The sequence below is a fragment of the Natrix helvetica genome (genome assembly GCF_964273705.1).
Source record: "Natrix helvetica genome assembly, chromosome: Z".
Taxonomy (NCBI): Eukaryota; Metazoa; Chordata; class Lepidosauria; order Squamata; family Natricidae; genus Natrix; species Natrix helvetica.
Window position 1 is genome coordinate 142,889,662 of NC_138554.1, and position 63,480 is coordinate 142,953,141.

General features: G+C 49.1%; 2 protein-coding genes across 6 annotated transcripts; one reads left to right on the top strand and one right to left on the bottom strand.

Moving 5' to 3' along the window:
• Positions 1–20,683: 20,683 nt before the first annotated feature.
• LOC309401017 (GTPase IMAP family member 7-like) lies at positions 20,684–50,623 on the bottom strand. 3 transcript variants are annotated; one of them, XM_081969912.1, is made up of 4 exons: positions 50,423–50,623; positions 45,617–45,719; positions 35,720–35,857; positions 20,684–22,598 (listed from the first exon to the last, which is right to left on the bottom strand). In XM_081969912.1, exons 3-4 carry the CDS (start codon positions 35,736–35,738, stop codon positions 21,940–21,942), a joined length of 678 nt encoding a protein of 225 aa, XP_081826038.1. In that variant the 5' UTR covers positions 35,739–35,857; positions 45,617–45,719; positions 50,423–50,623; the 3' UTR covers positions 20,684–21,939. The 3 variants fall into 3 exon arrangements, with proteins under 3 accessions (XP_081826038.1, XP_081826036.1, XP_081826037.1); XM_081969910.1 differs by lacking the exon at positions 45,617–45,719; XM_081969911.1 differs by lacking the exons at positions 45,617–45,719; positions 50,423–50,623 and adding an exon at positions 42,692–42,800.
• Positions 50,624–51,578: 955 nt separating this feature from the next.
• On the top strand, positions 51,579–59,660 carry LOC309400898 (verrucotoxin subunit beta-like). 3 transcript variants are annotated; one of them, XM_081969622.1, is made up of 6 exons: positions 51,579–51,859; positions 53,426–53,571; positions 53,810–54,001; positions 54,588–56,305; positions 56,783–56,831; positions 58,500–59,660. In XM_081969622.1, exons 3-6 carry the CDS (start codon positions 53,914–53,916, stop codon positions 59,123–59,125), a joined length of 2,481 nt encoding a protein of 826 aa, XP_081825748.1. In that variant the 5' UTR covers positions 51,579–51,859; positions 53,426–53,571; positions 53,810–53,913; the 3' UTR covers positions 59,126–59,660. The 3 variants fall into 3 exon arrangements, with proteins under 3 accessions (XP_081825748.1, XP_081825747.1, XP_081825749.1); XM_081969621.1 differs by lacking the exon at positions 51,579–51,859 and adding an exon at positions 51,940–52,133; XM_081969623.1 differs by lacking the exon at positions 51,579–51,859 and adding an exon at positions 51,940–52,133 and having other exon boundaries at positions 53,832–54,001.
• The last annotated feature ends 3,820 nt before the right edge of the window (positions 59,661–63,480 follow it).

The following is a 63,480-nucleotide window of genomic DNA, read 5'->3' on the forward strand; positions in this document are numbered from 1 at the left end:
CTTTAGGAAGTAAATCCGGTATTAACAAAAAAAAAATCAATCCTTGAGAAGGATTTATGTCTAACTGAGTAGAAAGAAAAATCCATCTCGTTTGGATGTTGTATCCTCCAAACATCTTTTAGTTCCAAGTCATCTTGTAATTTTAAAAAAACCTGTGGTAATTTGGTAGTAAATTTAGTCGTTGTTCTCTTATCTATCCTTGGAGAAATCACTCCATTCCAATCTCCCATAATTAAAATACTCTTAAAATTCCAATCCAAAATTTTTAAATGAAGCATCTTATAAAAGCTTTCTTGTTGTTGATTAGGTGCATATATTCCTACCACCAAAATAGGACCAAAATCTGTATCAAGTTCAATTGCTATATATCTACCACTATCATCCGCCTCTATAACTTTAGTTGAAAATCTTTTATTTATATATATCACCACTCCATTTTTCTTTACCAAATTAGAGGCAGCATAAGATGTTCCCAATTTTGAATTCACTAAATACTTCTGGTCTTGCAGCCTGATATGAGTCTCTTGAAGGCAAAGAACATCATTATTAAAATATTTTTCTCCTTTTTTGTGGAGAATTCAATCCATTCACATTCCAAGATAATAATTTAAACATCTTTTGACCTGATCTGAAGCGTTGAGAGCATTTGCTGAAGATCTCTCTCCACAAGACTAATCTTCGGCCCAGCTCCTCCCATGGCTCCAATTTGCTTCTTACCTTTGTCCCTCTTGGCACATTGTGCTTGGGGCTTCCCCTGCTTCTGAGATTCTTGCATTTGTCTAGTCGTAGATCTAGTAACACGTTGTTCCACTGGCTTAAGTAATGGCATTACTTGGACGTCTTGGACGGTTCCTCCAAGAAAGAACTTAAAAGAAATCCAGAAGGATCCACTTGTGATCCACCTACAGTACCCTGAGCTTCCTTCTCTTTTTGTGTCTGCTTTATTTGTTCTTCTGTCTCTTTCTCAAACAGCCTCTGCTCTAAGATGTCCAAATCTGCTGGTGTTGGTGTAGATCAGCGGTTCTCAAATAGTGGGGCGCGCCCCCCTGGGGGGGTGCGAGGCTCCGTAAAGGGGGGCGCGAAGGCTCCCTTTCCATCTGGGTGCAACGGCGGCGGCGTGGGCGAGGCATAATATATCCCGGCTTGAAGTGGCAGCGCTGGGGACTGCTCAGAGACTCATCAGAGCCACGGGCTGGATCTGTGCAAGAAGCCTGCTCGGGCGGGGGTGGGAGGGAGGGAAGCATGGCTGTCCCAGGCTTCCCTCCCTCCCCCCCCCCAGCCCAAGCAGACTTTTTGCACAGCTCCAGCCCGCGGCTCTGATGAGTCTCTGAGCAGTCCCCAGCGCTGCCACTTCAAGCCGGGATATATTCTGCCATGCCCTCGGCGGCGTCTTTATGCAGGTAGCTTGCCTCCCCGCCAGCAGCTCCACCGCCAACATTCCGTCTGGAAGCGGAAGCGCAACAGCAGCTGTTGGGGAAGGGACAAAGGGGCGGCGGTCGCCCGATCTTGCCACCCCCACCCCTTCGCCCCTGGTAACGGCGACTGTTGTGCTGCTGCTTCCAGCTGGGATGCTGGAGGAGCTGCTGGCAGGGAGGGAGGGAAGAAAGGGAGGAGGGAGTAAGGATAGACAAGCAAGAGGGAAAGAGGAAAGAAGGCAAGCAGGCAGGAAGGAGGCAGAAGGAAGGAGGGAAGAATGGAACTGGAAGGGAGGCAGGGAAGGAGGGAGGGAGAAAGGAAGGATAGGAGGATAGGGAAAGAGGAAAGAAGGCAGGCAGGCAGGGGGAAAGAGGAAGGAGGGAACTGGAAGGGAGGCAGGAAGGAAGGGAAGGAGGAAGGGAGGGTGGAAGGAAGGATAGACAAGCAAGAGGGAAAGAGGAAAGAAGGCAAGCAGGCAGGAAGGAGGCAGAAGGAAGGAGGGAAGAATGGAACTGGAAGGGAGGCAGGGAAGGAGGGAGGGAGAAAGGAAGGATAGGAGGATAGGGAAAGAGGAAAGAAGGCAGGCAGGCAGGGGGAAAGAGGAAGGAGGGAACTGGAAGGGAGGCAGGAAGGAAGGGAAGGAGGAAGGGAGGGTGGAAGGAAGGATAGACAAGCAAGAGGGAAAGAGGAAAGAAGGCAAGCAGGCAGGAAGGAGGCAGAAGGAAGGAGGGAAGAATGGAACTGGAAGGGAGGCAGGGAAGGAGGGAGGGAGAAAGGAAGGATAGGAGGATAGGGAAAGAGGAAAGAAGGCAGGCAGGCAGGGGGAAAGAGGAAGGAGGGAACTGGAAGGGAGGCAGGAAGGAAGGGAAGGAGGAAGGGAGGGTGGAAGGAAGGATAGACAAGTAAGAGGGAAAGAGGAAAGAAAGCATGTGACTACGGTGGGAGTCGAGGAAAGACCGGTGTGCTATGTTATGCAGAGGTGTACTTATAACAATTTTATAGACAAATTAGACTATTTACAGTCGCGCGGGGGGGGGGGCGCGAAATGTTTTCTTCTTCCTAGGGGGGGCATGACAGAAAATAATTGAGAAGCACTGGTGTAGATGTACGTGGGGGCGTTGCACTTGCCTTCAGTATTTCATAATAAAAGTCTCTTGCTTTGTCTATAGTATTCAAATGATACCTCACCCCTTCATATCTGAATATAACACACATTGGAGCATCCCACCTATACTGTATCTCTCTTTTCTTCAGCTCCGCTACCAAAAATCCAAAATCCCTTCTAAACTTTAACATCGCTGGTGGTAGCTCCTTGAAAACACCAATCATGTTCCTGTCTATTTGTAGAGAAGAGTAAAAGGACTTCTGCAAGATATCATTTCTAAAATTTCTCTCAGTAAAATATATCACAACATCTCTTGGCAATTGCCTTTGTAGTGCTATACGTGAATTTACTCTGTAAATTTTGTCAATCTTAGCAGAAATCTCAAGAGGATCATCCACTTTTAATAACGTGGCCAAAGCATCGGCACAAACTTTTCTTAAGTCCTCCCTAGGGTTTTCTCTTAAACCTCTCAGTCTGATAGCGTACTCCATAGATCTAAATTGTATCATAATAATCTCATTATTCATCCTTTGCATTTTCCCCTCCACTTCCACAAATTTCAGTTCCGTTTCTTTCGTTTTAGTTTCCAAATCCAAAACCAGTTGCTCCACCTTACTATCCACCTTAAGAACAACTTCTGACAGACCCGTAGCTATTGCTTGCATGTTTTTATCAAGTTGATCATACTTTTTTATGGTGTCCTGGACCAATTCTTTAACCTCATTAATTTCTTTACGTATAAAGTCCTTCAAATCCTGGAGGTTTATCGTAGCACCTGGGGGAGCCACCCCTTGTTCCGTTGCCATGCCTAACAAAAAAAAGGAAAACACTTCTTCCCAACTTTCTCACAAAATGCTCTTCCAAGTGGATCAGGTTATATAAATTAACTTTAGAGTTGTTAATAGTTATTTCAGCCGTTCCACCTTTACTCCCTTTCCTCCTCCAGCTGTCACCAATCAGTTAACTTTCGTTTTCTTTAAGTTTTCAGCTATAAATTAACACCATTTTGAAGCCTTGTTCTGAATCCTTTGTTCTAAGCCCACGCCTTTCAAGTTCAGCAATACCGTTCTTTAACAAAAATTTTCAAACTTTGAACTTAAGATACTTGCAAATATTTCCTTCTTGGGTTGCTTGGAGTTAAATGTTGTTCACGGTGTCTTGCTCCGCTAAATCCTTAGCGGAGGATCCCAGAAGACCAGAGCTTAAAGCAGCTGCAAAGGGGGGGCTCTCCTTGCCCACACCCCAGAGGCTATAAATCCTTCTGGAGGGCTACACAAGTGGCTCTACCTGACACCGCTAGCTCTCCCCAAAATTCCTGAGGAGTTCGGAGTGTCCAAGGCGTTTACGATCTTTGAAAAAATGCCTCTACAGGCTACTGAGTCGACAAGCTCAAAAAAAGCCTGCCCACGACGTCCGTAGCACAACCCAGAAGTCCAGGTTGAATTTCTTCTTGATCAGTTTCCATCCATTATTCCTTGCCTGGCTTTGGAAAAATAGCTTGACCCCTCCTCACTGTGGCAGCCGCTCAAATATTGGAAGGCTGCTATCCTGTCTCCCCTGCCGAGTTCCTGCAACCGTTCTTCGTAGGTTTCAACCTCCAGGCTCCTAATCATCTTGGTTGCTCTTCTCTGCACTCTTTCCATCGAGAGTCTCAACCTCTTTTTTTAGAGTGGTGACCAAAACTGGATGCAGGAATCAAGATTTTTCCAGCTGCACCCCAGGGTCGGTTCTTCAACTTCCCATCCGTATGCATTTGTTGTTGTTGCGAATGAATAAGACCGATCGCCGTTGTATTCGTTAACAAACTTAAGTACTTTAAGAGAGGGATCCTTTGTTGGGGGAGAGAGAGAGAAGGGTAATGGGGAGACCAGGAGGGACATGATAGCAGCCTTCCAGGACTTCAGGGGACCAAAGAAGTGGGGACCAACTTACAGTATTTTTCAGACTACAAGATGCACCTTTTTGTCTCCCAAAAGGGGGTGAAAATGTCTGTGTGTCTTATAGACTGAATAATGCCGAAGCCCCACCCTCCCGCCAGCCATTTTTTGGCCTCTCCACACTCCGTTTCAAGTCTTTTTTTTTTCCCATTTGTGGGGGTTTTTCCGGCCCATTTTTAGGCTTTTTTGGCCCTATTATTGAGGCTTTTTTGGCCCTGTTTTTGAAGTTTCTATCAACCCAATTTTGAGGGGGTTTGCCTCTTTTTTGGCTTTTTTGAGCTCGTTTTTGAAGAAAAAATGGCCTGGAAAAAGCCTCACATTGGGCCAAAAAACCTCGAACACAGGCTGAAAAAGCCTCTGAAATGGCCTGGAAAAAGCCTCAAAAATGGGCCATTAAGAGCCTTGAAAACAGCCAAAGAAAAGCCTTGAAAATGGTTGAAGAAAGCCTTGAAAACAGTTGAAAAAAGCCTTGAAAACGGGTGAAAAACCCTCAAAGATGGCCTGGAAAAAACCTCAAAAATGCCCCCCAAAAGAGCCAAAAATGCTGCGCACGGAGGCCAAAAACCTTTTTTTGTTGTTTTCCTCTGTCTAAATTTAGGTCCGTCTCATAATCGAAAAAATACGGTATTCTCCAAAGCACCAGGAGGCAAGACAAGAAGTAACGGATGGAAACTCATCCATAAAAGAGGGGGTTAGACTAGAAGACCTCCAGGATCCCTTCCACCTCTATTCTGATTCAATCTAGGGTGATTCCCAATCCTCCTGGTCTGTCAGCCTCTGTTTTTCTTGCTACGCTTGCTTGCTATCGGCTGCCATAGGAACGTGGGGGGGGGGTGTTGCATAGTATTGGGGAAGGGAATAATATTGTGCTGGAGGAGTTTTGTTCTCACTGTCTTCTGTGCATGCTGGAGGCTGATGTTTGGACTTGGTCAAGGCCAACCGTCTCGCATACCAACTTGAAGAGGCTGTTTGAAGATGCTCCCCACATGACACCTTAGGGAGTTGCAGATTGGCCAATGGGCTGGGGAATTGGGGGGAGGGTGCTGGGTAAACATTTGATATGTATATGTTCCCGCCTTTCTGGCTCAGATCTTGCTTTCCTTTTGCTTCATAACTAGTTTTCACTTCATAACTAGTAAAAGTACTTTATTAAAATGGAGCTGAGGTTTTCCTTTCTTGGATATTGAAGGAGGCATGCTCGACAGGGTCATTGCTGTCTCAAAGATGCCTTTTCAAAAAAGGCTACTGGCCCTTTCTTGGGTTTTTCCCTGAAGAGGTTTGACTTCTCATCCCCAAAGCTTCTTCAGAATCTCAGGAAGCTTCTGGGATGAGAACCAAAACCTCCTCAATAAAAAAATTAAGTCCACTGGCTTATTGGAGAAGAAAAAATAACTTTGGGGATGAAGCAGCCAAGGAAAGCAGTGGCTGACTACTCCAACCCAGTTTTTTTTTTTAACATTAAAAAAAATTCTCATCCATTACGTACAGCATGTTGTTTGGTTACAAGCTTTGTGCATCCATATTTTCAGTTACCTATACAATCACAATTTTTTCATGTAATATGAATAGGTACCTTACTTTCATTTTGCATCATATGTTCAATTACAATTTAAAATTTCTTTCCTTTCACTAAACCTAGTTCCCTTGCATTCTTAATTATCTATTTAATAACAATACACCTTTATGTAATCACTTATCTCATTCTAATTATTTTTACAGTGTGAAAAATTTTCCCCCCAACTATTTATGTTTATACATCACTACTTTCAATTATGCATAGTCCCATTAATCATCCATCAAGTATGTTTAGGTTCATTGTTGTCCTTTTTACATCATACATTCTAACAAAAATATTGTTCCTTCATTTTCAAATAAAGCATTCTAAATGCTCGCTTCATAAATATACCAATCTTTCATTACTTCCTTACTAAACTATTCATCAACAACAAAATATCTTTGTATTATACATCACTGCCTAGGGTTATGCATAATATTACCAATCGTCTATCAAAAGTACACAGATTCATTATTATCCTTATCCTTCATTTTAAAATATTCTATAAATTATTCAATTCAAATGTAAGTCAATTTTTCATTGTATCATTATTAATCTATTTAACAACATAATTGTATTATTACTTATCTTCTTCAATTAAAACATACATAAAACATTTTTCATTTCCAGGTTTTTTTGTCCAATCACTCAAGTTCCATATCTAATAAAATTGCTCATCTTCTTGTTCTCTGATTTCAAATGTCAATTTGCTCATTTCAGCACACCCCTTTATCTTTCGAATAACTTCCTCTTATTTTGGTATTGTTTCATTTTTCCAGTTTTTTGCAAATACGATTCTAGCTGCTGTTAAAACATTTATAATCAAATATTTCAAGTCTTTATTGTAAGTTTCTGGTATGATTCCCCCCCAAAAAATCTCTGGTTTAAGGTCTATGTGTTTGTGTATCATTTTCTCCAACCACATGTGGATTTTAGTCCAGTATCTTTTAGCTTCAATGCAAGTCCACCACATGTGGTAGTAAGAACCCAGTGTCTGATGACATTTCCAACAGTTTTCAGATTTATCCTTAAACATTCTTGAAATTCTCATTGGGTGTGGGAATGAGGTCGCCATGGTATATGTGCAGATCAGTTTTCCTGATTGGAACACATATACGGAATTTGGGACTGGAATAGATTGAGTAGGGAACACGGGTTGAGCTGGATGCCCACTGGGAGGGCCCCATTTAGAAAGCTGTGTCTGCAAAGTAACAGCTTGCAAAGCAATGCATAGATATTGAAACCATCTTAATAACAGGGACTTTCCAGGCTGAGGCAGTTATCAGCAGCCTAGGGAACACATGGTTCAAGCTGTTAAGATACTCATACCGAAAGCACCGATTAAGCAAGTAGAAGCTAAGATAACCATATTAGGCAATATGCTGTATGTAACCAATGATAAATTAGAATGCTTTTGTTTCCGTATACGCTGTTAATAAAAGTGGAGTCCAGAACACGCTCTGGGCTCACTCGCCTCGCGGAAAACAGTGTGTTTGTCTTCATTTCCCCCTGAGTGGCCCGCCTTGATGCGGTCAACCCCGGTAGAAGACCCGGTAAAACCGCATTCTGGTGACCCCGACGTGATACCAGCAGCGTGATCGTCGCGTACGTGACCCTCTGGTATACGTTTTCGGACTGTCCTTACCCACCCGCTCGAGGGGAGCCATGCATCGTCCCGTCTGAAACACGGCTGGATAACGTGAGTAATGGGCAGAAAGCTATCTCAACAACAGGTCGCGCACCTGAAGGAATTGAGAGAACTAACCGATTCTTCTTCGAAAATCTGTTCAAAAGGATGGAAAACTCTCCTTCGTTTGAAAAATAAAGAACTAATTGGACTTTTAACCTATGTTTGGCAACAATGTCCATCAAAAATCTCTACATGGACAAAATTGGGGGAATATTTCCATGCGGCTCCTAGAGCCCCAGTTCAAATCTTGACTGCGTGGTGCGTAGTCATGGAATGTCTAATGATTCATTATAAATTTGATAATCAGGTGCCTGCAGAACCAATACCTCCCCCCATACGATTCTGCAATGGCTTGCACTCCTAGTAACTGCTTTACAGGAAACCTCAAGAAAAGCGTTATTGTAAAAGAGAGTGTAAAAATCCAAGGGGGGTAACATCTCGCCCTCTCTTTCATCAGGGATCAAAACCCTAGTACAAAATGATTTATGTGTCTATGGATTGTAAATTGCCTCGGAAAAAATACAACTCTCGCTTCCCCTTTCCTGACTTCTGCTTCTGCATCCTCCCCTGCTGTGCATCCAATTTCCTTTGACTTACCGTATGTGCTGTGTACTGTTTTTGTTACACCTTCTTTGCATCTATAATGATAGTGTGTAAAATTAATGTGATTTAATTAATTAATTGCTGGCCAGCAAAATGAATGTGCTTTCGCCTTGAAGCTGTGCAACACAGGCAGTTGTTAAGGGCACTATATCACTTTTGTGATTAGAACTACTGCCTGGGTTTTCGCTGCTTTGGGGGTAAGCTAGTTCATTGAAATAAATTTAATGACTGATTTATTGCAAAAGAAATGTAACTACAGGTGTGAATAGGTGCGTATGTAGTCAGTATTGGATGCTTGAAATATAGTGTTGTGTAAGGTTCTGTTGGCTGAAAAAGCAGAGTGTGTTGTTTTGCTAAAAGAGGTGTTTTGGATGAATGATGAGAAGCTATTTTTTCTCCCTGTCTTCCCAGAAAAGGGAGCCTGTCGTTTTAGCAACAATTTTTTTCCTTTCCTCTCACCCCCCCCCCCTCTTTTTCCCTGGTGAGAAGGCAGGAGGAGGGGGGCTGTGTTCTTTTCACCATCTTTTTTCCTTTTCTCTCCCTGACGTATCAGCCTGCGAAAGGCGGAGTAAAGGGTGATATTAGATGCCTGCATTTGCAGTTTTACTGCAACTTTGCCTTCTAGAAATTTTTGATATTCTCATACCCAATTATATTTCAGAGTATTGACTCAAATTACCTTATTTAGATTGTTTGTTTTATTTTTGAAGCTGTTTTTTTTCTCTTTTATGGTTTTATGTTTGGGTGCACTTTGCATACTTAACAGATGGCACGTTTGTTTGTTTATTTGTTTGTCTGTTGTTTGTTTGTTTGTTTGTCTGTCTGTCGGCAGCGCTGGTTGCTGCCCTCTTAGGAATTCTTACAGAGATGACTTAGAAATTACAATATGCAGTCAGAGAGAGTGAGTAACATTTTTGTTCGAATCCAGCTCAGTTTACAAGGACATGTAGAAGGACGATCAGATATTGGTGCTGAAAAGGGTTACTTTGTTTATCGATGGGAAGAAAATGTGGTGGCAGGTATTTGGCCTGATTTGGAAGTCAGGATGGAAGTGGGAAAAGGAATGATATGTGCTTTGTTTATCGGAAGGTAATGGATGTTGCAGAGACAGAGGAAGAAAAAAGCAGGTTGCTAAGGACAGTAGAAGACAGAGATGTTAGCTTTGGCAGTTGATGAGGTCGTTTTGGGACCAAATCAATGTGCATTTTGTACAGTAACTGGTCATTGGAAGAGAGGATTTCAGATAGTGAGAGGAAGTCAGAGATATGTTTTTGAGGACGGAGCATGAGGATAAATATGTGAGGACTTGTGAAATCTGGCAAATGGATGATTCTATACCTTTCCTTTGCCCCATGGAAATATTTGCACATTTCCATGGATATTTATTCAGGATTTATTATGGCACCCCGCGAAGGGGTGAGGCCACCAAACATGTGATCAACCACTGCATTCATACCTTTGCAACGTTGGGACGCCCAATTGAACTGAAAACAGACAATGGCCCTGCTTACGTTAGTATTGCCTTTGCAGACTTTTGTGACAAGTGGTCCAACACACACAAAATTGGCTTGCCCTGCGGTTCTCATTTCATTTCATTTCATTTTATTGGATTTGTCAACCGCTCCCTCTCCCCAAGGGGACTCAGGGCGGTGTACAGACAGAATAAAATACATTATATACAACAATTACAAAACCCCATAAAAACAAATTAAACACAAGTCTGTACAATAGTGCAAAAATTAATCAGTGATTAAAACCAAATTAAAATACCCCAAAATTTAAAATAACCGGCCAGGAGAGTCGAGGGATTAGATCATAATTGTGATTGGGCCAGGCCAGCTAATTGGAACAGGTGGGTCTTGAGTTTCTTACGGAAGGAGCGGAGATCAGTAATGGTTCTAATGTCAGGGGGGAGGTCGTTCCAGAGGGTCGGGCCCATCACAGAGTAGGCCCTACTCCTGGGCGTCGCCCGCCGGCATTCCTTGGCGGACGGCACCCGGAGGAGTCCCTCTCTGTGAGAGCGAATTGGTCGCAGGGATGTATGGGGTAGGATGCGATCCCGCAAATAACTAGGTCCTGAGCCATGGAGCGCTTTAAAGGTGAGAATCAACACCTTGAAACGCACCCGAAAAGCCACAGGTAGCCAGTGCAGCTCGCGCAGGAGAGGTGTTACATGGGAGTACCTACTACTCCCCATAATTGCCCGCGCGGCCGCATTCTGGACCAGCTGCAGCCTTCGGGTGCATCTCAAGGGGAGCCCCATGTAGAGAGCATTGCAGTAATCCAGACGGGACGTCACCAGGGCATGAGTGACTGTGCGAAGGGCATCCCGGTCAAGTAGGGGGCGCAATTGGCGCACCAGTTGAACCTGGTGGAACGCCCCCCTAGCCACGGCCGTCACATGGTCGTCCAGCGACAGCCGCGCGTCTACGAGGACGCCCAAATTGTGCGCCCGGTCCACGGGGGGGAGTTGCTCACCCCCAATGGCCAGAGATGGAACCCACTGGCTGAACCGGGGTGCCGGTAACCACAGCCACTCCATCTTGGAAGGGTTGAGCTTGAGTCTGTTGTCGCCCATCCAGACCCATACAGCCTCCAGGCACCGGGACATCACCTCGATGGCTTCGTTGGGGTGGTTCGGGGTGGAGATGTATAACTGAGTATCATTGGCATACAGATGATACTCAACCCCGAAACCTCGAATGAGCTCACCCAGCGGCTTCATGTATGTGTTGAACAGGTGAGGTGAGAGGACTGAGCCCTGTGGCACCCCACAAGTGAGTGGCCTCAGGGTCGACCTCTGCTCCCCTGCCAACACACATTGCGTCCGTCCAGAGAGATAGGAGGAGAACCACCGCAGCACGGTGCCCCTCACCCCCAATCCCTCCAGCCGGTGCAACAGGATACCATGGTCGATGGTATCGAAAGCCGCTGAGAGATATAATAGGACTAGGATGGAGGAACAACCCCCATCCTTAGCCCTCCAGAGATCATCCACCAACATGACCAAAGCCGTCTCCGTGCTGTGACCGGGCCGGAAACCGGACTGGCGAGGGTCTAGATAGTCAATTTCCTCCAGGTGACGAGGGAACTGTTGCGCCACCACTCTCTCTACAACCTTCGCTAGGAAGGGAAGGTTGGAGACAGGACAATAATTGGCAAGCTCCGATGGGTCCAGGGAAAGCTTCTTAAGTAGGGGCCTCACCAACTCCTCCCAGAATGGTCCCTCAAGACTCGCCTCCGACGTCACCCCTGGATCGCTGAGGGAGACCCATTCGCTCCGGATTTGAGCAATTTTATCCTGCAGATATTCCCCAAATTCCCCTGCTCTACCCTGTAGAGGGGCTTCCTGCAGCCTCTGCGAAAGGAGGGAGCGGGTCACCCGAAACAGGGCGGCAGGGCGGTTTTCTGCGGACGCAATAAGAGTGGCACAATATTGACGTTTGGCCACCCTTAATGCCACAAGGTAAGTCCGTAAGTAGACTCTTACCTGTGTTCGGTCAGATTCAGAGCGTGAGGATCTCCATCTGCACTCTAGGCGTCTCTTGTGGCGCTTCATCACCCTCAGTTCCTCGGTAAACCAAGGAGCCAGGGTGGTTCGCTGCCACCAGAGAGGCCGCAAAGGCGCTACCCGGTCCAAGGCCCCGGCAGCCGCACTATCCCATGCGGCCACCAGGTCCTCCATCCGGGAGTGGGTCAGGGCTACAGGTAATGGCCCAAGCTCCATCTGGAACCTATCTGGTTCCATCAGTCACCTGGGGAGGAACCATCTAGGACCTTCTGGTTCCACCTCCCCGTGATGGGGGGTAGCGCCTGGGAAGTTGAGCCGGAGAAGCGAGTGATCTGACCATGATAGGGGTGTAATAACTAAATTCCCTATTCCCAGATCACTCATCCACTGGCCAGAGACAAAAATAAGGTCCAGCATGTGTCCTCCCTCGTGTGTGGGGCCCTGAATTATTTGGGTCAGGTCCATGGCTGTCATGGAAGCCATGAACTCCCGAGCTGCCTCGGATGACTCGCCCGTCGACGGCAGGTTGAAATCCCCCATAACTAACAGCTTGGGGGTTTCAACCGCCATCTCTGCGATCATCTTGAGGAGCTCTGGCAGGGCCGCTGATGCATAGCGAGGAGCCAAGTATACAATCAGCAAGCCCAACTGACTCCCTGGGCCCCATCTCACACCAAGAAACTCACACCCGGATATCTGTGGTACAGTGAACTCTCTCGGTTCTAGACTCTCCCGTAAAATTACCGCTACCCCGCCACCCATACCCCGGGCCCGAGGCTGATGGAATGCACGGTATCCTGGTGGGCACATTTCCACGAGGGGTAAGCCCCCCTCGTGGCCCAACCAGGTCTCTGTCATCCCTGCAAGGTCCGGCTCCCCCTCCAAAATCAGATCGTAGATGAGGGGGGCCTTATTGACAACGGACCTTGCGTTGTACAGCATCAGCCCCAGGCCCTGGCTCTGTGAGTCCTGACCACCTAGAATGTGGTGGTTGGTACAAATGACCGGGCGTGTCCAACAGCCACGGTCTCCCAACCGACTCCAGAATCTTCGTCTGTCCTCGCACCCACCCCTCCCTACGACCGTTGGAATTTTAAAAGGACCCTCTAAAGGAACGTCGTTCTCCTTCCCCTCCCCCATTCCGCTCACTTCCCTCTCGATCCCACCTGTTTGCCTGGCCCTATCCCTATTCCTGGCCTGGTTAACCCTCCCCCCCCCCCTAGAACTCCCTAAAAGCGTTAAAAAACATTTAAATAAAAAACCCCTGAACCTCAGTTTCCTCCACCTCTCTGGATTAATAAATCCGTCATCAAGGTGGGCCCTCGAAAGGGCGGAGGGCCATGCCTGCGAGAGGGGGGACTCCCGCAGCAGGATCAGGTCTGACCTCAGATACGTGGAAGCTTATAGTCTCAACAGGGCCTGAGGTCGTTCTGGATGCTGCTGATGTTAGGTTTATATGTCTTTGGAACCAAATAGGTTAACAGCCAGGGCTGCAGAACGAGCAGAAATGGATAAGTGCCCATAGTTCACAGTCCTAGATGGGAGATATTCAGCTGATGAAATAGTCGTTAAATGGGGCTGGCAGGTGGTCCATGGAGGGGGTGGGGGGGATCGGCAACTCCCAGCCGTCGTTCCAACCTCAGCACCGCTCCAGCCGGTTTAAGATCTCTCCTTCGGCTGTTCAAGCCTAGCCCGGCTTTCGCATGGCCTTCGCTAGGCCTCCAGTAAGTTCGGGGCTCACGGTGAGGCGGGGATCCGATGTTTGGTGTCCCCAGCCGCCATTGCCACCCAGGCTGCCGCCGCCGCCTCCCTCTGCTGTCCCTCGCTCGGGTCACCATCGCTTCCCTCGTTCGGGACGTCGCTACCCACAAACCTCGGGTCGTCGCTGCTCAGAGATCATCAACTCCAGCTCCGCTGATGCCTGCGATTTCCCGGAACACGCCAATGCGCCAGCGCGCCCGCCGCCATTTCCCGGCCACTTCCCGGCTCTCCGAAGATTTTCGTATGGAGGCCTCCTCCATCGGCTGAGCGACCGGCACCTTCTGCTCGCTTTCCCTGGCTGTCCGACCACCCTGGGGGACCTCTTGGGTCCTAGAATGTGCTAGGGTGGTCGTCCGGTAGGTTCCTGGTCCTCAAGATCGAGAAGAGGACCGGCAGCATCCCAGCCCCGTCAAAAGGAGCCCCGTAAAAATACGGAGCTCAGAGGCCGACCGCCATTCCTCCAGGAGGCTCCTCATGGCCAGGGAATTGTGGAGCGAGCTAATTAGACTCACAAACATGCCCTGAATAAATCAAAAGAGGAAAAATGCCTCGGCCTCCCAGCCATGCAAAACAAACTCAATTCTTGTTTATTTACTTTGAATCAATGGAATTTTTCAATTTCTAATTCGACCGCTTATCAGAGGCATTTTCAACAAAAAACAAGTTTGCCTCTTCCTCTGGTATATTTACAGCATTACCAGACAAAACATGGTTAGGACCGATTGCTTTAATTACCGAATGGTAGACAATATACCTTTTGTATTGCTAATCTTTAACACCACCACGCTGCCCACTGCAGCAGTAGCTCAAGTCACCCCTTCTTTATTAATTCTTGAATGGATCCACCTATCCCACATGCCTCGTACGACACTCACTACCAAACCTGCCTTATTTGCTTCTCTCATCACCAAAGGTAGGCTGCGGTCCAAAGCCCTTGCTGGTATTGAACCTTCTGTTATTTACCTTCCTTGTTCTCTTTCCATGTGGGAAACATTGCTGGCTGTCAGCGACCACCTTCAGTTTGCCCTCGCTGACTGGCCTGGCACTGTCTCCTGTCATCCACCACCAGACCCTCGAATACAACTTCTCAAAACCACTCCTTTCACTTGGCAAACTCCTATGTCCCCTTTCCCCATTCACAATGCAGTCATTGTCTTTGCTGACGGAAGCAAAAAATTTGGCGCTTGTGCCTGGCAAATCAATGGCCAATGGCACACCAAAATTACTCCTCCGCGATCCTCTGCCCAGCGGGCAGAACTTTATACTTCTATTCTTGCTTTCGAGGCTTTCCCTCATCAACCTCTCAATCTCATTCTTGACAGCCTTTATGTTTCTCAAATCATTTCTTCCATTTATCAGGCATATCTATCTCCCTCCATTGAACCAACCCTTTTATCTTTGTTTCTGTCCTTACAACACCTCATTTCTCAAAGGATTCATCCTTTCCATGTTGCACACATTCGTAGTCATCAGCCATTCACTGGCTTCCTCCAAGAAGTGAATGATGTGGCCGATGCTGCGGCTGCGGCTGCATCCTCCTCCCTACTGTCTCTTGCCCTTTCCTCTCCCACCCCATGGGAAAGTCATTCATATTTTCATCAGAATAAAAAGGCGCTCATCAAGCAGTTCAAAATTTCTGCTACAGAGGCCGCCGCAATTTTGCAGCAATGCCCCACCTGTAGCAAACAAGCGCACTCTGTGCCTATGGGAGTCAACCCCAGAGGGACAGAGTGCAACCAAATCTGGCAAATGGATGTTACCCAATATGCTTCCTTTTCCCCATGGAAGTTCATTCACGTATCCATTGATACTTATTCTGGGTTCATCATGGCTACCCCTCAAAGGGGAGAAGCCACTAAACACGTTATCAATCATTGTATTCGCACCTTTGCATCGCTGGGACGCCCAAAACAGTTAAAAACTGACAATGGGCCTGCTTACACTAGCAGCGCCTTTGCCGATTTTTGCGTAAAATGGGGAATAGAACATAAGTTTGGCATTCTGTACAACAGTCAAGGCCAAGCAGTAGTGGAAAGAGCAAATCAGACCCTGAAAAATGCTCTCGACAGACACATTGAACAAAAGGGGAAAGGACCCCCTAGCCTCCCAGCTGTGCAAGACACTCTCAATCTTTGTCTCTATACTCTTAACTTCTTGAACCTGACAGGTCAACCACCCAGCTGTGCTGCTGCTCGCCATTTTGCCACCTCACCTGTTCCTGTGGACCAACGCCCTCTTGTCTACTATCACTGTCTGCCAGATCCCACCTGGAGAGGACCCGCTCATCTCATCACCTGGGGGCGTGGCTACGCTGCTCTAGCACTCCCCGATTCCACCCTGTGGGTTCCTGGTCGACACGTTCGTCCTTACCTGGCAAAGCAACCCTCCTGTAAGGACCATGAAAAGCCTGCTCCTACTTCTCCTCTTCCCGACACTTCTTAACTGTTCGTCCATTTTGCAACGGACCCAGCTTACGGGACCAGGCCTTTATTGTGCACCTCCCTTCTCCTTCGCAAAGCTTGGACAACAAGTTACTATCACTTGTTATGACAAAGGTAAAACCTTTTGCCCATTTTATTTCACACACAAAGGGAAGCCCGTACGACACTATGAACATTACATCATTGACTATCAGCACCACCCATGTCGGATGTCATTAACTGTTACCGTGACCAACCTTACCACTGGGCATTACTCTTGCACCGGTTTTTCTTCCAATGGACATTACTCAAATAACTTTGAGGTAGCTAGTATTGCCTCCATCACCAAACCCCCCATCTCTGATCACTTTGTAGCCCTTTGGCGCCATCACCCACCACGGGTCCGCCGTTCATCAGTCATGCATCCCCAGAACTCTCAAAGCGCCCTATGGACCCACCAGCCATTCCTGCAAACTTGGCAGATCAAAGATGCCTATGGGTCAGTACTTAATTCGACATCTAACTGGACACAGCTGTACACATGGTTTCCCACCCTTTACTTCAACCTTGGGGAAATGATGGTAGGACGTTCTGCCTACCACAGCAACACCGAGTCCAGGATTTTTACATCGCTACAGTTTTTATATATGCCCAGGACATAAAAAAGAACCCGATCATATTCGTAAATGTGGCAGTAGGGCCGACTACTTCTGCGCCTCATGGGACTGTGTGTCCACAGGTTCCATTTCATGGACACCCCCTATTTCTGATGATTATATTTCAGCCTTCCAGGGTTCCTCTTGGTGTCGTGCATCTTGCCCATCAGGCGCCTCCCAGTGGAATCCCTGCAACCCGGTTGGGTTAAAATTTACAACAAAAGGAAAAACTTTGACAGAATGGGAGTCCGGCTTGACATGGGGTGTCTGAACCTATGCTGATGGTTTTGATTATGGAAATATTTTCACCATCACTCTCCTTGTGGAGCGACGAGCTCTGGTGGTGGGACCCAACCAGAACATTTCCCAAACAGACTACTTTCGGCCTACAACAACAGGGCCAAACCCCATTTTGCAACTTATTAACTCTAGCTTTGCCTTACTTAATCTCTCCCGCCCAAATTACACAGCAGATTGTTGGCTTTGTTTGTGGGCCTCTCCCCCCTATTATGATGCTGTTGGCAGCCTTCAGAACTTTACTGCTCACCACAATGACTCTCAATGCCAATGGAGGGATGGTACACAGACCATCGGCTCCATCGTTGGTATCAGATATTGCATAGGGAATGTTCCCACAAATTATTCTTCTTTGTATTGTAATTATACCTCTATGTGGCTGAATAATGCATATCGCACCATGTGGAATGTAGGGGGCAATTTTTCCACCCAATTCAAGGGATATTATTTCGTCCCAGGTAACTACTCTTGGTGGGCATGCTCCACTGGCCTCACGGCCTGCGTTCACGGTCCCACTTTGGCAGCTACAAGAGGGTTTTGTGTTCAGGTCAGAATATTCCCGAAAATTACCTACCACCCATCCACCCAGTTTGTCAACTCTCTGGACTCCTGGTCGCCGCAAAGAAAAAGGGAATTGGTCACAACACTGACCCTATCAGTGTTGCTAGGGTTAGGGGCTACAGGAGCTGCCACTGGGGTCGCCGCTTTGGCAGTAGGCCATAAACAATACCATTCCATACGGGCTGACATAGATAGAGACCTTGAGCTGCTAGAGAATTCCATCTCTCACTTACAGAAGTCACTAACATCTCTTTCTGAAGTTGCACTTCAGAATCGCAGAGCCCTTGACCTTCTGTTTTTAAAGGAAGGGGGATTATGTGTAGCATTAAAGGAGGAATGCTGTTTCTATGCCGACCATTCGGGTGTAGTGGCAGATTCCATGACTAAATTGAGGGAAGGTTTAGAAAAACGTCGTAGGGAACGAGAAGAAAGACAATCATGGTACCAAAACATGTTTAAGTTCTCCCCATGGCTCACAACCCTCATTAGTGCCCTTGCTGGGCCTGTAGTTATTTTGCTGCTTATATGTATTATTGGTCCATGTGTATTTACTCGCTTGTTGACATTTTTGAAAACCCGTTTATCTACCATCGAAACAATGATCCTTACTCAATCTACTGAAAAGGAACCCCTACTGGCTAACCACCAAGAAAGTGACTCTGATGAAGAGCAACCTCTGTATGTAAGCTGGGATAGCCAGAAAATGGCGGATCCCCGGGAGACTGAAGCAGAAAATATACCACTGCACGAGGGTATCAAGTGCCCTTACAGGATAGGCAATGACACTGAGCCAGACTGGGAAGAATAATCCTTAAAAAACAAAAACAGAGGAGATGTGGGAATGAGGTCGCCATGGTATATGTGCAGATCAGTTTTCCTGATTGGAACACATATACGGAATTTGGGACTGGAATAGATTGAGTAGGGAACACGGGTTGAGCTGGATGCCCACTGGGAGGGCCCCATTTAGAAAGCTGTGTCTGCAAAGTAACAGCTTGCAAAGCAATGCATAGATATTGAAACCATCTTAATAACAGGGACTTTCCAGGCTGAGGCAGTTATCAGCAGCCTAGAGAACACATGGTTCAAGCTGTTAAGATACTCATACCGAAAGCACCGATTAAGCAAGTAGAAGCTAAGATAACCATATTAGGCAATATGCTGTATGTAACCAATGATAAATTAGAATGCTTTTGTTTCCGTATACGCTGTTAATAAAAGAGGAGTTCAGAACACGCTCTGGGCTCATTCGCCTCGAGGAAAACCGTGTGTTTGTCTTCATTTCCCCCTGAGTGGCCCGCCTTGATGCGGTCAACCCCGGTAGAAGACCCGGTAAAACCGCAATTGGGGATAGATGCCACCTGTAAAACATCTTATACAAATTTTCTCTGTATGCAGTTGACATCGTCATTTTATAATTTTGTGACCACAATTTCTGCCATTTCTCTAAATCAATCCCATGTCCAAAATTTCCCCCCCACGCTATCATAGTTTCTTTAACTTGTTCCTCTTGTAGTTTAACCTCTAATAAATATCCATATAATTTTTAATTACATTTTCATCAGTACCTGTTAGGATTTTGTCTAGTTCAGTCATTTTGTTATAAAGACCTTTTGATTTTCTATCTTCATTATATCTAGAATGTATCTGCACATATGAATACCAATTCATTTCTATTCCTTCTTGTTTCAACTCTTGGATAGATTTGAGTTCACCCTCTGCATTAAATATTTCAACATATCTGTTGAAATATCTGTTTGTTCCTTTTTATATATTATTGGATATGAAAAAGCTTCAATAGTTGATATCCAGACTTGCGTTTTTAAGTAATGTAATCTTTTAACTTTTTCCCAATTTAATAACAAAGCCTCCCTTATATAATGTCTTCTAAAATAACCCTGTGCTTTAGTTCCCTTATACCATAAAAAAGCATGCCATCCCGGCATACTTCCTCCTTCTTCATGCGCTTTGAAATCAGACCCCTCCTTTGAAAAATCTTGCTGGCTTTGTACTTACGCCTCCGTGACTCCCAGAAGCATCTCTTGCCACACAGTATCTTGGACTTGGACTAACTGATTTAATTGATTGGATTTGAACCATATAAAAGGCTTCTATTCCTGTCTGGACTGTCTGCCTCGTGGTCTCTCTTGGTTGTGCTTTTCCACAGTCGCCATTTCTTTGTATGGACATAGATGTCTCTGAGCTTTTTTTTAAATGATGGCTCCGAAGAAACCACCACCTGGGAAGCCAGGATCTGCTCCAGCATCTTCAACATCCAGCCCAATTGGACAACAGTCACTAACAACGTTTCTACAACCAAAAGCCCCTGAAGAGGACTCAGTAACTTACCAGCTGCTTCAAAAGATTTTAAAAGGGCAGGATGAATGGAAAAAACAATTGATAGAAATGAATGAACAACTCAGAGAAAATCAAAATCAAACTGCACAAAACAAACAAAGAATAGACGTTCTGGAGGAGGGGGCAACTGAGATGAGGGGGGAGGTGAAGGTAGTTCAGAGAGGGAATCTAGAACTTGAGAACCACATGATAAAAATGGAATTCGAAAGGATGTCTTTTTTCCTTAGATTTCAAAATGTAATTGAGACTGATAATGAAGATTTGAAGGAGATTATGACAACAATGTTAGCTGAATATATTAAAAAAGACAAACAGCAGTTAGAATGGGATATTGATTTGGTTTATAGAGTTAATTCAGCTCATGCTAGAACACACAATGTTCCAAGAGAGGTTCATATTAAATTTCTTAGAAAGGCTACAAGAGATGAGATTCTGGGGACACAAAGGGGGCAAACATTAAAATATAAGGACAAAGAGATAGCCATCCTGAAACAGATCCCAAAGAAAGTAAGAGATAAGAGGAAAAAATATTCTTCTTTAGCAAAAAAAAATATTTGATAAGGGTTTCTGGTTTAGGTGGCTATTGCCAGAAGGTATGTTGGTTTTTTGGGAGGGCAGTAGAGTTAGAATTAATACAGTTATGGAGGCGGAGGCCTTCATGGAAAAAAACAAAGCACTCCTAGACAAAGCGGAGGATAGTACACAAGATATGAAGGAGGGAGGGGCCGAGGCTTTGCTGGCAGGCGGGGGGGGGAGGCAACAATGAGAAAACTCAGATCACAAAAGTAAGTTGGAAAAATATTGCAATTGTTGATACAATGAACTGTTTATTAGACACAAAGTAAATGATTGAAACTATTGAAAGATACAATGTAAAAATAAGCTGTCAAGAGTTAGTCAAGCAATAATATCTTGTTTACTATTTTGTAAAGGTTACGAGACTTGGGGGGAATACCATTTTCTGCACGATGTAGCTGTCAAAATTTTTATCCATACCTAACCCTAACCCCTAAAATCCTGTAAAACCAATAAAAAACTTTTTTCAAAAAAAGAAAAGAAGCATGCCATCCCAACAGTAAATCATGACCCTCTACATTTAATAATCTAGAGTTTTTTAGTGTTATCCATTCTTTAATCCACATCAGGTTTGTTGCTTGATAATATAACTCCCAGTCAGGTAAGCCCAATCCTCTTGTTCTAGCATCTTGTAGCAACTTAAGTTTTATTCTTGCTTTTTTTCCCTTGCCAAATAAACTTCAAAACTATTTTATTTAAATCTTCAAAAAAGTCTTTGCCCAATCTGATTGCAATTGTCTGGAACAGATATAGGATTCTGGGTAGAATGTTCATTTTAATTGTAGAAATTCTTCCTATCATTGATAGTTGTAAATTTTGCCATTTCATCAAATCAGTCGCAATTTGTTGCTTTAATCTAATATAATTGTCCTCCTTAAGAGCACTACATCTAGCTGAAAAATATATCCCCAAGTATTTGACCTTGTTTGTGACTTGGATCTGCAGAACTTCCGCCAATTCTTCCTTTTGTCTTGATGATATGTTCTTTGTCAAAATCTTTGTTTTGTCTTTGTTTATTTTCATACCTGCTACTTTTCCATACTCCTCTATTCTTTCTAACAATTTGGGTGCTGTCTCTAGTGGGTCTTCAAGAATAAAAACCAAGTCATCTGCAAACGTTTGTAGCTTATATTCTTCTTTTTTAATTTTCATTCCTTTTATTTCTTCTTCTTTTCTGATTTTTCTGTTTAAGACTTCTAATGCTAAGACAAATTGTAACGGTGATAGTAGGCAACCTTGTCTCGTACCTCTCTTTATTCCAATGGAATCTGTCAATTCTCCATTTACCATTATCTTTGCTGTTTTTTAATGATATACCATTTGTATAGTTTGAATAAATTTCTTGCCAAAATTCATCTGTTCTAATTGTAAAAACATAAATTGCCAAATCACGTTATCAAAAGCCTTCTGTGCATCAAGAAACATCAAAGAACCCAGGTGTGTTTGAACGGCATCTCCCAGGGGTCCCCATCGGTCCTGAAGGAGCTCCTGGATCACAGGAGGGTACATAGCCATCCAGGAGCGTTCTTCTTGTCCTCCTCGAGCATGTCTTCAGTGTAGTAGGTGCTGCTGTTTTTGTTCTTTTGTATAAGGTCGTCCACCATCCGAATCAGCTCATCCACCTGTTTCTTCCGTTCCTTCCCTTCGGCCTTGTTGTTGAAAGCCAGGCACCGATTCCCACAACTCTCGATTTGCTCCCTCAGAGGCGCCAAGCTGTCTGCCTCGGACAGCAGCTCCTGAAGAGAGCGCCCCTCCAGGTCTTCTTTGCGGGTGAACAGGATGACCAAGTACGCCTTGGCCTTCAGGCTGAAGATGTCTTTGATCAGCTTGGCGACCTTAATCTCCTCCTCACTGAAATGGCCCATACGGAGCACCTGTATAATGACGTGGGGACCCGGGGCGCAGAAGCTGACACATTTCTTTACTTCCTGAACAGTCTTTGTCTGCGTGTATTTTGTATCAAAAAAGCCCGGTGTGTCGATCACAGCCAGTGTCCTCCCATCTGGCAGGATGCCTATTTCCTTTTGACATCTGGCGGTGACGGATGTGGGCTGCATCTTGGATATAAACGCTTCCCTCCCTAAAATGAGATTCCCGGTTGCACTTTTCCCGTTGCCGGTTTTGCCAACCATGACGATCCTCACGTCTTGAACTGAAAGAAAGAGAAGGGACAAAGGGGTCAGAGGCTGAAGGGGAGAGAACGGCAAGAAGGTGGCAAGCAGCAGTGGGAAAGCAGAAGGGCTTAACGCGTTCTTTCCACCCGTCTCTCCACAAAGGGAAAAAACAGCCCCACCGGTCAAAAAAGGGACTGTAAAAAACAGAGTAGAAATAAAAATTAAAATAAGTGAGAAAATGGTAAGAGAACACCTTAACTAATATAAATCTGCACGAATAGAAATCACCAGGATCTTAACAAATAATTATCAAAAGGATCTTAATCAACAGAAATCACCGGGATCTGATGGATTACACCCCAGAATTCTGAAGGAACTGGCTGATGTGATCTCAGAACCATTGAACCATATTTTTCAAAGATCCTGGGGCACCAGGGAACTCCAGGTTGCAACTGGAGGTTGGAACTGAGCTGGTGTGGTCCCCATCTCCAAAAAAGGGAGGAAAAAGTAGATCCAGGAAATTAATTTAATTTAATTTAATTTAATTAGATTTCTAGACCGCCCCTTCTCCCCGGAGGGACTCGGGGCGGTGTACAGGTATAAATTTAAAAAAACCCATCCAAACAATAATATACATCATTAAAAATAGATTAAATAACCCCTGTACAATTTATAAAAATTAAAACTAACCCATAAAACCAATCATAAAATTTAAAAACCAAAGCTGAGGTGGGAAGGCTGGAATTAGGCCAGGTCGGCTAGCTGGAACAGGTGGGTTTTAAGTTTCTGACGGAAGGAGCGGAGATCCGTAGACAATCTAATGTCAGGGGGAAGGTCATTCCAGAGGGTCGGGCCCATCACAGAGAAGGCTCTTCCCCTAGGCGTCGCCCGCTGGCACAGCCTAGTGGATGGCACCCGGAGGAGTCCCCCTCTGTGTGAGCGGATAGGCCGAAGGGATGTATGGGGCAGGATACGATCCCACAAATAACTAGGTCCTGTGCCATGAAGCGCCTTGAAAATGATGGTCAACACCTTGAAACGCACGCGAAAAGCCACAGGCAGCCAGTGTAGCCCGCGCAGGAGAGGTGTTACGTGGGAGTAGCTAAAAACTCCCGAAATTGCCCGCGCGGCCGCATTCTGAACCAGGTGTAGCCTTCAGGTGCATCTCAAGGGGAGCCCCATGTAGAGAGCGTTGTAGTAGTCTAGCCGGGACGTCACAAGCGCATGAGTGACTGTGCGAAGGGCGCCCCGGTCTAATAGGGGATGCAATTGGCGCACCAGGCGAACCTGGTGGAACGCCCCCCCTGGCCAAGGCTGTCACATGGTCATCCATGGACAGCCGGGCATCCAGAAGGACGCCCAAATTGTGCACCCGATCCATGGGGGCCAGATGTTCGCCCCCAATGGCCAGTGATGAAATAAGCTGGTTGAACCGGGGCGCCGGTGGCCACAGCCACTCAGTCTTGGACGGGTTGAGCTTGAGTCCGTTACTTCCCATCCAGATCCGTACGGCTTCCAGACACCGGGACATCACTTCGATAGCATCGTTGGGGTGGTTTGGGGTAGAGATGTACAGCTGGGTGTAATCCGCGTACAGATGGTAATCTACCCCAAACCCACGAATGATCTCGCCCAGCGGCTTCATGTATGCATTGAACAGGAGAGGCGAGAGGACTGACCCTTGTGGCACCCCACAAGTGAGCGGCCTCGAGGTCGACCTCTGCTCCGCTGCCAATACAAATTGCACTCGGCCGGAGAGGTAGGAGGAGAACCACCACAAAACGGTGCCCATCGACCCCCAACCCCTCCAATTGATGCAATAAGATACCATGGTCGATGGTATCGAAAGCCGCCGAGAGATCTAATAGGACCAGGATGGAGGAGCAGCCCCCATCTCTGGCCCTCCAGAGATCATCCACCAACGCGACCAATGCCGTCTCCGTGCTGTGGCCGGGCCGGAAACTGGACTGGCACGGGTCCAGATAATCAGTTTCCTCCAGGTGGCATGGAAACTGTTGTGCCACCACACTCTCTACAACCTTCACCAGAAAGCAAAGGTTGGAGACGGGACGGTAGTTGGCTAATAAAGCTGGGTCCAGGGAAGGCTTCTTGAGGAGGGGCCTCACCACCGCCTCTTTCAGGGCGGCCAGCAAGAACCCTTCACTCAAAGAAGCATTGACTAACTCCTGGAGCCAGCCTCGTGTGACCTCCCAGGATGCCAGTACAAGCCAGGAGGGACACAGGTCCAATAAACATGTGTTGGCTCGCAGTCGCCTACGCAGCCTCTCCATATCATCGGAAGTAACGGAGTCAAACTCCTCCCAGAATGGTACCTCATGACCCGCCTCCGACGTCTCCTCCAGACCACTAGCAAGGACCAGCTCGCTTCGAATCTGAGCAATTTTGTCCTGCAGATACTCCCCAAATTCCTCTGCTGTGCCCTGCAAAGGGGCTTCCCGCGACCTCTGTTGGAGGAGGGAGCGGGTCACCCTAAACAGGGCGGCAAGGCGGTTGTCTGCGGACGCAATAAGAGTGGCACAATACTGATGCTTGGCCACTCTTAATGCCACAAGGTAAGTCCATAAATGGGCTCTCACCTGAGTTCGGTCAGATTCAGAGCATGACGATCTCCATCTGCTCTCTAGGCGTCTCTTGTGGTGCTTCATCACCCTCAGCCCCTCGGTAAACCAAGGGGCCTGGGTGGTTCACTGCCGCAAGAGAGGTCACAAAGGCGCCATCCGGTCCAAGGCCCCAGTGGCCGCACTATTCCATGCAGCCACTAGGTCCTCCAACCGGGTGTGGGTCAGGGCTACAGGAAATGGCCCGAGCTCCATCTGGAACCTGTCAGCTTACATCAGGCGCCTGGGGCGGAACCATCTTGGGCAATCCGGTTCCGCCTCCCCGCAGTGGGGAGTAGTGGCTGGAAAGTCAAGCCGGAGCAGTGAGTGATCAGACCATGACAGGGGGGTGATAGCTAAATCCCCTACTCCCAGATCACTCCTCCATTGGCCAGAGACAAAAATAAGATCCAGTGTGTGTCCACCCTCATGTGTGGGGCCCTGAATTATTTGGGTCAGGTCCATGGCTGTCATGGAAGCCATGAACTCCCGAGCTACTTCGGATGTCTCCCCTACCGACGGCAAGTTAAAGTCCCCCATGACCAACAGTCTGGGGGTTTCAACTGCCATCTCGGCGATCACCCTAAGGAGCTCGGGCAGGGCTGCTGATGCATAGCGAGGAGCCAGGTATACAATCAGCAAGCCCAACTGCTTCCCTGGGCCCCACTTCACGCACAGGGACTCACAACCGGCTATCTGTGGCACAATGGTCTGTCTCGGCTCAAGACCTTCCCTCACAATGACCGCTACCCCACCACCCCTGCCTAGTGCCCGTGACTGATGAAATGCGCGGTGATTTGATTTTGATTTTGATTTTATTAAATTTATAAACCGCTCCCTCTCCCCGAAGGGACTCGGGGCGGTGTACAATCAAAAGTTAAAACACCATAGACATAAACATATACATAGACATTTACATAGAGGAGGCATCAAAACCCATAAAACCAATTACATAAAATCTATACAATAATGATGAAATTAAAAACATTAAAAACTACCCTAGGATTTAAAATAACTTCCAGGAGGATTAAAGGATAAAAGTATAATTGGGCCAGGCCGGCTAATTGGAACAGGTGGGTCTTGAGTTTATTACGGAAGGAGCGGAGATCAGTGGTGGTTCTAATATCGGCGGGGAGGTCATTCCAGAGGGCTGTGCCCATCACAGAGAAGGCCCTACTCCTGGGCGCCGCCCGCTGGCATTGCTTAGTGGACGGCACCCGGCGGAGTCCCTCTCTGTGAGAGCGAATTGGTCGCAGGGATGTATGAGGTAGGATGCGATCCCGCAGGTAACTAGGTCCTGTGCCATGGAGCGCTTTGAAGATGGTAATCAACATCTTGAAACGCACCCGGTAAACCACAGGTAGCCAGTGCAGCTCGCGCAGGAGAGGTGTTATATGGGAGTACCTAGTACTCCCCATGATTGCCCGCGCGGCCGCATTCTGGACCAGCTGTAGTCTTCGGGTGCATCTCAAGGGGAGTCCCATGTAGACAGCGTTGCAGTAGTCCAGACGCGACATCACCAGCGCATGAGTGACTGTGCGAAGGGCATCCCGGTCCAATAGGGGACGCAATTGGCGCACCAGGCGAACCTGGTGGAATGCCCCCCTCGCCACGGCTGCCACATGGTCATCCATCGACCGCCAGGCATCTAGGAGGACGCCCAAATTGCGCGCACGCTCCACAGGGGCCAGTTGCTCGCCCCCAATGGCCAGCGATGGAGTCCACTGGTTGAACCGGGGCGCCGGTAGCCACAGCCACTCCGTCTTGGAGAGGTTGAGCTTGAGTCTGTTGCCTCCCATCCAGACCCGTACGGCTTCCAAGCACCGGGACATCATTTCGACGGCCTCGTTGGGGTGGTTCGGGGATGTACAGCTGCGTATCATCAGCGTACAGATGGTAACCGACCCCAAAACCACGAATGATCTCAACCAGCGGCTTCCCACTATCCCTGAACCTCCAGAGATCATCCACCAATGCGACCAAGGCCGTCTCCGTGCTGTGACCGGGCCAGAAACCGGACTGGCGCGGGTCTAGATAATCGATTTCCTCTAGGTGACGTGGGAACTGTTGTGCCACCACACTCTCTACAACCTTCGCTAAAAAGGGAAGGTTGGAGACGGGACGGTAATTAGCTAGCTCAGCTGGGTCCAGAGAAGGCTTCTTGAGTAAGGGCCTCACCACCGCCTCTTTCAAGGCGGCCGGTAAGGACCCCTCACTCAACAAAGCATTCACTAGCCCCAGGAGCCAGCCTCGTGTGACCTCCCAGGATGCCAGTACAAGCCAGGAGGGACACGGGTCCAATAAACATGTAGTGGCTCGCAGTTGCCCACGCAACCTGTCCATATCATCGGTGGCAACAGAGTCAAACTCCTCCCAGAGTGGTCCATCAAGACTCGCCTCCGACGTCCCCCCTAGCCCACTGAAGGGGACCCATTCACTCCGGATTTTAGCGATTTTGTCCTGCAGATATTCCCCAAATTCCTCTGCCCTGCCCTGCAAGGGGGCTTCCCGCGGCCTCTGTGACAGGAGGGAGCGGGTCACCCGAAACAGGGCGGCAGGGCGGTTGTCTGCAGACGCAATAAGAGCGGCACAGTGTCGACGCTTGGCCACTCTTAATGCCACAAGGTAGGTCCGTAAATAGGCTCTTACCTGTGTTCGGTCAGATTCAGAGTGTGAAGATCTCCATCTGCTCTCTAGGCGTCTCTTGTGGCGTTTCATCACCCTTAGCTCTTCGGTAAACCAAGGGGCCAGGGTGGTTCGTTGCCACAGGAGAGGCCGCAAAGGCGCAACCCGGTCTAAGGCCCCGGCAGCCGCACTATTCCATGCGGCCACCAGGTCCTCCATCCGGGAGCGGGTCAGGGCTACAGGAAGTGGCCCAAGCTCCGTCTGGAACCTATCCGGTTCCATCAGGCGCCTGGGGCGGAACCATCTAGGACATTCTGGTTCCGCCTCCCCGCAGTGGGGGGTAGCGCCAGGGAAGTCAAGCCGGAGAGATGAGTGATCTGACCATGACAGGGGCGTAATAACTAAGTCCCCTATTCCCAGATCACTCGTCCACTGGCCAGAGACAAAAATAAGGTCCAGCGTGCGGCCTCCCTCGTGTGTGGGGCCCTGAATTATTTGAGTCAGGTCAATGGCTGTCATGGAAGCCATGAACTCCCGAGCCACCTCGGATGCTTCACCCATCGACAGCAGGTTGAAATCCCCCATAACCAAAAGTTTGGGGGTCTCAACCGCTATCTCTGCGATCAGCTCGAGGAGCTCAGGCAGGGCCACTGATGCATAGCGAGGAGCCAAGTATACAATCAGCAAGCCCAACTGTCTCCCTGAGCCCCACCTCACGCCAAGAGACTCACACCCAGATATCTGTGGCACAGTGAACTCTCTCGGTTCCAGACCCTCCCGTATAATCACCGCTACCCCAACACCCCTGCCCAGGGCCCGCGCCTGATGGAATGCTCGGTAGCCCGGTGGGCACATTTCCACGAGGGGTAAGCCCCCCTCGTGGCCCAACCAGGTCTCCGTTATCCCTGCGAGGTCCGGCTCCCCCTCCGAAATCAGATCATTAATGTGGGGGGCCTTATTGACAACGGACCTCGCGTTGCATAACATCAGCCTCAGGTCCTGGCTCTGTAGGTCCTGGCCACCTAGAGTGCGGGGGTTGGTGCAAGTGACCGGGCGTGTCCAACGGCCACGGTCTCCCAACCGACTACAAGATTTTCGTCTATCCTCGCACCCACCCCTCCCTACAACTGTTGGAATAGAAAGGCCCTCTTCTGGAATATCATTCTCCCTCCCCTCCCCCACTCTGCTCACTCCCATCCCGACCACACCTGTTCGCCTGGCACTAATCACACTCCTGGCCTGGTTAACCCTCCCCCCCACCCTGGAACCCCCTAAAACAGGTAAAAAACATCTAATTAAAAAACCCCTAAGTCTCCGCTTCCTCCACCTCTCTGGATTAATAAATCCGTCATCAAGGTGGGCCCTTGGAAGGGCGGAGGGCCATATCTGCGAGAGGGGGGACTCTCACAGCAGGAGCAGGTCTGACCTCAGATATATAATGATCTTATAACTGCAACAGGGCCAAAGCTCGTTACTGGGTGCTGTTGATGTTAGTATAAGTTAGCAAGCCAGGATTCCATGCGAAAGAGGATAACAGTTGCCAATAGTCCACATCCTAGATGGAAGGGATGGTGCAGCGTCGCCAGCTGCATTAGGGAGGGCTCATACATGAGATGAAATAACAGGATGACAGCAAAGTTTCCTTGAGATGATATGAGCCCCGAATGTGTTCTGGAGCCTGCTTTTATTAAGTCAGAAGGCATTCAAAAAGTTTCCGTTATACAGCGTGTGATTACATGATTGGTTACCTGCTTGTTGCAGGGCAGAACTAAACAGGTTAGCATACAGCCATATAATTGGTTAAAGCTTTCCATAGGATGTGGTTTTTTCTCTCCTGTCCGGAGTTCTCTGGACAGGCTCTGTGGTTAGCATTTCTTGCATAAACAGCAGGTGTTGAAGCATAGCAAAGGATGTGGTTTTCTATGTCGTTAGGCTACCTTGACCATTGCAAAAGATCCCAACAGGATGGTAAGCCGGTCAGCTGGTCTATAGATGGGGGCTGGGAGGCAGTTAGTAGTGGGCGGTAAGGGGCAAATAGCCCATAGTTGGTAATTGGTGAGTGAGCAGAGGAGGCAGATGGACAGTAAAATGGCAGGGGTAAAGATGCCAAAACCTCCGGTGCAGACCTCCAGCGTCTCGTCCCCATGGCCTACCTCCGCCACGAGTGGCCCTCCGCCTGCTCGGCGACCCACAGCCGTTGCTCCAGGCCCGAGCGCCACTCCGGCCAGCCTATGATCCTCCCGCCGGCCTTCCATCGGCCTCCGGCGCCTCGGGCCTCGCTCCGCCCTCCCATGGCCCTCGTACGGCCATCGCCAGGCTTCCCACTGGTTTGAAACTCACAGCGGCCGGAAATTTGGCGTTCGGCATCTCCAATCACCATCGCCGTCGCCGTCACCGCTCAGGTCGCCGGGTCGAGTGCCGTCACCGCTCGGGTCGCTCGGGTCGCTTGGGTCGCCGCCGCCGCTCCCTTCGCCATTCCTCCGCCGCTCAGGCCATCGCCGTCCCTCCGCCGCTCGGGCCTTTGCCGCTTCCGGCTCCCGACCCAAATCACCAGTCTCCATCTCCAGCCGGCACGTTCTCCTCCTTCCCCCTGGCTGTCCGACCACCCTGGAGGACCAAACTGGGTCCTAGAGAAAGCCAGGGTGGTCGTTAACTGGATTCCCGGCCCTCAAGATGGAAAAGAGGGCCGGCAGCATCCCTGGCGGGCACATTTCCATGAGAGGGAGACCTCCCTTGTGGCCCAGCCCAAAAGGGATTATGGGGCAGGAATCTCCGTAATTCCTGCCAGGTCCGGCTCCCCCTCCAACACCATGTCGTTAATGAGGAGGGCTTTGTTGACAACGGACTTGGCTGTCAGCGTTCCAAATATCATGCAGAATTAAATCATTTTCCAAGGCAAAGTTATCCTTAAAGCTCCAATTTAATAAGACAGACATGTTGGCATTATGCTATAAAAGCCAAGGTCATCTTTTGTCTCCGCACCTCGACACCTGACCGGAACCAGAGGGGTGTAGATGCCAGCGTGGAAAATGATGATTGGAACATGTGATGGATTTGTGGGTGTGGGGATAGATCATGAACTTTCAACTGGGTGGAATTCCAGGATGCAGATCAGAGTTGGAATTCCATAGCCGTGCTAACATGCCTGTTATGAATAAATGGGAACTTTAAGGAAGATTCTGCCTTGGACAATGATTTATTTCATACATGGTATTTAGAACGCTAACATTATTCCAACTCTCCCCTTTAAAATAATTCACTAGCACCCTCCCCCTTTCAAGGGCGGAGGGGCTGGTGATGAAAGAGCTGGTGATGGGGGTCGCTGCATTCCCAACGCTGACCGGGACAGCGTAAATATCAGCGAAGAAATAATGAGAAGCTTTTGGTGATAAGAAGCTGAGTGCGGAACTTCAAAGGCAATGGAATGCTGCTTCCAGTTTAATTGCATCTGGAGGAATGCAGGAGGAGACACGACAAGACGAAGGAAAGTCTCAGACCAATACTTCTTCAACAAAACGTGACTGCATGCTCCCCCTCTTTCCCCCCAGCTTGGAAGCAAGGCTTGGAGGAAAAAAAAAACCTAGAACGGAGGTTTGGGCTCCTTCCAGACGGCAATAAATGAAATGGCTTATTACCCTGCAACTAACTGGGAGAAAGATTCCCTTTCAAAATGGGAATTTCAAAGGAGGCAGGAAGAAGGGATTTTGCCAGCATCTGTCACTTGCAAGCCACCACAAATGGGGCTGCAACCAGTAAATGAAGCAAAACCAGATTGGGCTTTCTTCCCAGGTTTTGGATGGAAGAGATGCTACTGGCCACCTCCTTTGCCATCAGCATGGGGAAATGCTCCAAGCCAGCAAAGGGCACCTACTTGGCCCATAACTCCTCCAAGCCAGCAGGAGGGTCCTTGGCACATAAAACCCCCTAGCCAGCCATCATTGGTTGAGCTGCAACCTGTGAAGCAGGCAACCCCGGGAAGGGTCTTAACCCCAGGTCATGGATGGGAGGGATGCCAGTGGGCACCTGCCCTCCCTCAGCAGATGGCACCATGGCAGAAAGCTGGGCAGTGGCCAACCGAGGGATTGACCTCCCCACCGGTTCCAGTCTCCCCTGCAAGGCCCAAAAAGGTTCTTACCAGACCTTCCTACAGAGAAGAAATCTCCATGGAAGAAGGGATTACCAAACAGAGGCCTGCAGTGTGGATGGCGGGAAAATGTGCGCCTGCAAGGCCCCAAGTGGTTCTTACCCCACCTTCCTACAGAGTAGCAATCACCAACATGGAAGAAGGGATTACCAAAGAGAGGCCTGCAGGATGGGAAGCGGGACAAGGTGCATCTGCAATGCCCCAAAAGGTTCTTACTCCACCTTCCTACAGAGAAGCAATCTCCACCATGGAAGAAGGGTTTACCAAGGGGGCAGCTGCAAGTTGGAGAGCAAGGCAATGTGATGAAACGGTTCCTAAGTTTAGAGATGTAACTAGGTTCCATTCCTCGTGGGGGCCAATTAAATGCCACCATTGTTGTCAACTTGGCCACAGAGCGTCAGAGTGCTTGGCTCCAGCCCCAATGCCACAAACGTGCGCACCAACCACCACGGTGGTAAAGAGAGGGTCCCAGATGCCACCACAGAAGAATCATCTGGGCCAACAACCTTTGGAAGAGGATCCCCAACTTAAGGTGAGGAAGTGTCCTACCAAGGGGGAGGCCTCAGAAGAGGAAAAGGGCAGACAATCTCCGGAGGAGGATCCCCAACTTAAAGTGACAAAGAGTCCAACTAAGGGGGAGGCCTCGGAGGTGGAAAAGCCTAAACGACCTCTGGAAGAGGATCCCCAACTTCAGGTGACGAAGAGTCCTACCAAGGGGGAGGCCTCGGAGGAGGGAATTGCCGAAGAACAAACGTGTGTACCAATTGCCACGGTGGTAAAGAGAGGGCCCCAGATGCCACCACAGAAAAGTCATCTGGGCCAACAGCCTCTGGAAGAGGATCCCCAACTTAAGGTGAGGAAGTGTCCTACCAAGGGGGAGGCCTCAGAAGAGGAAAAGGGCAAACAATCTCCGGAGGAGGATCCCCAACTGAAGGTGACAAAGAGTCCAACTAAGGGGGAGGCCTCGGAGGGGGAAATGCCCAACCGACCTCTGGAAGAGGATCCCCAACTTCAGGTGACGAAGAGTCCTACCAAGGGGGAGGCCTCGGAGGAGGAAAAAGGCCAGCCGTGGATGATTGAATCCAAGAGCCCAGAACCTACAGCACCTGCAGCAGAGAGCCCTAAATGGCCATGGGAAGAGGTCACAATGGACTTCATCGTGGAACTCCCAGACAGCAGTGGGCATAAAGTAATTTGGACAGTTATTGATTTGGTTTATAAGCAGGCACACTTCATTGCTTGCTCAGGATTGCCATCCGCAAACGAATTAGCGAAAATGTTTGTGAAACACATTTATCGCCTGCACGGAGTACCCAAGAGGATCATTTCAGACCGCGGAGTCCAGTTCACAGCCAAGTTCTGGAGAGAGGTCCTGCGATCCATTGGGTCCACACAAGAACTGAGCTCAGAGGTTCATCCCAGCATGAACGGCGCAGCAGAGGGAGTCAATGCGGTGGTGGAACAATACATCCGGTGTTTTGTGGACTATCAGCGAGACAACTGGTCGGACTTGCTACCCTTTGCCGAAGTGGCGTACAACGATGCGGTCCACAGCAGCACAGGATTAGCGGGTTTCCAGATTACCAGTGGCATAGAAGTTGTTGCCATGCCTGAGTTGCCTAGAGAACCTCCTTCCTTCATGTCTTTGAGTGAATGGATGGACATGCTAAAGAAAGGATGGGAGAATACGAAGAAGGCTCTAGCAGTTGTGGCAGAAGCCTACCAGAAGCAAGATGATCAACATCGCTCGCACCAAAACCCCTACCGTGTGGGGGACAATGTTTTTGTATCTACCAAATACATAAGATTAGAAATGCTTAGCAAGGAATTGGGTCCAAAATTTCTAGGTCCATTCCCAATAGTGAAGATAGTTAACCCAGTTACAGTTCAACTCAGTCTACCCAGAAGTCTAGGGGAAATTGACCCAGAATTTCATTGTAGCTTGTTGAAACCAGTAATTGGGTCTAACAGAAGAGCATCCACCCAAGCTCAATCTCCTCCTGTAGTGATAGAAGGGGAAACACAAACTGAGGTGGAAAAAATTGCAGATTTCAGGCTGAATAGGGGTCGCTTACAGTACTTAGTGCATTGGAAGGGTTACCCTTGGTCTGAAGCTAATTGGATGAACAGTGGGAACCTACAAGTGGAGAAGTTAGTAAAGCAATTCAATGGGGGGTTTCCCGAGAAGTCAAAGGGTTCCCCTGGGTGGAGAAGAGGTGGTTAATTTTGTTATGTTAACTCTTATGTTATTCTCTTTGCAGGAAACGTTTTTCTTTTGAGGAGAGGCCGCCTGTCAGGCCTGTAGTTATGTTCCTTTTAGGATCTTTGGCCTGCCACACTTTCTTATAATTTTCTATGCTGTTTCAATAGTGTAGTAGTTGGGAGGGGGGAATAGAAAGGAGTAGGATTGTAGAATGGATTGTTGACATTCTTTTATAGAAGCCAAGGTCATCTTTTGTCTCCGCACCTCGACACCTGACCGGAACCAGAGGGGTGTAGATGCCAGCGTGGAAAATGATGATTGGAACATGTGATGGATTTGTGGGTGTGGGGATAGATCATGAACTTTCAACTGGGTGGAATTCCAGGATGCAGATCAGAGTTGGAATTCCATAGCTGTGCTAACATGCCTGTTATGAATAAATGGGAATTTTAAGGAAGATTCTGCCTTGGACAATGATTTATTTCATACATGGTATTTAGAACGCTAACACTGGCATTGCATAGCATCAGCCTCAGGCCCTGGCTCTGTAGGTCCTGACCACCTAGATTGCGGGGGTTGGGACATATGACCGGCCATACCCAATGACCGCGGTCTCCCAACCGGTGATGCGATCTCTGTCTACCCTCGCCCCTGCCCCTCCCCACGACCGTTGGAATGAAAAGACCCTCTTCTGGAATGTCGCTACTCTCCCCCCCCCCCTTAATGGCTCCGTTCACTTCCTTACTAACTCCACCCGCCGGCTTGGTGCTGGTCCCTCCCTCGGCCTGGCTTACCCCTCCCCCCACCCTAGAACCCCCTAAAAGACGAATTAAAAATTTGACTAAAAACCCCCTGAGGCCACGCCTCGCCCATCCGCCTTACATCATCACCTGGGAAGATTCTGGAAAAGATAATCAAGCAATGAATCAGCCTAGAGGTAAACAAGGTCATAACCAAAAAGCCAACACGCGGTTGCCAAAAAGAAGACCGTGCTGAACAAATCGTACTGTCTTCTTTGACAAAGTGAAAAAAATTAGTGGAGCCCGGAAATGCTGTGGATATAATTTACCGGGACTTCAGTAAGGCATTCGACAGAGCAGACTGCAAAGCTAGAAAAAAAATTGGGATAGATAGTATGACCCCCTGATGGATTTGTAAGTGGCTGGCAAACCCTACTCAAAGAGTAGTCCTTAAATGGTACTACGTCTACATACAGTAGAGGGAAGTAAGCAGTGAGGTACCACAAGGCTCCGTCTTAGGCCCAGGACTCTTCAGTATCTTCAGAAATGACTCAGCTGAGGTGATGGAAGGGGATCTCATGAAAGGAGTTCAATCCTAGGTAGAGGCAGATATTTCTCTCTCGGCACACGATCAGAATATACCTGCTGCAAACTCTGCATTGGCGACAGGAAGGGCATCCGGCCAGTAAACACTCAACTGTGTTCAGCTGCCCTGACTCCACCCTGCAAGGGATTACGGCGGGGTCATCAAACTAAGATGGCAGGAATAGCCAACGCTCTGGAAGGGAGGTTTAAGAACACGGCACCTCCCACACTAACCGAGATTTACCTGACTCAGCTGCACCCATGTTGCTCAGATGCTCCTCGGTCGATCTTCAGGGTTTCTAACGGGAAGAGCAAACCCAGCAGGAATGAGTGAGTGCTTTCAGAATCCTCTTCTGGCAGGAAGGAAGTCACAGGAGCGAAGCTGAAGGTGCACCAGAAAAGAAAGGGGGGGAGAGGTGAGGCTGGGCTGGGCTGTTTTCTGGATTCTTCCTGTTGTGTTTTTGAAGACCTCAATTTTGCAAACAGAAATGCCAGTACTTCGTTATGACCACAACTGAGTACAATGCTTCTGTCGTTAAGTGAGACATTCGCTAACTGCATTTTAACCCCATTTTAGGGCCTTTCTGGCCACAGCTGTTAAGTGAACCCCACAGTGGATATGTTAGTCCCCCAGTTGTTAAGTGGACTTTGCTTGTCCAAAGGTCGTAAGAGAGGATCGCGTGACCCAGGGATGTAAGTATGAACCCATCGTCAAGCATCTGAATTTTGATCCCAGGATGATGGGAAGGCTACAACAGTCATACACGTGAAAAACAGTCCTCAGTCAATTTTTCCAGGGCCTTTGTAATTCTGGACGGTCGCTGAACGAACGGTCGTAATTCGAGGATTGCCTGTAATGATGGGAATGGCACGCGCTTTAATAATTTGATGTGTTTTTCCCTGGCTTGAATGTATTTTTAACGTGGAAAATGTTCCCTATGTATTTTTTTAAGCTAAATCATTCATCCAGCAGGATTTCCTTGTAATAAATATAGCTCTGATCTTAACTTGCTTTAAAGATGAAACGCAGCCCATTGCGTGGTGGCTTAGAGGTGTGGACCTTACTTTACTTTACTTTTATTTAATTTATAAACCGCACCCTCTCCCCGAAGGGACTCGGGGCGGTGTACAGTCATAATAAAAACACAATATAAATACATATAGATACATATAGATAGAGGAGGCGACATACAAACTGTACAAAATAATTAAAATTAGAAGCAACATTAAAATCTACCCCTAAAAAACTGCCCCAGAATTAAAATAACTGCCAGGAGGATAAGAATGGGACTATAAATGGGCTAGGCCAGCTAATTGGAACAGGTGGGTCTTGAGTTTATTACGGAAGGAGCGGAGGTCAGTAGTGGTTCTGATATCGGGGGGGAGGTCATTCCAGAGGGTTGGGCCCATCACAGAGAAGGCCCTGCTCCTGGGCGCCGCCCGTTGGCATTGCTTGGTGGACGGCACCCGGAGGAGTCCCTCCCTGTGAGAGCGAATTGGTCGCAGGGATGTATGGGGTAGGATGCGATCCCGCAGGTAACTAGGTCCTGTGCCATGGAGTGCTTTAAAGATGGTAATCAACATCTTGAAACGCACCTGAAAAACCACAGGTAGCCAGTGCAGCTCACGCAGGAGAGGTGTTATGTGGGAGTATCTACTACTCCCCATGATAGCCCGCGCAGCCGCATTCTGGACCAGCTGTAGTCTTTGGGTGCATCTCAAGGGGAGCTCCATGTAGAGGGCGTTGCAATAGTCCAGACGGGACGTCACCAGCGCATGAGTGACTGTGCAAAAGGCGTCCCAATAGGGGGCGCAATTGGCGCACCAAGCGGACCTGGTGGAACGCCCCCCTCGCCACGGCTGCCACATGGTCATCCATCGACAGCGGGGCATCCAGGAGGATGCCCAAATTGCGCGCCCGCTCCACGGGGCCCAGTTGCTCGCCCCCAATGGCCAGCGATGGAGTCCACTGGTTGAACCGGGGTGCCGGTAGCCACAGCCACTCCGTCTTGGAGGGGTTGAGCCTGAGTCTGTTGTCCCCCATCCAGACCCGAACGGCTTCCAAGCACCGGGATATCATTTTGACGGCCTCGTTGGGGTGGTTTGGGGTGGAGATGTACAGCTGCGTATCATCAGCGTACAGATGGTATCCGACCCCAAAACCAAGGATGATTTCACCCAGCGGCTTCATATATGTGTTGAACAGGAGGGGCGAGAGGACCGACCCCTGCGGCACCCCACAAGTGAGAGGCCTCAGGGTCGACCTCTGCTCCCCTGCCAACACGCATTGCGTCTGGTCGGAGAGGTAGGAGCAGAACCACCGCAGAACGGTGCCCCCCACCCCCACCCCCTCCAGCCGGCGCAATAGGATACCATGGTTGATGGTATCAAAAGCCGCTGATAGATCTAATAGGACCAGGATAGAGGAACAACCCCTATCTCTGGCCCTCCAGAGAACATCCACCAACGCGACCAAGGCCGTCTCCGTGCTGTGACCGGGCCGGAAGCCGGACTGGCGCGGGTCTAGATAATCGATTTCCTCCAGGTGACGTGGGAACTGTTGTGCCACCACATTCTCTACAACCTTCGCTAAAAAGGGAAGGTTGGAGACGGGACGATAATTAGCTAGCTCCGTCGGGTCCAGAGAAGGCTTCTTGAGTAAGGGCCTCACCACTGCCTCTTTCAAGGCGGCCGGTAAGGACCCCTCACCCAATGAAGCGTTCACTAGACCCAGGAGCCAGCCTCGTGTAACCTCCCAGGATGCCAGTACAAGCCAGGAGGGACACTAGTCCAATAAACATGTAGTGGCTCGCAGTCGCCCACGCAATCTGTCCATATCCTCGGGGGCAACAGAGTCAAACTCCTCCCAGAGTGGTCCCACAAGACTCGCCTCCGACGTCCCCCCTAGCCCACTGAAGGGGACCCATTCACTCCGGATCTGAGCGATTTTGTCCTGCAGAAATTCCCCAAATTCCTCTGCTCTACCCTGCAAGGGGGCTTCCCGCGGCCTCTGTACTAGGAGGGAGCGGGTCACCCGAAACAGGGTGGCAGGGCGGTTGTCTGCGGACGCAATAAGAGCGGCACAATGTCGACGTTTGGCCGCTCTTAATGCCACAAGGTAGGTCCGTAAATAGACTCTTACCTGTGTTCGGTCAGCTTCGGAGCGTGAGGACCTCCACCTGCTCTCTAGGCGTCTCTTGTGGCATTTCATCACCCTTAGCTCCTCGGTAAACCAAGGGGCCAGGGTGGTTCGTTGCCGCAGGAGAGGCCGCAAAGGCGCAACCCGGTCCAAGGCCCCGGCAGCCGCACTATTTTATGCGGTCACCAGGTCCTCCATCCGGGAGCGGGTCAGGGCTACAGGAAGTGGCCCAAGCTCCGTCTGGAACCTATCCGGTTCCATCAGGCGCCTGGGGCGGAACCATCTGGGACAATCTGGTTCCGCCTCCCCGCGGTAGGGGGTAGCGCCAGGGAAGTCGAGCCCAAGAGATGAGTGATCTGACCATGACAGGGGTGTAATAACCAAATCCCCTATTCCCAGATCACTCGTCCACTGTCCAGAGACGAAAACAAGGTCCAGCGTGCGGCCACCCTCGTGGGTGGGGCCCTGAATTAGTTGGGTCAGGTCCATGACTGTCATGGAAGCCATGAACTCCCGAGCCACCTCGGATGCGTCACCCGTCGACGGCAGGTTGAAATCCCCCATAACCAAAAGTTTGGGGGTCTCAACCGCCGTCTCTGCGATCAGCTCGAGGAGCTCGGGCAGGGCCGCTGATGCATAGCGAGGAGCCAAGTATACAATCAGCAAGCCCAACTGCCTCCCTGGGCCCCATTTCACGCCAAGGGACTCACACCTGGATATCTGTGGCACAGTGAACTCCCTCAGTTCCAGACTCTCCTGTATAATTACCGCCCCACCACCACCCTTACCCAGGGCCCGTGGCTGATGAAATGCATGGTAGCCCGGTGGGCACCTTTCCACGAGGGGTAAACCACCCTCGTGGCCCAGCCAGGTCTCCGTTATCCCTGCAAGGTCCAGCTCCCCATCCGAGGTCAGATCATTAATGAGGGGGGCCTTATTGGCAACGGACCTTGCATTGCATAACATCAGCCTCAGGCCCTGGCTCTGTAGGTCCTGGCCACCTAGACTGCGGGGGTTGGTGCAAGTGACCGGGCGTGTCCAACAGCCACGGTCTCCCAACCGACTACAAGATTTTCTTCCATCCTCGCACCCACCCCTCCCCACGACCGTTGGAATAGAACAACCCACTACTGGAATATCATTCTCCCTCCCCTCCCCCACTCCGCTCACTCCCCACCTGACCACACCTGTTCGCCTGGCACTGATCCCCCTCCTGGCCTGATTAACCCTCCCCCCCACCCTGGAGCCCCCTAAAACAGATAAAAAACATTTTATTAAAAAACCCCTGAGTCTCCGCTTCCTCCACCTCTCTGGGTTAATGAACCCGTCATCAAGGTGGGCCCTTGAGAGGGCAGAGGGCCATACCTGCGAGAGGGGGGACTCCCGCAGTAGGAGCAGATCTGACCTCAAATATATGATGGATAAAAGCTACAACAGGGCCAGGGTGCTGGCGATGTTAAGTGAATCAACAAGCCAGGATTCCATACGAAGGGGACAGCAGTGCCAATAGTCACATCCTAGGTGGAAAGGATGGTGAGCTGGTCAGGTGGTCGGATGATAAGTGGATGGAGACCAGGAGGCAGTCCATGGTGGGCGGTGAAAGGCAAATAGTCCATGGTAAATAATTGATGGTAAGCGGAGGAGGTAGATGAATAGTAGGACAGTAGGGGTGAAAGATGGTAGGGGGGTAATCTAGCAGGTACGCACCAACAGTCAGCTGGAAGCAGATGTAGATAGCCAGATACCAAGCAAGGGCAGATAATCGCAGATGGTCAGCGAGGGGCGAGTGGGCACAACCATGGCAGGCAGCTGGCAGGAGGCCGATGGATCCTCTGCCAAACCTGGTGTTAAGCCTCCTGCCAGTCTCCAGGGCGAGCCCCGCCCTGCCCCCGGTGCCACAGGTCTCCCTCCTTCTGCCAAGGCTCCGGCGCGAACCTCCAGCGTCTAGTCCCCGTCGTGGCCTGCCTCCCCATGCTCGGCGACCCCCAGCTGCTGCTTCAGGCCCAAGCGCCGCTCCGGCCGGCCTACGGCCCTCCCGCAAACCTTCCATCAGCCTCCGGAGCCTCAAGCCTCGCTCAGCCCCCGCATGGCCCTCAAACGGCCCTCACCAGGCCTCCCGTTAGATCGCACTCACAGCGGCCGAGAATTTGAGATTCGGCGTCTCCAATCACCATCGCCGCTGTCATCGCCGCTCGGGTCGCCGGATCGAGTGCCGTCACCGCTCGGGTCGCTTGGGACGTCTCCGCCCCCCCCCCCTTTGTCGTTCCTCCGCCGCCGCCGCCACCAGCCTCCAACTCCAGCTCCAGCCGGCACCTTCTCCTTCCCCCCCCTGGCTGTCCGACCACCCTGGAGGACCAATTTAGGTCCTAGGAAAAGCCAGGGTGGTCGTTAATCTGATTCCCGACCCTCAAGGTGGAAAAGAGGGCCAGCAGCATCCCTGCCCCTGTCAGAGAGCCCCCGTAAACATACGGAGCTCAAAAGCCAGCCGCCATTTCCCCGGAAGCTCCTCCTCCTTCACCTCTTGCCTCACAATCAGGAGGCTGTGAGTTCAATGCTAGGTAGAAGCAGATCTTTCTCTCTCTGAACGGGTTGAGAATATATCTGCTGAATATAACTCTGCATTGGTGCCAGGAAAGGCACCCGGCCACTAAACACGCAGCTCCGTTCAATTGGCCAGGCTCCACCCCAAAAGAGATTATGGGGCAGGGAAAATCCTGTATTCTGGTGGTCAGCTTCCCTTTGCCCCTAGGAGCCCCTTCCTTCTGCCCCCTCCCCTCCCCAAGGTTGCCAAGGGAAACCGCCCCTCCCCATTTCAGGCCAACGTAGCCTGAAATGGCTGGAGGTGCTTTCCATAGACCAGGGGTGTCAAACTGGATTTCTTTGAGGAAAAGCATTGAGGTTTTCTCTCGTGGGCTGGTGAGGGAGTGGGATGGGCAGGACATTCCCTCCTCCAGTACCCTGCCAGCCACAACTGGGTGGGGGGTCTGTGTGCAGCCCCCTGGGCCTCATTTTCCCCCCTCTATGGCCTCCTGCAGCACTCTGTCAGCCTAAAATGGGTTGCATGGCGATCTTTAGGCCCATTTTCCAGCTGTTTTCCTCCCCGTTTTCTGCTTATTTGGGGGGCATTTTTCACCCTGTTTTTCAGTCATTTTTTTGTCCCACTTTCTGCCCATTTTCCACTGGTTCTTGGCCCGTTTTCGACTGGTGGAGTGCTGCAGGAGGCCATCGGTGGGGGGAGAAAGCGCAGGGGCCATTTTAGCCACCAGAGGCACCAGCAGATATTTCCAGGCCGGCCCTGCAGGCTGGATTTAAGCACCCTGCGGGCGTTTGCGGGTTTGCCTTCCCGCAAAGAGTGGGCTACTCATAATGAAGACAAACACACATGCATTTCCTCGAGGTGAGAATCAGCCCAGAGCGTGTTCTGAACCCCCCTTTTATTAAGAGCGTATAAGGAAATAAAAGCATTCTGATATATCATTGGTTACATACAACATTTTTGCCTAATATGGTTATATTTAGCTCTACCTGCTTAAGTGGTGTTTTCAATATGAGTATCTTAACGGCTTTAACCACGTGTTTCCTATGCTGCTGGTAACTGCTTCAGTTTGGAAAGTCCCTGTTCTATGCATAGCTTTGCAAGCGGTTACTTTGCTAACACAGCTTTCTAAATGGGCCCTCCCAGTGGGCATCCAGCTCAACCCGCGTTCAATACTCAATTTATTTCAGTCCCAAATTCCATATATGTGTTCCAATCAGGAAAACTGATCTGCACATATACCATGGCGACCTCGTTCCCACAGGCCTTGAGTTTAACAAGACTGCCGTGGAGACGGCCAAGTTGCCTGACGGGAGGAGAGGAGCTTGAAGAGAGAAGATCTGCACAGCCACTTTCCTTCACCCCCTCAGCGCAGAGCAGCCTCTCGTCCCTACAGACCCTCAGTGGGGGAAATACAGTGATTTGGACTGTAGTAGACCTGTTCTCCAAACAGGCACACCTCATACCCTGCAGCGGACTACCCTCAGGTCACAAGCTGGCTAAACTGTTCGTGAAGCACATCTACTGACTGTATGGAGTACCTCGAAGAATTATCTCAGACAGAGAGGTCCAGTTCATGGCTAAGTTCTGGAGGGAGTTCCTGCGGTCCATTGGGTAATCTCAGGGTCTTAGTTCAGCTTTTCATCCGAGCACGAATGGGGCAGCAGAGAGACTGAGTGCCATGGTAGAGCAGTACCTGAGGTGTTACGTGAACTAGCAGCAGCCCAATTGGGCAGACCTTTAATCTTTTGCTGAGGTCGTGTACAATAATGCTGTCCACAGTAGCACAGGACTCATGCCATTCAAAATAGTGAGCGGTATGGACTTCGTCCCAATGCCTGAGTATCCAAGGGATCCTCCCTCCTCAGTCAGCTTGACTGAAAGCGACCTGGGAAAATGTCAAAAAAGCACTGGCTAAAGCGGCACAAACCTATAAGAAACAGGCAGATAAACACCGGGCTCCACAACGGCCCTTCCGGGTGGGAGAGAAGGTTTACCTCTCCACAAAATATTTGAGACTAAAACTCCCTAGCAAGAAACTGGGGCCAAGGTTTATGGGACAATTCCCTATAATAAAGATCATCAACCCAGTCACAGTGCAATTGAATGTCAGGCCTGTAGTTATGTTCCTTTTAGGATCTTTGGCCTGCCACACTTTTTTACAATTCCCTATTTGTTTCATTAGTGTAGTAGTTGGGAGGGGGGGATAGAAAGGAGTAGGATTGTGGAATGTATTGTTATGGTTCTTCTTAGAAGCTCAAGGTCATCTTTTGTCTCCGCACCTCGACACCTGGCCGGAAGCAGAGGCGTGTACATGCCAGCGTGGAAGATGAAGATTGGACCATGTGATGAATTATGGGGTGTGGGGATAGATGATGAACTTTCAACTGGGTGAACCCACAGGATGTACATTAGAGTTGAAATTTCCCAGCATAATGCCAACATGTCTGTCTTATTAAATTGGAGTTTTAAGGATAACTTTGCTTTGGACAATGATTTAATTCTGCATGATATTTGGAACGCTGACATTATTTCAACTCTTGACATTGAAACTGCCTCGATTGTTGGGGAAGATACACCGAGCATTCCATAGCAGCTTAAAACCCGTGATCAGATCCACTCTGAGACAATTACCCTGGGAGCCCCCGGGCCCTGTGGTCATAGGGGACCAAACCCATTAAGAGGTTAGAGTCCTTGATTCGAGGTGGCACAGGAGACAACTCCAATACTTAATCAAGTGGAAGGACTACCCCTTATCAGAGACATCTTGGGTAAAAAGTAGGAATATCCAGGTTGATCGCCTTATAGCAAAATTACATGCAGAAAATCCAGGCAAGCCTAGAGGAGGGACGCATCTCTAAATTATATACCTGCACTCAAATTTATATTTATTTTTTATTTATTTATTATTTTGACTTCTTAGTCGCCCCCTCTCCCCCAAGGGACTCGGGGCGACGTACACTAGCAGCGGTTATAACCATACAATATGGAGGAGGTGGAACAATAAATAAATAAATTACAGTAATTTAAAACAATGAAAAACCCCAATGATACTTAAAGTTAAAAATTAAAATTAAAATTAAAAAAATAAAAATGCCCAAGAGGTGGAGAAGCTCTAAATTAAGCCAGGCCGGGTAGTCGGAACAGGTGGGTCTTAAGTTTCATGCGGAAGGAGCGGAGGTCAGTTGTTGTCCTAATGTCTGGGGGGAGGTCATTCCAAAGGGTAGGGCCCATCACAGAGAAGGCCCTACTCCTGGGCGCCGCCCTCTGACACTCTCTGGAGGACGGCACCCGGAGAAGTCCCTCTCTGTGCGAGCGAATAGGTCGCAGGGATGTGTGGGGCAGAACGCGATCCCGCAGGTAACTAGGCCCTGTGCCATGGAGCGCTTTAAAGATGGTAACTAACACCTTGAAGCGCACCCAGTAGGCTACAGGAAGCCAGTGCAGCTCGCGCAGGAGAGGTGTTATATGGGAGAACCTCGTTCTCCCCATAATTACCCGCGCGGCCACATTCTGGACCAACTGCAATCTCTGGGCGCACCTCAAGGGGAGCCCCATGTAGAGAGCATTGCAGTAGTCCAGGCGGGACGTCACCAGCACATGCGTGACTGTGCGCAGGGCATCCCGGTTCAAAAGGGGTCGCAATTGGCGCACCAGGCGAACCTGGTGGAACGCCCCCCTCGCCACGGCTGCCACATGGTCATCCATAGCCAGCCGGACATCTAGGAGGACGCCCAAATTGCGCGCCCGTTCCACCGGGGCTAATTGCTCGTCCCCGATGGCCAGAGATGGAATATACTGGTTGAACCGGGAAGCCGGAAGCCACAGCCACTCTGTCTTGGAGGGGTTGAGCTTGAGCCTGTTGTCCCCCATCCAGACCCGCACGGCTTCCAGACACCGGGACATCACTTCGACGGCCTCGTTGGCATGGTTTGGGGTGGAAATGTACAGCTGCGTGTCGTCAGCGTACAGATGGTATCCCACTTTAAAACCACGGATGATCTCGCCCAGCGGCTTCATATATGTGTTGAACAGGAGAGGCGAGAGGACCGACCCCTGCGGGACCCCACAAGTGAGGGGCCTCGGGGTCGACCTCTGCTCCCCTGCCAGCACGCATTGCGTCCGGCCAGAGAGGTAGGAGCAGAACCACCGCAGCACGGTGCCTCCTACCCCTAACCCCTCCAGACGGCACAATAGGATACCATGGTCGATGGTATCGAAAGCCGCCGAGAGGTCTAATAGGACAAGGACAGAGGAACAACCCCTATCCTTTGCCCTCCAGAGATCATCCACCAACGCGACCAAGGTCGTCTCCGTGCTGTGTCCGGGTCGGAAGCCGGACTGACTTGTTTTTATTTCACACAGGTTGCTTTCAGAAAGTGAGGGGAGCCGAATGTCAACTGGTAAAGCATTTCCATGACTATTATCAAGTTGACATAGAAAAGGGAGGAGAATTCCATGCATACCTTCGAACAGAGTCGGACATCATATTTCTGCAGCCCACGTGTGGGGTGCAAAGTTCACAGCCTGCTGCAGCATCTCATCACTGCATATGATTTATGACACAGACTGAGCGGAGGGGAGAGACAGGGGTAAAGTTCAAACACCATTAACTAAATCAGATTTGGACATGCCAAAATGTTGATCCTAATAAAAGACTGGATTTCTTTTGAACTTTGTCTCGAGGCTCGTAAATTAATTAGGGCATATTTTGGAAACTTCACACTGGGGAGCCATCGGTGCCCCAGAGCACTGGGGGCCCCAATCTTTCTGGCTCCGCAGACTTCCCCGGCCCAGTTCCAGTGGTGGGCTGCAGGTGGTACATCCCGGTACGAGCGTACCGGGGCCTGCCCGGAGTACCGGATACTGTTCTGGTACGGTGCTTCAGAGGCCCGCCTGAGCTCCTTACTGTGTTTTAAAGCTTTCAGCGCTTCCGCACAGGGCGCATACAGTGCCTGCCCAATGCTCCGCAAAGCAGCTGGAGCTTCGCGGAGGCTTGCAAAAGTGTCATTTGCAGCTACAACCCATGTGCGAGTTGCACGCGTCCATGTGGGTGACGCCGGGTCCTAACTTGAGAACTGCCAGAATTTAGGGAAGGAAGAGCAAGGATTGGCTAAGGAATGGAGCTGCCGATATGAAAATGGGGTCCGGAACACCGAGGGGGAGGGAGGGTCCTTCGTCTATCCAGGTTCCCCTCCCACACACACACACACAAACAGAAACCCACAGTCACTTCTCTCCCTGGAGAAGAAATCTGGCAATGAAACTGGGATATTATGGGCTGGGAAATCAGACACAGATTAACAGAGTCGGATGGGATCTTGTAGGTCCGGGTTGGAGAGCCTATGGCATGCGGAGCCATTTGTCAGGCCACGTGAGGCGTTGCCCTGTCAGCTGGCCAGCGCGCGCATTAGCTCAACCATTTTTAAGCCATTTTCCACCCTCCTCTGGCTCCAGAGGCTTTATAGGAGCCTGGGGAGGGCGAAAACAGCCCCCTGCCCCCCCCTGGAGGCCCTCTGGAGGCTTCGGGAGCTTCCCTGAAGCCTCCGGAGTGAAAAAAAACCGGCCCTACGGGCAAACCGGAAGTTCAGGAACGAACTTCCTGTTTGCTTGTAGGGCTGATTTCAGCTCTCCAGAGCCTTCAGGGGCCTTTCCGGAGGCTTCCCTGAAGGCTCCAGAGGACTAAAAACGGCCCTATGAGCAAACCAGAAGTCCATTTCTGAACTTCTGGTTTGCCAGCAGGGTTGGTTTTTTGTACTCCGAAGGCTTCAGGGAAGCTCCCGAAGCCTCCAGAGGGCCTCCAGAGGAGCGTGGGAGGCTGTTTTCGCCCTCTCCAGGCTCCTATTAAGCCTCTGGAGCCAGAGGAGGGCGAAAAAAGCATGCAGAAATGGGGGGGGGTTCGTGCCTGTCATGCGCACATGTGTGCTGGGGGGGTGTCGCACATTGCATTATGGGTGCGACATGCCCGTGTACGACCCCTCCCCCCCGGTGCTCCCCCCGCTTATGGCACGCGAGCCAAAAAAGGTTCGCCATTGCTGTTGTAGGTCATCTAGTCCAACCCTCCCCCCAAGCAGACCCAACATCATTTCTGACAGACGGCAGCCACAAACACATTGGGAAATAAGTCAGATCTTTTCCTCCAATGCCAAAAATAAAAATAAGCATCCTGTTTTGGGATATTTAAGCATTGGGCGGGCAAGCATATTAGTATAAATACAGGTGAAACTCAAAAAATTAGAATATCCTGCAAAAGTTCATTTATTCTAGTAATGCAACTTAAAAGGTGAAAATAATATATGAGATAAGACTCATTACATGCAAAGCAAGATAGTTCAAGCCGTGATGTGTCATAATTGTGATGATTATGGCTTACAGCTCATGGAAACCCCAAATCCACAATCTCAGAAAATTAGAATATTACATGCAATCAATAAAACAAAAAATGTACATAGAACAATATCGGAGCTCTGAAAAGTATAAGCATGATCATATGTACTCAATACTTGGTTTGGGCCCCTTTTGCAGCAATTACTGCCTCAATGCGGCGTGGCATGGAAGCTATCAGCCTGTGGCACTGCTGAGGTGTTATGGAAGACCAGGATGCTTCAATAGCGGCCTTCAGCTCTTCTGCAATTTTCGGTCTCATGTCTCTCATCTCTCTCTTGGCAATGCCCCATAGATTCTCTATGGGGTTCAGGTCAGGCGAGTTTGCTGGCCGATCAAGCACAGTAATCCCACAGTCATTGAATCAGGTTTTGGTGCTTTTGGCCGTGTGGGCAGGTGCCAAGTCCTGCTGGAAAATGAAGTCAGCATCCCCATAAATCTCGTCTGCGGAAGGAAGCATGAAGTGCTCCAAAATCTCCTGATAGACGGCTGCGTTGACCCTGGACTTAATGAAGCACAGTGGACCAACACCAGCAGATGACACGGCTCCCCAAATCAACACAGACTGTGGAAACTTCACACCGGACTTCAAGCATCTTGCAGTGTGTGCCTCTCCATTCTTCCTCCATACTCTGGGTTTTTAGTTTCCAAATGAGATGCAAAAGTTGCTCTCATCAGAAAAGTGGACTTTGGACCACTGAGCAACAGACCAGGTCTGTTTTTCTTTAGCCCAGGTAAGACGCTTCTGACGTTGTTTGTTGTTCAGGAGCGGCTTGACAAGAGGAATGCGACATTTGAAGCCCATGTCCAGGATCCGTCTGTGTGTGGCGGCTCTCGATGCACTTACTCCAGCCTCAGTCCACTCCTTGTGAAAGTCCCCAACACTTTTGAATGGCCTTTTCCTGACAATCCTCTCCAGGCTGTGGTCATCCCTGCTACTTGTGCACCTTTTTCTTCCACACTTTTCCCTTCCACATAACTTTCTATTAATGTGCTTTGATACAGCACTTTGGGAACATCCAACTTCTTTGGATGGATGGCAACCGACTAAAACTCAACCCTTCCAAGACGGAGTGGCTGTGGCTTCCGGCCCCCCGGTTCAACCAGGTGTTTCCATCTCTGGCCATTGGGGGCGTGCAACTAGCCCCCATGGAACAGGTGCACAATTTGGGCGTCCTCCTAGATGCCCGGCTGTCCATGGATGACCATGTAACAGCCGTGGCAAGGGGGGCGTTCCATCAGGTCCGCCTGATGCGCCAATTGCGCCCCTTATTGGACCGGGATGCCCTACGCACAGTCACCCATGCGCTAGTGACGTCTCGCCTGGACTACTGCAATGCTCTCTACATGGGGCTTCCCTTGAGATGCACTCGGAGACTGCAGTTGGTCCAGAACGCGGCTGCGCGGGTGATTATGGGGAGGACTAGATACTCCCCTGTAACACCTCTCCTGCGCGAGCTGCACTGGCTTCCTGTGGTCTACCGAGTGCGTTTCAAGGTTTTGATTATGATCTTTAAAGCGCTTCATGGCACAGGACCTAGTTACATGCAGGATCGCATCCTGCCCCACACATCCCTACGACCAATTCGCTCACACAGAGAGGGACTTCTCCGGGTGCCGTCCACCAAACAGTGTCGGGGGGCGACACCCAGGAGCAGAGCCTTCTCTGTGATGGGCCCAGCCCTGTGGAATGACCTCCCCCGTGACATCAGGATTATTTCCGATCTCCGCTCCTTCCGTGTACAGTTGAAGACCCACCTCTTTCAATTATCTGGCCTGGCTCAACCGTAAAATTTTTTCGTATTCCTCCTGACTGTCTTTGTAAATTTTAAATTTTTATTATTTTTATTTTTATTGTATATGGGGTTTTTATTATTGGGGTATGTTAATGATTTTAATTGTCTAAATGTTGTAATTTATTACCTCCTCCGTGCATGTTTGTCTTTGTATATATGTATGTTTATGTGTCTGTATACACGTGTTATGTTTTATATGTTCTAGTGTACGCCGCCCCGAGTCCTGCCTGGAAAGGGAGCGGCTAATAAATTCAATATTATTATTATTATTATTATTATTATTATTATTTTGCAATTACCTTTTGAGGCTTTCCCACCTTATGGAGGATGTCAATGATGGTTTTCTGCACAACTGTCAGGTCAGCAGTCTTTCCCAGGATTGTGATTCCTACTGAACCAGACTGAGAGACCATTTAAAGGCTCAGGAACCCTTTGCGGGTGTTATGGCTTAATTAGCTGCTTAGAGTGGGACACTTTGAGCCCAGAATATGGCACCTTTTTACAATATTCTAATTTTCTGAGATGGTGGATTTGGGGTTTCCATGAGCTGTAAGCCATAATCATCACAATTATGACACATCACAGCTTGAACTATCTTGCTTTGCATGTAATGAGTCTATCTCATATATTAGTTTCACCTTTTAAGTTGCATTATTGGAATAAATGAACTTTTGCACGATATTCTAATTGTTCGAGTTTCACCTGTAGTCTTTTTGTTGTTAAGAGCCGTTAACGGATCAGACCCGAAAGGAACACAAAACGTGACAAAGCAGCTGGACCTCTTGAGGACATAGAGCAGAGGCCCCTCCCCTTTACTCTTTCCTCTCCAAAGGAGGCTCCCTCCCACAGGAACATCTCCACCCACCTCCCCAAAGAAAAGGAGGGAGTCCCTGTCGCCTGGTGCCCCCCGAAGCTGCCCAGCCTGGAAGCAGGACAAGGTGGCTGGAAGCGGTTCCCCTCCTCTGTGCGCCCCCCTCCCGCAATTTGCAGGACCATCCGCCTTCCCCCTAGGTGGGAGGGGGAGGACGGACAACACCCCCCCGACCTCGCATCCCGACCCTGGCGGTGAGAAGCAGCCCACCGGGAACCCACCTAAATGGGAGGGAGCCGGCCAGACGCTCCGTCCACTCCTGCTTTCCGGATTCGATCGGGCAATCTGCAGAAACGACGGGCGCGTCCACCTTCCTTCTCTGCACTTTCGCTTTGACTTTGGGCCGGGCAGAAAAATTAAGAGAACACAAAGAGGAAGGAAAGAGGGCGGGTCTCATCCCTCAGTCTCATTTGGGCACCGGCCAGGACCAATCAGAAGAGAGCTGGAAGGGACCTTGGAGTACTTCTAGTCCTAACCCCCCCCCGCCCCGCTTGAACAGGAGAGTCTTATAGAATCATAGAATAAAAGTTGGAGGGAGCCCTGGAGGTCCTCTAGTCCAACCTGTGCTCGAACAGGAGTCCCTTACAGAATTACAGATTCGGAAGGCACATCGGGAGGTCATCTAGTCCGACCCCCTGCTCGAGCAGAAGACCCTCTACAATCGCTCAAGATTCGGTTCCCCTGGTTCGATCTCTTTGATCCCCGACTGGATGAGAAGTTTGGTTCCGACCGGCTAAAAAACAGGGCCATATGTACCCCAATTCCAATTTAGCTCAGTTTCTTCATCTACACATTTTGGCGAGTGGGTTTTCCTGTCGTGACCGTGTTTGCGCCAATTGTTCGCTGGGTCTCCCAAGTTTCAAGAAGGGAGTGGACTGCCCATCTGTTAGAAATGGCCATATGGCCTCTTTGGGGGGGGTGGACTAGATGACTTCCAGGGTCCCTTCCAACGCCGTTCGTCTGTCTCTGTAAGGAAAAGGCTCAAAGGCTCGCTCCCCCCCCCCCAACTAAACGGAAGGGCTGGGAAGAAGTGAGTGACCCCCACTCAGAACGGCTGTCTTGCCCTGTGTGTGAAGGGATCCTCGCTCCCCCCGAAGACCCCCCCTTTGTTAGGCCTCAGAGGGGAGAGGTGGAGGGGCGTCCTCCGCTGGGGAATTGCGTAATCATTAGGGGGTGCAAGCCCCCCACCACCAGATTCATTAACAGACAGGAGCAGGCTGGGAGCGCCCCCCACCCCGCCCTCTAGGCATTCTTCCAAAAGGCAGGGAAGGCAGGAAAACGAAAGTGAAAGTCTCCAGGCGGCGGCGCTGCTTGGAAATCACGTGAAGAAAAGAGCCCGAAAAGACCCACCCGCCAGCCCCCCCCCGCCCCATTCCATTCTCCTTCCCTCTGGCCCTCCCTCCCTCCCAGCGCTTCCCTTGCCCAAGGGGAGGGGGGAGCGTGGGCGGGCGGGTCTTTGGCTCTGCTTGCGGAGAGGCTTCGGGCGATGGAGGCGTTTGGTGTCCGTCCGCGGGGAGAGCAGTGATAAGGTTTCCTGCTTCAGCAGGGGGTTGGACTAGAACACCTCTACGGCCCCTTCCGACTCTGCTATTCAGGGGGCGAGTGGGGCCACTCTGCAATGTTCTCCGCCCCCCCTCCCTGAAAATAGCCGCTGGAAGGTAAATCCGCGCAGGAGGAGGAGGCGGGGGGGGGAGGGAGGGAGGGAAGACAGGAGTGCACCCCTCCCCCTCACCCAAAAGGAAGCGAAAGCAGCGCCGAAACGCTAGAGAGAAGAGGGCTGCCCTCGGGTCGTGGCCTGCCTGCCTGCCTGTATTGAAATAGGGATGGGGGGTTGGACTAGATGACCTCCAAGATCCCTTCCAACTCTGCTATTCAGTGTGTGGTGGTGGGGCAGGCTGCAGTCCTTCCGGGGCCCCTGGAAGCCGCTGGAAGGTAAGCCCCCGCAGAGGAGTCCCCCCCCTCCTCACCTGGAATTTGTTCCCCACGGGTCCACAGGCAGATGGGTCTTTGGCTCTGCTTGTGGAGAGGGAGGCGTTTGGTGTCCGCCCACAGGGAGGGCTGTTAGATCTGGGCAACGAGAGACAGACTGCGGACACGAAGTGACTTAACAGCTCATTTATTAATAGTAGTAGTGATCCAGCTTGCTCTGTGGTCGGAGGGTTCCCCTTTTATAGGGATCGGGTACGCCCCTCGACCAATCAGAATGATACCTGTTTCCCGCTGTAGTAGCGGACCAGAGGGGAGACTTATCACGATATATGCTAATATCTAACAAGGGCAGTCACAAGATTTCCTGCCTGAGCCGGACTAGAAGACCTCCATGGTCCCTTAAAACTCTGCTATTCAGGGGGTGAGCGTGGCAAGTCTGCAGTTTTCTTGGACCATCATCCCCTTCAAGGCCTCTAAAGGGTCAGAGTCTAGACGATGCCCCCTCCCCCCTTCCTGGGGAAGCTGCCCTAGTGACAAGCCAGGAAGCCAGGAACATTTGGGGAGTTCAAAGCATTGAAGTGCCTGTTTATACTCAAGACCCGGCCAATGAATGGGCCAAACTGAACTGGAGTTAGGAGCGGAGCAGAGAGAATAGAATGGAATGGAATGGAATAGGAATACAGGAACGAGTCTGGCAAAAATATATCCAAACTTAAATCCAAATTGTTGGAAATGTAAACAGGCGCTGGGTACCTTCTTTCATGCACGGTGGTTATGCCCGAAAGCAAAAAAAAATATTGGACTAAAATACAAAAATGGTTAGAGGAAATGACAAACATCCAAAGAGAACTCAAAGCAGAACTGTTCCTTCTGGGGATTATTAAGGGAACGTATACGAAAGAGATCAAGTATTTAACTTGGCACGTAATTACTGCAGCGAGCGCTTGCACAATGTTGTAAAAGCGATACCAGGCCAACAGACTGTTTGAAAATCCAAAAGATTCTTGATTGCGCAGAGATGGATAAACTCACCTTGGAGTTAAGGGACAAGGAAGACTCAGAATATTGTACAGTTTGGGAGAAATGGTACCAAGGGATAAATAATAGGAAGATGAAATGTACAGCTTAGAAACATAGATGCATAGATAGAGGAATAAGGAGGAATATATAAAACGTATTTGAATGGTAAATGGTTATGTTAGTACTGTCAAAAAGGATTGTAACATACAAAAATCTTTTTAAAGGTATTTCTGGCTAATGCTTTAAATTCTCAATAACGTTTTTTTTTTTCCCAGGAAAAAAAAGGAATAGGAATAGAATACAGCAGAATAGACTCTGGCAAACTGAGTACCAAAAGGGTCACACGGAAACATCGCGCACACACTCGTCGGGGCGGCCTTCCAGAAAAGCCAAACTTCTGGCAAACCCAGAAAACAAGCAGGTAAGGCCACGCATGCAGGGCGACATGGTTTCATGCACCACTTTGGCCACGCGTGCCACAGTTTCGCCCTCATGGGAAGAGGGAATGGAATAGGAATGGAAATGGAATTGAGAGCAGAATAGAACAGAGGATTGGATTGGGGTCCAGAGAATTCAAGGGAGGGGGGTAGATGTGGGTCTCTTGTGGCCGCACAATGACTCCAGGCTAATGACATGTTTATCCCCACCCTCCACCCCAGCCTTCTCATCTCCTACACCCAGGCCGAGTCTGGCGGCTGGTTCTCCCTTCTGAGGCTTTGCTCTCTTCATCTCTCCCTGCTTGGCTTGAGGCCAGAAGCGCAGAATGGAAGGGACCCTGGAGATGCCGGCCCTGGGCCGCCCCTTCCAGCTGGGGGCGCTCTATGATTGCCGCAGGGATTCCCTGATCCCAGGTAAGTCTCTCCCCGCCCCGCCCCCCCCCTTCGCTCTGGGGTTCCAGGAGCCTCGCAGTGGCTCTCACCTGAAGGACTGGTGCTCCCAGACACCTGCGGACTCCTCAGAGAAAGGACGGGTGTTTCTTCTGAGCCCCTGCGGGTCAGAGAAGTCGAGGGTGACTTAATATCCTCTCTGAAAAGGAAAGCATGCGTCTGCCACTCGCCCTCTGCCCACAGCATTGTTGGAATGGAAATAGAAATAGGATGGGACGGAACAGAAGACAAGGAATGGATAGCATAGGATGGGATGGAGTGGAGGAGTGAAGTGGGACGGGACAGAACAGAAGTGGATAGAATGGGATGATATGGGATGGGGTGGAGTAGAGAAGATGAGAGAAAGATGGAACAGAACAGTATAGAAGGAATGGACTGAATAGGAGGGAACAGAACAGAAGGAATGGATAGAATAGGATGGGAAAGAAAGGAATGGAACAGAACATTACAGAACAGGTAGGATGGAGTGCAATGGAATAAAGAAATAGCTTCATATGAAACGGTGTTCATGCATTTTCTGAACGCCAACTTTAATGAACCTTCCTTGCAGATGTGACTTTGTGGAACACTAACCATTTGGAAATGCACATAGAGACCGAGGACCGATCCCGGATGGACTTTCTGGTCCTCCCCTCAGAGTCTCTCCAAAGCAAGGCCTCTGCCCTCCACCTCAAGGGCTCTCTGAAGGCCAGTTTCGTCGGGGGGCTTTTTGAAGTGGGGGGAGCAGCCACCTACTTGGAAGGGAATCCGCCCCCCAGGAGCCACGCCCGGGAGACCCTTCACCTCTCTGTTACTACCGAACTGAAGTACCTGCCGATGGGTCTGCTCCACAGGGGGAGTGTTTCTTACCAGGAAGCGTTTGAGGAGTGGTCAGCCACCCACGTGGTCACGGCGGTGCTGTACGGGGCCCAGGCCTTCTTCGTTTTCGATTGTGGAGTCTCCCAATCTGAAGACGCCCAGCAACATTTTCTGAAGATGATTGAAAAGATACCAAAAGTTGCTGCCGGAGGAAGAGACGACCCCCGATGGAGCGACACGGAGAGAGAAATGGAAAGAAAGATCCACTCTACATTATATAGCGACGTCCCCCTGAACAGCCCAGCTACTTTCCAAGAGGCCTTGGCAATCTGCGCCTTTTCCCCCCACATGTTCAGAGAACGTGGGAAGACGGTGCCGGTGAAAGTCTGGCTGTATCCGCTCATCAAGTTGGATCCCAAAGCAGCTCGGGTCGTGCGGGATCCGCCCTTGGGCTTGGTCTGGGAGGCAGAAGCTCACCTGCAGGCCCTGATCAAAGTCGATCTCTGGTGCCACGATCTGATCAAATCCCCCACTGCGGCTGTCTTCCCCGAGATGAAGGACCAAGTCAAGCAACTGAGGTGTCTCTGCCGGCAACACGGCCTGGTTTTCCGGCAAGAGGTCGGGAAGGCGTTAGTTGCCATTCGTGCGGGACGGGAAGAGGCTGCCGTTTTGGGGGGCCTGTTAACGCGCTTGCTCCAGTCCCCCTTCCATCAGCAGGCCCTGAAGAAGCTTCTTGCGAGAAAGAAACGGGAAATGGACTTTGTGAAACTTTGCCTGTCCCACCTTGAAGGGCTGGAGGTCGTCTCCGCTCCGGACAAGCTAGAGGAAATATTATTTGAGTGCCGAAACAAGATTGTGATCGTGTTTGTGTTGACTTCCTTACCCAGGGAGGACCCCTCATTAGACGTCTTGCGAGGTTGGCTTCCCTTCGAAGGAAGCGGAGAACCAGCGATGACGGTGGGGCCCTCCTCGAAGAAGCAACCATCCCAGCTGTGGTTTGAGGATGAAGAGAGGAAGCAATGGATCCGGTGTGCGGTTTCTTCCCTTTCGGACTTTGCCAAGATCCACCGGGCAAGGGGTGACGTTCGCTTCCTGGTTTCCTCAGTCTGGGATGAGCGCCACCCCGGAGCCTCGGTTTACCTCTACGAAAACGGCACATTGGTCAACAGACACCTGGAGCTGCCCTCCCGGCCTACCCCTCCGGAGGTTGAGCTGGACCGGCCAGAGAGTGTCCAGATCACAGTCCATCCGGTGAGCTTTGGGGCAGGTTCCGTCTCCAGGTACGAGGTGGAATATCGGATTTCAGGGGACAAGTGGAGCTGCCTCCCTATGAAAGGGCCGGAGCATGGAGTCCGCCTAGACATCCACCCAAACATCAAGTACCAGTTCCGATGCGCCGCTGTGACTCAAGTTGGGATCAGACGATGGAGTGAGATCGTTTGTTACTGTTCTACGGAGAAACCCAAAAAGGTAAACTGAGGCCTTCTTCAGTCTAGTCTGGCTAAACAGGAGGAGGAGATGGAAGGGGAAGGAGCAGGAGGAGAGGAGAAAGAAGAGAAGGGGAGGGAAGGAGAAGGAGCAGGAAGAGGGAGATAAACAGGAGGGGAAGAAGGAATAAGAGGGGATGTGGAAGAGGGAAGGAGGAGGAGAGAGAGGAGCAAGGAGGGGAGAGTTTGGGGAGGGGAGAAGGAGATGAAAGCCCCCTTCCCTGAACTTCAGAGTTTTCCTCTTCCTCCTGGGGAAGATGGTCTCCCCAAATGGCCGTCCTGCAGCTTCCCTAGTTCAGGCGGCACCCTGGACACATCTCCTGCCCAGGACGTCCTAGGTCCGTGAATGGCCTGAGGCCCCATCGGCCTTCCCTTTCGGAGGGAGATCTGGGCCAGGGCCAGGGCTTAAGTGGGAGGCCCTCCTGGACTTCCCCTCACGATCTTCTCTTTCTTCTCCAAGGAGGCTCCTTTTCCAGGAGGGAGACGGGCAGAATTCGGACCAGGAGAAGGTAACCAGTTCCTTATTTCGAGGGCTTAGAAACACTCCCTGCCCATTCTTTGGGGCCTGGATGTCCTGTGACCTCGTGCTCGTGAAGAAGGTTTCGAGGGCCAGGAGATTCAGAGGCTGAGGTGGAGGCAGCGTGTAGACCAGGGGTGTCAAACTTGATTTCATTGAGGGCCACATCAGGGTTGTGTTTGACCTCGGGGGATGCTGTGGGGGGCTTGGCTAGCTCAGTGTCACTTGTGTTGGGGTGATGGTGGTGAAGCCTGTACTGGGCCAGGTGTGGCAGGTGTCTTGTCTCCAGCTCCATTTTCAGCTGTGACGACCTCCTGCAGCCCTCTGCTAGGGAAAATGGAGCTCCGTTTTCACTGCCAAAGGCACTGCAGGCCGGCCCATCATTGTTAGCAGGGCGGCCCCACGTGGGTCAGGTCTAAGCACCTCACGGGCCGCATCCAGCCTACAGATCCCTTGAGTTTAACACCCCCGCCCCTGGTATAGACAGTTGAGATCAGGAGGGGGAAAGGGGGGAATTGGAAACATCCATCGGGATATCCGGGCGCCCTTCCCGGCTGCCGGGGGATCCTGGGCTTTTTAAGGGCCCTTTTTCCAGTTGCCAAAATGAAACTCGTGAATTAACCCACCAACGGGGTCCTGATCTCGGCTTGCAACGGTTCTCTTAGCAGCCTATATCACAACTTCACATTTTTAAAAAAGGGACTTGGGGCCGCTTTTCACTCCGACGACCGTTGCAGCCTCCCTGTGGTCACGTGAGAAAAATTCAGGCCCTCGGCAAGCGGCTCGTATTTATGACGGCGGAAGTGTCCCGGGGTCACATGATCCCCTTTGGCGACCTTCTGACGAGCCACGTCAAGGAGGGAAGCCAGATTCATTTAACAACCGTGTGACTAACTCAACAGATGCAATGATTCGCTTTCCGACTGTGGCAAGAAAAATCGTAAAATGGGGCAAAAGTCACTTAACAAATATCTCACTTTAGCCACATAAATTTGGGGTTCAATTGTGGTCATAAGTCGAGGACTTCCGGTAGATGAACCACAGCCTCATGCCACTGGAAATAACTTTCTCTTTCCCTTTCTTTTTTCTTTTCTTTCTTTTCTTTTTTCCTCTCTTTTTCGCTTTCTCCTTTTCCTTCTCATCTTTTTTCTTCTTTCCTTCTTTTCTCTTTCCTTCTTATCACCTCCTCTCTTCTCCTCCCCTCTTCTCTCCCCTCGTCTTTTCTCTTTCATTCTTCTTTCATTCTTTTCTCTCTCATCTCCTCTCCCCTCTTCTCTTCTCTCCCCTCTCCTTCCTCCCTTTTCTGTCTCCTCCCTCCCCCTCCTTTCCCTTCTCCTTTGTTCTTTTTCATTCTTTTTTCTCTCCTCTCTCTCTCTTCTATCTCTCCCTTCTCCCCCCTTCCTCTCTTCTCCTGTTTTTTCTCTTTTGTTCTTTGTCATTTGTTTCTCTCTCCCCTCTCTTCTCTTTCCCTTCTCCTGTCTCTCCCCTCCCCTCATTTCTCTTTTGTTCTCTTTCATTCTTTTCTATCTTACCTCTCCTCTCTTTCCCCTCTCATCCTCTCCCCTCCCCTCTTTTCTCTTTCATTCTCTTTTGTTCTTTTCCCTCTCCTCCTCTCCCCTCTTGTCTCCCCTTCTCCTTCTCTTCTCTATTCTCGTGCCAGAGCTCAGAATTGTCCTTGTTGGGAAAACCGGTGCTGGGAAAAGTGCAACGGGGAATGCCATCTTGAAGAGAAAAGATTTCGTCTCCGAGATGAGTCTCCAGACCGTAACCCGAAGCTGCCAAAGGGGGGAGAGGCAGCTGAAGTACCAAAAGATTGTGGTGGTTGACACGCCCGGAGTTTGCAGCACTCAGTTCTCCGAGGCTGAAACCTCTGCCGAGCTTAAGAACTGCCTGCAGTTGTGTCCACCGGGCCCCCACGCCATTATCCATGTCCTTAAGGTCGGGACTTTCACCACGGAGGAGAAGAAGACTGTTCGGGTCCTGAAAAGTGTTTTCCAGGCTAACGCCCTCCGCTACTTCATCATTTTGTTCACCGGGAAAGAGGACTTGGAAGGGGAATCGCTCGAAAGCTTCATCTCTGTCCAGGACAAAGAGCTGAAGGCACACATCGCGGACTGTGGGAACCGGTGCCTGGCTTTCAGCAACCGGGCCGAAGGGGCAGAACGAGAGGCTCAAGTGGAGGAGTTGATCCAGATGGTCCAGGATCTGGTGGAAAAGAACCAAGAGGCTCCGTATTATTCTGAAGAAACTCAAAAGGGCTTCATTTGGAGGCTCCCCCTGTTCTAAGAGAGATGGGGAAGATCCCCCCCCCACTTAACCCAGGGGTCTCCAACCTTGGCAACTCTAAAACCTATGGACTTCAATTCCCAGAATTCCCCAACCAGCAAGGGTTCACCAGAATGGATAGGGCAAGAGAAAGAACGAATGCAGATAAAACTACTTTATCACATTTTTTCATAGTTTAACTTTATTGGTAGAAGGTGGGTATGCAGTGAACATAATGTCAACTCGGAAGCACGGAAACTTTCACTAGCTGTGCCGATACAACGTATCCAATAAACATGTGCTTTGAGGAATCCACCTGCCTCGAAGTTCTGATTGGGAAGGCCGGCGCATAATATATCACATTTTTGAAAGGCAATCTTTATTAGCAGATGGTGGGTATGTAGTAAACATAATATAGCAATAGCACTTAAGATTTAGACTCCACTTTACAGTGCTGTACAGCCCTCTATAAGCAGTTTTAGAGAGTCAGCCTCTTGTGCCCCCAACAATCTGGGTCCTCATTTTACCCACCTTGGAAGGATGGAAGGCTGAGTCTACGTTGAGCCGGGTGAGATTTGAACTGCCAAATTGCAGTCAGCAGAAGTTGCCTGCAGTACTGCACTCTAACCATTGCACCACCATGTCTCATATATCACAAAAATATATCACATTTTGATAGGGAAACTTTATTAGTAGATGGCGGATATGCAGTGAATAATAATATATCTTCAGAGTGGGGAAAAATGCTGACTGAGGCATTCTGGTAATTGAAGTTCACAAGTCTTAAAGTTGCCACCGTTGGAGACCCCTGTGTTAAGGGTCGTTGCAGCCACATCCCTCTCTTAAGTAGGTTGTTAAGTGTGAACTCCCTGGTGGCCTCTGAAGGAGTCTTGTTCCTTCTGGGGACTGAGGCATAAACGGAAGCATAGAATCAAAATCACATGAATATTAATGTTATAAAAACCTTAGTAAGGCCACACCTGCTATCCTGCATCCAGTTTTGCTCACCACATTACAATAAAAGAGGTTCTGAGACTGGAAAAAGTGCAGAAAAGAGCAGCTAAGGTGATTAAAGGCCTGAGGATTAAAATTATGGATGGAAACTAATCAAGGAGAGAAGCAACCTAGAATTAAGGAAAACTTCCTAACAGCGAGGACAATTCACTAGTGGAACAGTTTGCCACCAGAAGTTGTGGGTGCTTCATCACTGCAGGTTTTTAAGAAGAGACTGGATTGTCACTTGTCTGAAATGGCAGATGGTCTCCTGCTTCAGCAGGGGGTTGGACTAGATGACCTCCAAGCTCACTTCCTTTTTTTTATTGAAAAAGTTTTATACAAACAAATTTTCCCCCTTTTTACCCTCCCGCCATATAATGTAAATCACATACAAATACTGTACCCCCTCCCCTCCCCTGTCTTAAAGTAGATTTCTCATTCAAATATTGTACCCCTCACCTCCCAACAATCATAGTATAAGTTTCTCTTAAAGTAACAATAACCCAATAACCCCATCATCTAAATTAATTAAACATATATAAATCATAATATAGGTTTCTCTTAAAGTAGCAATATCTCATTAATCCCATCTTCTAAATTTATTATGCATATATATTTCCCCACCCTCCACCCTAACCCTCCCCCACCTCCCTATCAAACCCACCCCCCTGACTTCCGCTATACATCACTCTAACAATTCCAAGCATCCCATATATTATTTACTCTGATCATCTGTCAATCTAAACATTCTTACCTAAAGGCTACATAGTACGTCCTAGTGTGATATTTATTCTGTATATAATCAATCCATTTTACCCATTCCTGTATATAATTCTCCTGCTTCTGACCTTTTAAGAAAGCTGAGATTTTTGCCATTTCGGCGAACCCCGCCACTTTCTGAGTCCATTGACCAATTGTCGGTAAAAAATCTTTCTTCCAATGTTGCGCAATCAACAACCTAGCTGCTGTGACCATATACAAGGCCAATTTTGTTTCCCCTTTGGTAAAATCCTTAGCTATACCCAATAAAAACATTTGCGGAGTAAATTGTATCCTTTTTCTTAAATACATTCTGCATAACCCACCATATTTTTATCCAAAAAGCTTTAACCTTATTGCAAGTCCATCACACATGAAAAAAGGTAGCATCTAGACACCCGCATCTCCAACATTTTGGTTGAACATTTGGGTACAAGCTCACTTCCTGACTCTATTCCAAATTGAAATTGAATTGATGCCAGAGCAGCATAAAAAACACTGGGCGGGGAGTGTTGAGCCGAAGTCGCAACAAGACGACGTGTGATCTCAATGTTTTGAGATCGCAGTCGAAACTTTTGCCACTGGGTGGTCCAAATGGACCTAAACTGTCCTGCAGAGACGGTGAACAGGAAGAATATGTCTTGCTGATGTCAGGGACGTCGCAAAGTCCCTGATCAATCCAAGAGAAGTTCTTCAAGCCGGTGACAAAAAACCCAGCCATTAGGCTGATGAAGTCATGGCGGCTCCAAAACGGAAGGATACGGAAAGAGAAAGTGTTTCCAGCTGGTGTGGAATTTTTATTGTTTTAAAAGTGACTGCCTATAAAAAACTTAAAATTAATTTAAATTGGAGAACAGAAGAAATAAGCAGCGGAATTAAATTTGGACTGGTTTTGGACAGTGGGGTATCTTACTTTTTAAATGTTATGTTCATGGATGGAATTTATGCAAGCCTTTTAAAATGAATGGATTAAGTTTTCTTCTATTTTTTTTTCTATTCTCTGTAACCTATGGACTAAAATTCTCCTCTTTCACTACTGTGGGTGTTTTTCTTAACTCATTTAAGAATTGGACTTTTTTTTAAACTTGAAATACAAAAAGGATACAAAAAGAAACAAAGAAAATTACAACATTGCAACAATAACACTGCTACTCGGAGGCTAGAGGTTTGTGTATTGGAAACAAAATGCTTTTATTTATTTTTTTCACTGATTATCCTGGCTTGGCACTTCGAGGTCTCACTGCTTGTTTATAGAGAGTGATAAGAAGAAAAGCACACAGATGTTCCTTTGAAGTATATTTCTAACTAGAGAAAGGTGAAAATGAAATGTTATTGTGAATTTATGCTTAATCCTGTTAAAACCTTCTAAGCTAGAGCAGCAGTGTTTGTTAGCTGGAGATAATGGCACAATTTCAACAGCAGAAAGAAGTTTTAAGTCTGCAAAATATATTTTCAGAAATACAGAAATTATCAGATACACGTGAGAGGGTAGAGAAGAAGTTGGAAGACTTAGTGCATCTAACAGCAAAATATGATGAAGAAGTCAAAGATATTCAAATGGAAAAAATGGCAGTTAAAATCCTAAAAATCCTAAAAATTAAAGAGGAAAATGAATATAAAGAAATTAAAATTGCTGATATTTATGGTGATTGGTTTGTCTCTGAAAAGAGAAAGAGTGGAATACTGAAAAAGGAATTAAATGGAGGGGAAATTTACCCCAGATGGCAAGATACAGAAGAAGAAAAAAGAAAAGAATGTATGGATTTAAAGAGAGAAATTTTATTAGCAATATCATTGATAACACTACCGACAATCAAAGATAAGCTGATTAAGGAAACAGAAGAAGGGCATCGAAATCACACGAGAGATTTTATAAGCAAAGAGTTGCTAAGAGGAGTCCATACAAAGTTGATTAAGGAGATGATTAGAGGACTGACATCACAAATGGCAGAAGATATGAGACTGTTTTGCTACTGGAAAGGTACAGGTTGATAGATGGAAGAGTATAATTTAAAACTAGTTAAACCTAGTGAAATTTAGTGACAATAGATATAGTTAAATAATTGATAATGATAATAATGTATACAATGTGTAATGTTATGATAAGTAATAATTGGATATGAATATTGAATGGTACCCATGAAAGGAAGATTAGAAATCCTTTTGGATTATATATAAAGGTTAATAATATATATATTATATATCAGAAAAGAGGACTTTGGACCACTGAGCAACAGACCAGGTCTGTTTTTCTTTAGCCCAGGTAAGACACTTCTGACGTATGTTGTTCAGGAGCGGCTTGAAAAGAGGAATACGACATTTGAAGCCCATGTCCAGGATCCGTCCGTGTGTGGTGGCTCTTGATGCACTGACTCCAGCCTCAGTCCACTCCTTGTGAAAGTCCCCAACGCTTTTGAATGGCCTTTCCCTGACAATCCTCACCAGGCTGCGGTCATCCCTGCTGCTTGTGCACCTTTTTCTTCCACACTTTTCCCTTCCACATAACTTTCGATTAATGTGCTTTGATACAGCACTTTGGGTTAGGGTTAGGGTTAGGGTTGCATTACTGAAATAAATGAACTTTATGCACGATATTCTAATTTTTTGAGTTTCACCTGTAC

What these genes read in the sequence shown, in the direction of transcription:
- LOC309400898 (XM_081969622.1), top strand. Translation starts at nt 53,914, where the DNA reads ATGGAAGGGACCCTGGAGATGCCGGCCCTGGGCCGCCCCTTCCAGCTG. An exon ending in CTACGGAGAAACCCAAAAAG is followed by an intron (nt 56,306 to 56,782) that starts GTAAACTGAGGC and finishes TTCTTCTCCAAG; the next exon opens with GAGGCTCCTTTTCCAGGAGG. An exon ending in AGAATTCGGACCAGGAGAAG is followed by an intron (nt 56,832 to 58,499) that starts GTAACCAGTTCC and finishes TTCTCGTGCCAG; the next exon opens with AGCTCAGAATTGTCCTTGTT.